Source organism: Coptis chinensis, chromosome 4 (assembly GCF_015680905.1).
Source record: "Coptis chinensis isolate HL-2020 chromosome 4, ASM1568090v1, whole genome shotgun sequence".
NCBI classification, from domain to species: Eukaryota; Viridiplantae; Streptophyta; class Magnoliopsida; order Ranunculales; family Ranunculaceae; genus Coptis; species Coptis chinensis.
In genome coordinates this window covers 63,606,899-63,678,987 of record NC_141459.1, presented here as the reverse complement: position 1 = coordinate 63,678,987, position 72,089 = coordinate 63,606,899, and the positions used below count along the sequence as shown (strand labels likewise).

Sequence of the window (72,089 nt, the reverse complement as noted above, 5' to 3'; positions counted from 1 at the left end):
ATCAAATTCTTAAAAAGTATAACTCCCAAACTTCCAAGTATTTAAACTCCTAATGGAGTAAAATTACAACATGCCAATTAAATAATACATGTGCTTACAACTACAAACTAAGTCTTCTTTCGCAGAAAGAAAGCCCCTCCCACCATTTTAAAGCCAAGTGAGAAAAGTTCATCAACTCTAAATTTCTTGACCTACACAATGAAGAAAATGTATCAAGGACTTGGATAGAAAAAAATGATTGCAAAAGTTCATAAATTAATACTTGTAACACAACATATCCATTAAGCTTGCACATTGTTCTTCCGAATTATATATGACATCTACACAAGTATGTGTAGGAACCATTATTTCATAATGCAAATTTCTACAAACCGCGAGAACCACGCGCAGCGGAATTAATGGGTTCTCACGATTTTGGATTAGAGAACATACCTTTTAGATCCGGTTTTGATAACTCTGAGAATCCAAGCTTTATGAATCCGAATCAACAATTAACCCCTTGATCTTCTGTTGTATTCCTTTAGAATAGATTGGACATTGTGTGGGCAACGATCTACCAATCACCTTCTTTCTCACAAAACTAGATCCAATTTTGGATCTATCTTTCCTTGCCTCTTTTCTGTTTCAGTGAATAGTGAATTTCAGCTAGAGAGAAGAAGGATTCTATTTATAGGCTACAACAGGGACCATGAGGAGAAATTAGGGTTGAGCCTCCTGACGGGCTTGGGCTTCCCATGTTTGCCCAGAACACACGGCCCAAGTCTGTCAACAAATGGCTTATTCCACTAAAGGCCATTGTTGCACTACCGCCCTAATCCCAAATTACATGTCAGCGTTTATGGGCTCCATATTATATGCTCGTTGATATCCCCGTGTTTAAGATATCGAATGTCCATTGATTAAGTCAAGTTACTGACAACTACATTAATTAACTTCTTATGTCCTTAAGTAGTACCACTCAACCTCATTGTCATATCAGAATAAATCCACCTACAGAGTTTACATGACAATCTTTTTGAGCTCCTCAAGGGGACATCATCAACCCGACTTCCTGCGGGTCACGGATTCCTTCTATAATCAATAGCACACCTTACATACAATGTCATTACCCAATCCTACGAGTTTGTTGATTCACACTCAATCAATGAATCTCACTCATTGATGATTTAAAGCAATGTGCAATGTACATAAGTGTCCCTTATTATATCCGGATTAAGAGGACAAGCATCCATAATAACAGAGGAGTTTGTTCTCTTACATAGTCAGTATAAAGAGAAACAACCTCACTTGGTCCTGTTCAATATACACAAAGTGTACTAGTGTAATCCTATAGTCAAGATAGACTAATACCAGATTATACTACAACCATAATAATGGTTTGTCCAAATCCATCTAGGTTGTGAACGATTACTTATACTTTATAAGGTACTGATGATATGATCTTCTATGTGTTCACACCATATCATCTACAACATAAATTTTTAGACACATGCATATAACTAATAACATATATAATATCCATAACATTTGCCCATATGATTCTCATTCAAAATATAAAGAATTAGAGTTAATACAAAAGTAATGCTTTTAGTATATAACCTTATCAGTATGAACATGAACCCTACTTAGCAAAAAGAAAAATGAGGCTGAGTCCACATTAGCACTTCTAGAATACAAATGCATGGCATCAATTTGTGCAAGTGTAAACACTAATCAGCTACATATGCCTACCATATAATGCATCTCCTGTCAGATAATGCAGCATATAGTATTCAACATCCACAAGATATCCTATAACTCACAATCCAACTCCAACTAAGATAAAAATGTGCTCAAAATCAGTGCATCCCTTAAGCAGACTGCGTATAAGTATATATTCTCAAAAATCTACCGAGTCGACAATATTTAAATCATGGCTACAAATAGAATAGACTAACTACTTACCTAGTGTTTGCACTACCAACACATAAGATTTAACTAAGATTTAAAAATCATCTGCAATATAATAATTTAAATTGTAGGCAAGCACAACATAGTAACTTCAGTAAGATTTGAATGAGTTCTGATTTTACCTCCATATCATCAGGACATAGCTTGGATAAGCTACTTGAATTGGTCCAGGACCAAGCAGGAGTTATCTACAATTAAAAAAAGAAAGTTATATCTAACAACTTTATGGATATACACACACAGATAGAGATAAACAACTAAAATCAATAGCGATCCAATTTGTTCTCGATACTAATCCAAGCTAAAAAGAACCAAAAGAAATATGAACCATCAATCCTCATCCAAAACAAGACTAATCCAAATTAAAGCACCACTTGAGGAAAACCAAGGGACAAGACAAAAGAAAAATCAAAATAACACCCATTCAAACATGCAAGCGGTACTCATCAGCCAACTAACACGTAGAAAGTTTCCCAACCACTCCTACGCTAACTTGAATATAAGCAAAAACATAAATGAAAAGTAGAATACCAAAACAATAAAACCTAACAAATTAAATGTTTAAAATCTCAATTTGTTAATCAATAGGAAAAATAAAAATACCTCGTCAAGAAATCAATTGTTGAAGAACATTTCAGATTTGTTGACTTCCAAACTTCTTCCGACAACGAAACCTGCAAACACCTCCACAATCATGCAATAAATATCAAATCTTTATCACCAATAATCCCTATACACACCCAAGGCTGTTCCAACCACAAAATTAAGAAACTAAACCACCCACTCCTTTTATAAATTGAATTTTGAAGACAAAATCAACATTGACAAAAACAATTTCAAAGGTTGTTATTTCTTCAACCCAGACAAACAAAGTTGTTCCTACCACAAATTCTAGATATTCTCCATCCCAACCTTTGTTAAATCAAAATTTAATAAAATAAACTTCAATTCCAACAAAACAACTAAACCATACAAAAAACATAAAATCTTTATAACAAGTTAATTGAAAACCTCACTGGCTCAAGATTGTGCTACTACTGCGGCATTCCACAACTCTTTTATAAATGTGATGTGATTCTTGGCCCTACTGCAACCTTCTTTCATACTTCTGAATCGGTGTTAGTAGTGAAACTTGAGGCTACGTATTGCCATGTTTCTTTGGCTACAACAATAGTCCCACAACAACTGATTAAGTGTCTCTTCTTCCTTCTTGCAACAAACACATTTAGATCCCACTTGCTTTGTTTCTGTCGTCTCTGATCACTTGCTGCACACTTGTGGACAAGCTTCCACACATTAGTAGCAAGGGTTGGATGTGGGCACCTATTCCATCCTATGGCAGCCGTCAGTGTGTGTTTTTAATTTCCAATTTAGTCAAAAGTAGATGCAGTGCCAAACTGCCCCTTCAAGTCTGGAAGCCACTTCCAACTATCCTCCATTCCATTTGGTTTTGCTATGTCTCTTCATTAACCCAGCTGCAGCCATAATTTCATTGAGGACATTCGGCACGTCCCATAGTCCAATATTCCATTTGATAAGATTTGACTGATATTGGCTCAACATCCATGAACAGTTTCTTGACAAATTAAGGCACTTTTGTATTGATCCAGGTCCTATGTAAGTTTTGTCTACACAAATTTGTATGAGTGATTTATTATAAGTTATACTAATCTCGTTTGGAGTGCGATTGCATTGACCATATGCAACAAGGTCTTAAACCACTAGGAATTCCCTAGTGGACAAGCTTTAAGCCTTGTGAGAGTTTTCCAGTGAAGGTACTCACAAACTTCTTCTATCTAGTACAAAGGGTCATGTTTCCTTATTTATTCTCAAAATTCCATACATCTCATTAGCGGGGAATAAAGACAAACTCCTTTGAACTTAGAATAACATATGTACAATAATTTAATCACCTAAAGATAATTATGCAAAACATGAGCAATGAAATGCAAAAGCAGAGTCATTTCCGAGACTTTTGGAGAGCGTCCTTAAGGTGGGTTCTCATAGGGGTGTGTTACAATCACAACTCTCTGATAGATTCACTCAAGTTTCGTTCTCTCAAGTGCAGCGGACACTTATATTCCTCACATACTCAAATGACATCTGATAAGCACCCAAAAGTATAGTTTAAACTCTTTAATAGTATTCTACTTAGGCCAATTATGTTTATAATAAACAAGAGTTAGTACTGTTTATGTGTTTTTGTGTATTTCAGGACTTGAAGTTGATTAGGTGACTAAAGACACCATTTTTGCATGGAAAATGAGTCAAGATGATTGCTGAGGAATTTCTATGTTTAAAGCCCAAGAATCATTAAGAAAAGCCTTTTTCAAACCCAGTCAAAACTGGGAAGTCAAAGTCAAAGTGATTCGATAACTAACTAATAGCCAATCGAATTGCATGGTGGATTAAATCTTTTCTATACCTCTTACAATTCATCAAATCACTATTTTCTATTCATAAATCTACTGTTTTGATATTATTACTCTCTCATAATGAATTAGTTTAGTTAATCTAGACAACCATTTAAGTACGTACAAGTAAGAGTGGATCGAACGCGACTACTCCTCTATATCAATATGATTTAGAGAGTATTTTATCTACTATTTTGACATCTTTATCTACTATTTCTTCATCATCATTCCACTGTCCTCACATTAATATTTATTCTACTCATCAAATGGCGTCGCTGGCCATCTTGTTTGCTTTCGTATCTCATGTTTAGAATTCACATAACTATTCATTGTTTTCAAACCAAAACAATGTTTTCACTGTTCACGATTTTCCAAAAAATTTCTGCTACTCTTTGGGTGCATACGAGTTGAGAAACTAACTCCGTGACTTGAACATAAAAATTTGAACCTACTATTTTTACTTACGAGCGCGCCCCGCACCCTAGATTATCCTTCATACAGCGCGCCTCGTGCCCTATTTGAAGTAGAATAAATCCATTTTTTAATATTAATTGCAATATAACTCAAGAGTACAATACAGTACTCGTATGCCAAAAAATATATATATATAGTAATTAAAATTAATTTTTCATACTATACGGTGTCTAGAAAACTGAAATAATTGGGGTTCTCTAATTAAGGAACGTGCACGCATGGACAACCTCGCTCAATTATTAAGTGGCCTGGCCATTGGTTTGACACAAAAATACAAAAAAAAAATATTAGTTAAATTAGTAAGCCCACCCACTACCAAAGCCCGTTTCACAGGCCTGACATCCAGGCCCAACACAAAGCCCATAGTAAAAAAAACCTTATTCTTAAAACTTTATCACTAATCAGGGTAAACTTTTTATAGGACTTCACTGTCCACCTCGTGTACCTGAACCAGTACTCGTATAATTGTTCAAGTAACATAGACGTGCTTCAAGGCTGTTGAAGGCACTATTTATACGCGTAGCAAGGACGCTCCAGGTAACACCTCTTTACATCCTCGAATCTACTGTCATATGATTTTATTTCTAGTAATAATCCAGCTATTTTTGCATGCTTATTAGGAATTTCCTATTAGACTTAAAACTTGCATGAGAAAAGATATGGTATGCATAAACCTGCCATATTAGTTTCTCGTAGACGCAAAAATAATCGCCTATCTAGAAATTCACATATCACCACACACACAATACCTACACCCACCAACACTACATTTATAGCAATGGGTGAAGAAATAGGAGAGAGACCCCTCTCTGATTTCTATAGGGATTTAAACGATGGACCTGAGTCCTGCATCATTCTTGCAAATGCTACGGGAGATTTTAGAATCCCCCCCCCCAATATATTTAATCTGCTACCTGTTTTCCATGGTTTAAACCATGAGAAACTTTATCATCACTTATGTATGATACAACAAGTTCTTACTATATTTCATCATCCATTTCATCATCCTAACGTAAGACCTGAACAAATAAAGCTCAGGGTGTTTCCTTTCACCCTAGCTAACAAAGCAGTTGCTTGGCTAACAGCACAAAAGCCGAACTTTGTCGACACATAGGAAAAACTAGTTAAATTATTTATGGAACAATTTTACCCACCACAGAAGACTGATGAGATGTTATCACATATTCATTTCTTTTGCCAAAAGCCTCAAGAATCATTTTTTGAGGCTTAGAATCGTTACATTGATCTTCTAGTAGAATGTCCCCATCATAATCTTTGTAAAGACACACTAGTTTGTGCCTTCTTCAAAGGCCTATCCCAACATGATAAAAGATAAAATTGAATAGTCTACCTACGAAATGAACGATGAACTCAAAACGTAAGTAAACTAAAACTTATTTACGAGTCTATTTTTTATCAAAGATTCTACTCTCAATCCAATGAGATATAGTGGAGTAGAGTGATTCGTTCCACTCCTAGTCCTTCCGCATGTTGTGTTTTCAAGTCTAATTACTCTACTCTAAGTCTAATGAGAGATTTACGAAAAGGGCAACTAGACTACGATGCAACTACCCACAAGATGCAACTAGTCGATTATCCGAACAACTATGGGAATGCGTTGATTCGATGATATGGAGTTAGAGGGGATTGATTCCACCGTAACTTCGACTTAATCCTATTAACGATTTTAATCGTCGTAATCCGAATTGAACCGCTTCGGAGAACAATTTGGTTCTTCCTAATCCCTAATTACACATGGCATTCCTACCAATTCATAACTAGCATGTGAACGATCAAACCCATTCTCATGGTGAACTAATCTTTTCTAGAGTGGAAGGGAAATTACGACGACTCTACGATAATCGGAATCAAGCTTTCATCAAAGCTTCTCAACCCCCTCTAATGGAGGGTTAGCCGAGAATCATTATGCAATCATTTCCGATTAAATTAAAACTAAACATGATATAAAGAATTGAAATTTACTAATCTAAATTAAACAATAATTAAAATCGAATTAATAACTAAGAATTGAATACCAAGTAATAAATCAAATCAAATCTAACACAATGTAAATGACAAGAATAGAAATTGACAAAATAACTATTTTATTTATCTAATCAATCAAGAACAATGATTCAAAGACTTAATCTAAAACAAGAATTGAAAATGGAACTAAAACTTAATTAATCTACTGAAAACTAGATCTAGAATTATCTATATTGTTTTAGGTCTAACTAGCTACCATTAACAAAGAGCTAAGCTTTGGTTTTTATACTTTCAGATCCAAAAATCGTGCATGGGCTTGGAGCCATGTTTTGGGCCAGAGAATCAGGCCCAAAACCCAATTCTTTCAGTCCAAAAAGGCCTCTTCAGCTGCAGTTGGCTTCAATAGATTTTTCGTCCACTTCTGCTCCTCTGATTGGGTCATGTCTTAGACCATTGGAAAGCTCTTTCTGAGCCGGTCGTTTTCACATAAGGTAGGCCCCATTCGAGGTCTGAGTCTAAAGATACGGCCGGAGGAAGTTCTACACGACTTGTGTTTTGTTTACGCGTGTGTCGACTTTTCAGTTTTTGACCGGGCTTTAGGAAGGCTTTGTCTTCTTGAATCTTGGCCTTTAATCACGGAACTACTTAGTAACCGACCTTTTCTCCTTTATCTCGCTAAAGTGGCACATTTCTGCACATAATGGACTTTGAAACCTGAAATGCATAAAAACACGTAATCAGTGTTAACTCTTAATTATTACTCACATAATTGGTCTAAAAAAGTATGATTATAGGGTTAAAACTACAGTTTTGGGCTCTTATCAAACCACCCCCAAATAGCATTTTGCTTGTCCTCAAGCAAAGATGAGAAATTAGAATAAGTGACCAAAAATGGAGTTTTATCTACTCTCGTTTCGCTGAGTGCGATTGCATTGACCATATGCAACAAGGCCTTAAACCACTAGGAATTCCCTAGTTGACGAGTTATAGCCTCATGAGAGTTTTCCAGTGAAGGTACTCACAAACTTCATCTATACTACAACGACTAAGAAATAAAACTATTGTTTCCTTATTCATGCTCTAAATTAACTATTCCTCTCACTAGCAATGCATATAGAGTAATCAAGTCGAAACCTAAGTTAATATATGCATAATAATCAATCATCTACAATAAACATATATACAATGAGTAATACTATGAAATGTCTAGCAGGTTCGTTTCTGAAACTCAGAATAACGTCCTTAAGTAGGTTCTCACAATAATAGTCAAGATACAACACTCTGATTTTTCCACTCAAGTTATGCTACTCCAGTGTGCAGTGGGCACACTTTACCTTACAATCTCAATGACGACAAGGAAGCCGAAGTCGATCAAACACATCTGCCACTTACTATCACACTAACCTATTCCTAATTGAGCTAGAGGTCTTTATTAGGTGTTGCGAGGATTAGGAGATGGTTTAAGAAGGAAAGAAATGGATATTCAAAAAGGACAAGTCTGAGATAATAGAGTTTTCATATTATGTAACTTAGAGAAAACCTTGTTATTTTCTTTTGCTTCTATACTTTGTTTCCATCCTTAGCCATATTTTCTTTTTCTTTTCTTTGGCTTTTGACTCCTTTTATTCTATTTTTTTGGAGTTTCTATTTTATTTCTATTTTTATTTTTCTTTTCTTTGGATGGAAACTTCTTTTCTTTATTTTCTGAAGCAATTAACTAACTTTTGTTTACACAGGTTTTTCTCTTCTTCTTTCTTCACTCATTCTATTCTCAGACTTATTCTAGATTGGGTAAGTTGAATTTTTATTTTGTTTTGTTTTGTGTAAGGGGTAAAGGAATTGTGGTTTATGAAAGGCTAAAGAAAGGCTCGAGGGGCTTAATTAGCGGAAAATAATTCATAGGTTTTAATTTCTAGCTATATCGATCCAAAGAGGGCCTAAATTCTCGTTTAGGATATGACATAGTGATCAAGCAAGTGGACGTGTGATTTCTATATCGATTTACTTCTCCCTTGTGTCATTTCTCAAATGTTTCGCTCATATAAGGCTTTTAGGCTATATTCTCCACGAGGATTTGTAGAATAAGTACTCTAGCCTAGATTTTGAGAAACTTCTTTGCTAACAATCATCGATACTCATATAATATATTTATAGATAGATGCAAAGATTATTACCTATATATTAACCTAAGTTTCTAAAAATTATTCTAATGCAAAATCTACGTGAGACTTCTAGATTGTTAAGCGCATAGAGAAAGAAAACAATACCACTATTCCTAAGTGTATAACATAACTTATTTATTTATATTTTTGAATTTTTTTTGAAATTTTAACTAGAAAACAAATGCATATTATACATATCTATATCCTAACAGATGCCTTAATTACACGTGTTTCTATGCCCCCCCCCCCCCCCCAAACAAGAAGCATGCTTTGTCCTCAAAGTATTGTAAATAAAAAGGGTAGGAAAAATACCATTGAAACGTGTGAAATTCCAGGAACATCTGCAAAACAAAGTTAGAACGTACTAATATAGGAAATAAAACTGACGCAACTCTATACGAGTTCTACCCATTATGGGGTTAACAAGAATAAAATTGCTTGGGACATAAGCAGACACTAACTAGAATGAAAACTTACCTTATCTCCCGCATTACTCATCATCTTCCTCATCCTCTTCTTCCAAAAAGAAGTGAGGTTCCTTTGCGTCCTGCCATGCCATGATAATTTGCCAGGCTTCCCGCCATTTATCATCTATTATTGCTAACCTATTAAGAGCCACTTGGTCTGACGGGGTGTAGGGTGCAACCTGATGAGGTTGTATCCTCCACCCTTGCCAAGTCATTGCACGGAAGGATCGAATAATACTATTGGTGGGTCGTACAGTGTCGACCATAATCCAATCCGTGAAACGTGTACAAAAAACAGGAAAGAAACATAGCATAATACAGGAAACTAGAACAGGCATAAGAAGGAACTTATGCCTCATGCTATGGGATCGAGCTAAACTAGACATCAAGGTTCGAGGAGAAGGTCATGACACATAATGCCCCGTGGCTAAAGCAAAGGAAAACCCCGCAAGTGGCATCATTCACGTAAGAAAAATGCCATTCCCCTAAAATGTTTAGCATGATCCAAAACATATAACAGTTCCTATGTTCATGGGCCGGGGCTACCAAAAGCGGCGTTATAGTCCCCTTGGTCCTCGATCACGGAAAATGCCGCCCATACGACTCATGCAAAACTCATAAGTGTAGACATACATATTATCTACCCAATAACACCATGGGTCTTGTATTTCAGCGGGCATAGCAAGTCCAAGAACAAATGCTAGCAAGAACACGGTAATTTCCATTGGTTCATTATCAATGTTGATGGAGAACACTTGTTCTCCATCCGGTCTTTCAAAGAAAAAATGCAGTTATCGTAAAAATAAGATGCTAGTGTTGGAGAATAAAGTGCATCAGGGTCTTACCATAAGCGGCTCCCAACCAACGTGATGTGATCGCTTTATAAAACCAAGCACCATAAGTAGTGCTTTGGAACAAATCTTGAAAAGACTGTTCCGGTATCAATGTTGGAGATGTCATCTCAAAATTACGCCTGGAATAGGTGTGAATGATCGAAACTACCCCAGAAAACTGGAATTTTTCAGGTCCACGGAAGTTAGAGCGAGTGCGCTCAAGAATTGAAATCCAGTGTTTGGCTGGTCGCGCCACCTTAAGCTGAAAAGCGCTCTAACAAAAAAACTGAAAAAAATTGCAAAGCGCGAAGTGCGCTCTGTAGAGGGCTGCGAAGTGCGAGCTTCGGAGTTCTTGAAACTTCGGAAAATGAGGCTAAACGTCGCGATTCGTGGGAGTGAGCGGTGAGTGATGGAGGTTAGGTGTATTGTGAGTTGTGAGTGTAGAATGTATGAAGTTTATATAGGTTTTAAGTTGCTAAAATGGATCGGGAAGTTACCAAAAGGTTTTTACGGCAGTTTCCGGAAATACCAAAATTTCCAAACCCGAAAACGGAAACAACTCATTTTCTTGATTCTAAAACAAACTTAGTATCTTTTAGGTTGAATTTATGATAGAATCTACCTATTTAATCGATATTTTATCCTACCATGATACTTATTCATAGATATGCCTACAAAATTCAAATTACGGAAATAAAACTTACATGAAAATAAATGACAATAATGAAACTACAAATAAAAATAGAACATCAAACGATACTATCCCTAACCACTCCTGTACTGGTAGCGGAGGGCACACAGTCCGGAGATGGCTCCTGAGCTCCCGATGGGCCAGCACCATCCGTAATCCTTCGGCGACGACGCTCATGCCTCGATGGTGTGTCCTCAGAAGGAGAATCCCCGTGAGGTGGGAATCGTGCAAGCATGTCGGTCCAGAACTAGCGCTGAGCGTCTAGCTCGGCCCTCATCTATTCCCACCTCTCATCCTCTCTCTAGGTACGGATCTCGAAGTTATGATGGATAGTTGCCTGTCGAGTCTGGAGGTCTTCGCAGATAGTGTTGAGCTTAACGCATGCCACGATGAATCACAGCCATGCGTTCTGCGTCTGACCAACACCTCTCCAAGGCATCCGCATCAAAACAAGTCAAATCCTCCTCATCCTCTAAGGCATTCTCGTTTCCCCCATCCTCCTCGGCATTCTCATCTCCACCATCCCCCTCGTCTTCTTCTCTATCCTCAGGCAGCCTCCAAACCCGTTGGACACACTCCTTATAGATGCGAGGGTTTCGGTGTAGGGTGATGTAAGACCTATTAGACGCCTGAGCTGCTCTCAACTTTAGCATGATCTTGGTTATCAACACAGGGAGAGGTGCAACAGACTTCCCTACTCCCCTAATCATGCTAAGTAAAAACTCCAAGATACCAAGAACTGGTACTTCGCTCCTGGAGTATCCATAAGATGTGGAGGCGATTCGGGCCGATGTCGCCGACCTTCTCCTCCCCAGGGGCGTTCCGACCAATCCATCGAGCTGCAGCCATACCGGGTTGGTCCTTTGGGATGCTGGCGAAACACAATGCGATCTCGCATTGTAGTTCCCTTCTGAATTATCCACGTTCATTAATGGCTCTACCCCATTATATTGGGACTCCTCGCAACGCGTGACATCGGATGGATTCTAGGCGGAATGCCTAGAATCTCAGCCAACAACCCAATAGTCACTTCCTTCCTCCTCTTCACCACCACAACAAAATCCTAGTCCCTTCCAACTCCCTCATTATTGTAGAACCGTCGACTAAGTCTTCGTGGTAATAGGCTTCAGTCGAAAGTACCACAAGCTATTCGATCTCATCGATCATTTCATCACCGTAAAAACGGGCGAAGTGGTCGCCAAGTAAAAGCTTGCTCTGGTAAAATTCGGCGTTGTTGAGCCATTGGAAGTTTGAATACCGGTTTGAGGTTTGTAGAAGGTAAGGGGAAGCAATGAGGGACACCTCACTAAAAGGAACGATGGTGGTGGTGGTGTGGTAGCGCGGCAGCACCAAAATTTTTTATTTTATTTTGATTTCCGGTGGTTTTTGTTGATGTAAATTAGTGGAGGTTGTGGGGCGGTGCGGTTGGAGTCGATTTGGGTTGGGTCTTGATTGTGGGCGTGGGTTAATTAGGTTTTCTTTTTATTTATTTATTTATTTTTTAGGTTTTGTTTAAAGCTTTGTTAATGGCGGTTTGTAAAACAAATGATGTACTGATGGTGAAGGTAAAGTAAGGCAGTGGTGCTGTCGATGATGGCTGGTTGGGCCCAAGCCCAAATCGAAATTTGTGAATTTTTCGATTTTTTTGCGAAACTTCAAATCAAAATTGCCGCTTCGTTACCGGTCCGATTTTTGCGAATGTGATATGGAAATGATCAGGAGAGAATTTCCAATCCAATGATCCATAAAACACTCTATTCCGACCGTGGATGACATATAAGATAGTGGAAAATGCCTCGAAGTGCGTGCATGACGTACGTTATGCGAACGACTGAACTCTAAATTCATAGATTATGTCAACCCGAATCGGACTACAATTAAACGGCCTAAGCAATTCTAATGGGACATAAAACATTTTAGGACGGAAACACGAACACCCCATCCCCAAACAAATTTTTTACAACAAAGTTTCGAAAATTTGTTTTTTAACAGTGGGTCTTTTAAAGTCAAATTCCCGAGACTTCCTAGATTACTATGTTTATTCTTTAATATATATATATATATATATATATATATATATATATATATATATATATATATATATATATATATTTATACTTTTAAAAAAGAAAAACAATAAACAAGAAAGAAATAATTCACCCCATAGAGAAACATGACTCAAAAATCCGAGAAAAACATGCAAGAGTGGAAAACGTGAATTATGTTAAACGTGGATTTAGGATCCGGTACTTACAACCACACACTCCATAGGGAGGGCCCGGTTACCTTAATGGTGCACTCACCAATATATGGAAATGAAAGGAAATGCACCAAACACAAAAGTTGAGTCGTTTATAGTCAAATACTCGAGACTTTATCTAAACATATGTATGAACATGCAGTTTATCATATATCAACAACCGAAATAGTTGTGGATCATTCCATAAATAAATATCACAGAAAACATATCCAAACACAATCAAGCACCAAGATTTCCTATGACGCAACCTAGTGAAATGAAAGCGAAGTCGGATCACCCTATTACGTAACCTAGCATGCACCTTCTTTTTCATTTTTGAACGAGTGGGTGTTCTAGTAAATAAGTGTGGAAAAGTGAATGATTGTGGAAAATATGGTGGATATGGATAAGTTGTAGAAGGATAGCATGTAAAAAATGAGGATGTGGGTTTAGCACAAAACTCATTTATGGTGTGTGTAGGGACTGTCTCAAGTCTGAAAATGAAGGTGTCAAACGCTTTTTTGTCTTCGAAGTATTTGTTTACTAGGTGGATTTAAAAACTTATGAAGCACAAAAGAAACAAAAGGATCGAGTGCAAACTCGAGATTCCTTTGAAAGGGTGGAAGGAGGGAAGTCGAGGTGGATGTTGTGCAAAGTAGTTCTTGATAGGGTGAATCATCACCTGCTCTAAGAAACTCATCGAATTGCTCATCTAGATTGGTCATATCCTCGTTACTATGATAGTCCTCTACATCTTTGAGAAAGTCATCTATCTCATCCTCATCCGTAATATGTGTATCGACTAGAGTAGGGATGGAAATGTTGGAGTCTGAACTTCCAAAGGAAAGAAATTTGGGCATATGATTATCAGGGAACGTGTTGTTAAAATAATCTCGAGCAAAGCTTTCGATCATGCTAACCTCTCCATCCATAGACGAATTGGGTAACTGTGTCTTTGTTTTAAAAACATTGACTTCAACAGCAAGATGGCCAAAAGACATGGACATTGAACCATCGTGGCAATTAATGAGCACATTGGCAGTTGCCAGGAAAGGATGCCCTAAGATGATCGGGACAGAGTCGTTAACGACTTCTGTATCGAGGATGACAAAATCAGCCGGATAGTAAAAATCCTGAACTTTTACCAGAACATTTTCGACCACACGCTTAGGATACTTAATAGACCGATCAGCTAATTGCAACGTCATTTTAGTGGGTTGCATCTCGTCTAGACCTATTTGTCTATACAAAAAAAACGGAGTAAGTTAACATTAGCCCCCAAGTCTAATAACGCGGTCGTCGTATAAGAATCTCCTAAGGTGCATTATACAGTAGGACGACCAGGGTCCTTGTACTTAACAATTCCATTATGTTCAGATAGAGTTGGGAATTATTCTGTTAAAAAGGCGTCTTTTGGTATATTGGTCTTACGCCTAGTAGTACACAATTCCTTAAGAAACTTAGCATGGTGTGGTAGCTTTTTAATAGCTTCGAGGAAGGGAAGGTTTATAGTTAGATTCTTGAAAACATCCCTAATCTCCTCATAATTTGTATCCCTAGTTAACACGGCTAATTTTTGTGGAAACGGTGGTTTACGTCTATATTTAGCAATGGTATCACCGGATGTTTAACCGTGACTTTCTGTTTCTTAGGTTGTGTTGTGGCGGTACCTCTACAATGGTAGGCTCTTGGTTTCTATTTGATTATCTAGTAAAATAGCAGGTGTAGGGGCTACTGGTGGGGTAACTATAGGCATAGTTACTTTGTTATCAACCACTCTGCCAGAACGGAGAGTGGTGATATACTAGTATAAACCTCTAACAGGAGATGCGAGGTGTGGAAGAAAGGAATACCTGATTGCGTCCTTGCTTCGCTTATGAATAGCGTATTGTTTACGCGTGTTCAGTGTATATAACAAGTTAGAACACTGAAAAACTTGAAAAATCAAAGTTCGAGTCAAAACTGTTGAATTCCGGAAAAATTAGCAAAGGCGGCGGATGGTGCTCTCATAGAAGCGTGATCGTCGCTCGTGTAATTTTCAAATTACAGTGTTTTTAGGGCGGGTCGCGCTCGTGTTCCAGGCTATAGGGCGCAGGTGCGCTCCTTATAAGCGTGATCGGCTTCGGTGTATTTTTGTAGGAACGTTTCAACTGAATCGAATCGGAAAACCACAGTAGGAATCAAATAAGGGTGGGTGGGTGAAATGGGACTTAAAGAAAAGTACTTACACTATGAAAACAATGCGAAAGTGAAACTAAGATGGCAGCGGCGCCATTTGATAAAAGATAAAATTGAATAGTCTACCTACGAAATGAACGATGAACTCAAAACGTAAGTAAACTAAAACTTATTTACGAGTCTATTTTTTATCAAAGATTCTACTCTCAATCCTATGAGATATATTGGAGTAGAGTGATTCGTTCCACTCCTAGTCCTTCCGCATGTTGTGTTTTCAAGTCTAATTACTCTACTCTAAGTCTAATGAGAGATTTACGAAAAGGGCAACAAGACTACGATGCAACTACCTAACAAGATGCAACTAGTCGATTATCAGAACAACAATGGGAATGCTACATTGATTCGATGATAAGGAGTTAGAGGGGGATTGATTCCACCGTAACTCGACTTAATCCTATTAACGACGAATCGTTGTAATCCGAATTGAAACGCGCCCTAACAAACAATTGGTTCTTCCTAATCCCTAATTACACATGACATTCCTACCAATTCATAACTAGCATGTGAACGATCAAACCCATTCTCATGGTGAACTAATCGTTTCTAGAGTGGAAGGGAAATTACGACGACTCTACGATAATCGAAATCAAGCTTTCATCAAGGCTTCTCAACCCCCTCTAATGGAGGGTTAGCCGAGAATCATTACGCAATCATTTCCGATTAAATTAAAACTAAACATGATATAAAGAATTGAAATTTACTAATCTAGATTAAACAATAATTAAAATCGAATTAATAACTAAGAATTGAATACCAAGTAATAAATCAAATCAAATCTAACACAATGTAAATGACAAGAATAGAAATTGACAAAATAACTATTTTATTTATCTAATCAATCAAGAACAATGATTCAAAGACATAATCTAAAACAAGAATTGAAAATGGAACGAAAACTTAATTAATCTACTGAAAACTAGATCTAGAATTATCTATATTGTTTTAGGTCTAACTAGCTACCATTAACAAAGAGCTAAGCTTTGGTTTTAATACTTTCAGATCCAAAAATCGTGCATGGGCTTGGAGCCATGTTTTGGGCCAGAGAATCAGGCCCAAAACCCAATTCTTTCAGTCCAAAAAGGCCTCTTCAGCTACAGTTGGCTTCAACAGACTTTTCGTCCACTTTTCCTCCTCTGATTAGGTCAAGGTTTAGACCATTGGAAAGCTTTTTCCGAGCCGGTCGTTTTGACATAAGGTAGGCCCCATTTCAAGGTCTGAGTCCAAAGATACAGCCTTCGGAAGTTCTGCTGACTTGTGTGCTGTTTCTGCCCGTGTCGACTTTTCGGCTTTTGACCGGGCTTTAGGAAGGCTTGGTCTTCTTGAATCTTGGCCTTTAATCACGGAACTACTTAGTAACTGACCTTTGCTCCTTTATCTCACTAAAGTGGCACATTTCTGCACATAATGGACTTTGAAACCTGAAATTCATAAAAACACGTAATCAGTGTTAACTCTTAATTATTACTCACATAATTAGTCTAAAAGTATGACTGTTACAGGGTTAAAACTACAGTTTTGGGCTCTTATCACAACACCATAAAGAAACTTTAGATATCATGAATGGAGGAAATTTCCTAGGTATTGGAGCCACAGATGCTTATAACTTTCTAGATAATCAATCCAAGAAAAGTAACAACTGGGGAGGTAACGATTACTCCCGCTCCATTCATTCTTCTTCTACAACTAAGGCAGCCAGTATGATTGAGGTTAAACTAGATCTTGGACTTAGAACTTTAATTGAATCCCTCACTCGTAGATGCCCTTTCTGTAAATGAACAAGAAGCGAAACCCACTCCTGTCATGAATATAAACTCTCCTCATTGTAATTTCTATTTTAGTCTTGAGCATTCCAATCATTATTGTCCTCTTGCCTATGAACAACCACCACCACAGCTAGAAGATGTCTGCGCTTTTAATATACCCACTACTACAGAATGACACTTATACCACTGTTTTTAAGTGTGGTATAAATATATTTACCACTGTTATACAACCGTGACAATAGGTGGTGTGGTATATAATAATAGTAAAACTGTGGTATATATGTTTAACGGATACCACGGTTTTTCAAAGAACCGTGGTTTGTATGCCCATTATATACCATGGTTGTCAACAGAACCGTGGCATATAAGCTATTGAAACTGTGGTTTATATTAGTGTATGTGTTATAATACCATGGTATATAGTTATACTAAACACTACGGTTTATGCCAAACTGTGGTGTATATATATATATTAATAATAATGCTAGTAACAGTCTTCCACTTAAAAACCGAACCTGCATAACAAAATTTACACAGCCTGCCTACATACAACATTTCCATCTTCCCAACAAATTCCAAAATGTACAATAAACTATCAAACATTGCAAAAAAAAGATGATAATAATAAAAAAAAAAACTTTCATTAATTTTTTGAGTGCACTAAGAAAACAAACTTCAAATTCCTTTTCATAAATTAAAAAGGTAAGACTCATAAATTAAATTTGGAGGGGTCGAACATAGCTAAAACTCATCCTCATTAAACCCATTTGAAACACCCCATTTTCCTGGATGAACTGAATAATATCGAGTCGAACACCGTCAAGTTCATCTTGCGTGTATGTCTCCTTCAGTTCTAGTTAAGTTACATGGCTGACATATCCCTTATCTTGAATCACCTGCAAGAGAGAAACCGATAAGAACTTCCACATTCTTGACTGATGAATTTCAACTACCAACCTTAATAGAACATAAAATAAAGAACATGTACTCGCACAACATAGACCAAAAAGCTAGTTTAGGAATATAAGTGATTGAATGCCGCCTTCTTTTAAAATCTTCAGTAGATTACCAACAACATTTAAGATTATTGGCTTGAGACCTAATGTGATGTATACATGTTTAAAGATAACACATGTCAAATGGTAGTGTAAAGTGCTACAAGCTTACAATGAGGTAGAGCAATCGAACTTGAGTAATTCTCAATGAATGACAGCAAAACTTAACTACAACTACACCACCTATTGGAAAAAATTAAAAAATAAATAAAAAATAACTACACCAGCCATGAGTCAATACTTGACGAAGTGAAAGAAAAAAAATATGAAAACACTTACTTTGGCCATGACTAAATTCCGAAATTCAGCAAACCTACAATACTATTGGCCGGTTTCATTCAAATAGATCCCTTACCACCACAAAGATATTAGGAGCATGCATGCATGCACCGTTTAGGTAGGAGGAAAACTCCTATATATAACGAGTCCAATTAGTGGATCACTTTTATGGTAATCTTAAAGGCTATGTAACCATCCCATCAAATAATAATTTCTATATTTCTGATTTTCTGTGATCATCGTAATTTAACCAAACTTATTTTAGCTTTGACCAAATATACCAAGGTGGGAACAGTTGAATTCTATGACCTTAATCCCTTCCAATTTCTAACATGTGCAAACTGGCTACTAAAAGTGGAATATATGTTCAAAAGTATAACTGGGGCCTTCTTTGTTTTAATCAAATGACTAGAAGTAATGTTTTCAGTATATATAGATTACAACATTTAAGTGTCAAGCAGCTAACATAAACCCTACAAGGTAAGTACCAACTCTACCCACTTCGCAGTCATTGAAAGCATTGAATTCACACGGGTAAAAAATGAATATACCTTGACTGCATGCGTTCGAGCAGAGATTTTCTGGAAGCCGGTCTCAACTTTATGAAACCTCACATCCCTTATGTCCTCGATCAGAGATCTTACCTTTAAGAAAATCGAACATTAAAGAGAACAGTCGGAAAAATCCAAATGCATAAAGAAACTGGGCATAAACAGTCATGTGACTCACCATATATATATACATCTGGGATGTCATCAAAAGCATTGTTGTCCAAAAAGAAAAGAAGGATAAATGCATCAGAGAAGCAATACTGCAAACATATGAGGTTCAGCTTGAACTACATACTGATCAAATAGAAGCTTTCATATTTGAATGTAATAAAATGGTAGTGGCTGAAATTCTCTAGGGGAGTCACGTTCAGCTTCCAAGACTCGTGTCAACTTTTCTGAATATAGAAATGGAAGTGTATATTCAATTTGAGATATACTATATATACATATGGTCAGTATATTTATCTGGTATAGAACTCTTATGCATTATCTAGAACCATCCAGCTTGTAAGTGATAGGAGTGGAGCTTGTTTATACTATATACCGACATCAACAAGAATGATGTGTAAACACGCATGTGTTACTTTCTATGAAAACTACACTATTTTTAATCAACAAATCATGATCATCGCATGCATCAACAGCCCCCTAGCAGTGTGATGAACACAATCAAATCACATATTTTTTGTCACTTAAAAAAAACCCCCACGAACTCCAATGCAACCATATGTTAATCAGACCAAAGATCTGATCTTTGGCACATTCGGGAATTCCCAAGTCTTGAAAATGCCGACCTATGTAATTAGTGACCACTAAGAAAATAACAGTTGCTTTTAAACTTTCATTACCAAACAAATTTGAGCACCTCCAAATAACTATAGTCGATTTGTATAAACCTTAACATTTTAACGAATTAAGAATTGGAAAACAATAGGTAATGAACCTTAAAAAGACACTTAGACACCTAAATCAGAACCCAAATAGGCAAAGAACCACCAACTGAATGAAACTCAACATTAACCCCAAATTAAAAAGAGATAAAAAAAAAAGTATAATCCTAAAAGGATGGAGGACAATGAAGCACTGTATTTGAAGTCGATCTTCGGCCAAGTGAACAAAGTTCTACTTTTAGCGGCTTAAGCTCCTCCAATGAACCACTTTGGAACATGTTTTGTTTGATTAAGAGATGAAAATGAGATCCAACAGAAAATTTAAAGCTTTCCAAGAACTTGCAAATCAACCAAAAAATCAGCAACAACATAAAACCCAAACGCAAAAACCAATAGCGAGAACCATGGACCCTTATGGCCTATTGATGACTTAAGTAAATCTATGTCTTGCTGAGCACTAGAACATAAAACTTTCCTCCCAAACTGCGTGATAATAATTAAGAACAGGATTGGCAAAAATAGGCAGAGTAAACTAGCTACTCAGTTTTGCAGATGAGCTAGAGTTGGTTAAATTAATACCATGTATCCAAAAATTGATAGAGATCATACGACTTATGCAAATGCCTAAGCAAATTAGAACTTAGTGTAGCTAACAAACAAGAACAATCAAATCTAATTTTCTAGATTAATGAGGAACCATATCAAAATAAAATCAAGGAATATGAGTGCACTTAACTCTAGGCCTAATTTCAAAAAGTGTTAATGTCTCTTGTCTTGTCTACCGACCATTCCCTCCACATTCCAATACAACCTCTTCCATTTCCAACGTACATAGTGAAGCTACATCAAGTATGGGTAACCATGCTCACAGTATTGCTATAATGGGCACAAGTGAGTGCATAGAAAAAATAAAACAGTAATAAGTCAGGGGCCAACGGAATTAATAGATCAATGTAACATGCTTTCATTATTTAAGGTAATCTACTTTAGAACAAAACTAAGTGAAAACAATTCATACCCATTAAATTCAGTCCAAGGAAAAATAAAAAATAGGAAAATGAAAGAGGAAAACAGTGGATACCCCTTTATTTTTATTATCTTCTTATCCTCCCCCGGTAGTCTTCGTGAGAGGTAATAAAAGAATTTATGATGGTACTTCGTCACTTGGAGTAGACCAGCTATTGCTTGGTTCAAGATGCTCACACACACAGTAGTTGACCAGTTATATTGAATGTCATTAAAGTGAAGCAACCTGTTAAGGATTTGTTAAGCACATAGTGGCTCCGAGCAACTTTCAAGATGTGAGAATTGTACTCAAAGGACACTACTACGATTAACTACAACCACCAATATAATGCTAATTGCAAAATCAGAAGAATACCAACATCAAACAAAGGGAGGGAAATACTATTGATAATGTTAACCATCATGCTAAAATTGATCACTGCCAGTATACACACAGCTTTGAAATAAACAAAAGCATTGGGAGTGCAACATAGACACAGGCATACCGCAGACACATCATTACGCCGTTAACCCATTGGGAGTGCAGCACCAGTACCCCAAAAAATAAAGAAAAACCGATAAAAAAAAAAAAAAAAAAAATCAAACCCTTCAACAAAGTTCAGGAACTTGTGAAACATAGAATTCCCAATGGATTTCACAGAAATATACCATTTTAGCAAATATAATAAAAGAGGCGAAAAGTCGAGTATCCAAAAGCATCAAAACCAATCAAAGGCAAAATGGGTAAAAAGAATTACCTGCAAACCAAGCTCGTTCAGAAATCCCCAAAAAATTTTAGTGAGTGATTGAGTAAAAGAGAAGCATCAGTAACTTCCAAAGCTAGAAGCTTGAAGCCTAAGGCTTTGGCTAGGATTCTACACAATCTATAAAATCACAGGTCTGAGCTTTCAAACTACCATAAATCACAAGCCATGCTTCGAATTTGAAGAAGATAAAGATAAGAATAACTGACCTGGTTCAATTGGTTGATGTGAAGGCAATCGACTAGATAGTTCTTACCCTTTTCTCATCCTCCAGCTTTCTCTTTGTAACCGAGATCTGAAAACCGTTTGCAATCCTCTTTCTTCCCCGTTTGCAATCCAATAAGAAATGAAAAAGACTGAAAAAAGGAAAGAACTTTACCTCAATTTGGAGAAGGAACTTTGATTTGATCCAAGATTCAGATACCCATTTCAGTTTAGTGAACAATACATCAATTTAACAAACAAAAATACACAAACTTGAAGCTTTAATATCATTAACTAATTAAATTTTATGTTTTGAAGAGAGAGAGAGAGCGCTAACAATTTCACTGAAGCTCACTAGCTCTTGCTTTGTGCTCCTTGTGTTCCTTTCAGAAGCTCTGAACTGTTTGTTTGAAGTCACCTTTGTTTTTTTAGTGTTTCTCTCTCACTTTCCACTCGTGTCTCTGGGCTGTGTTAGTGAAAATAATGAGCGCGAGAATGGAAAAAAAAAATGAGCGCAACAGTGAAAAGGCAGTGAGAACGAGAATGAAAAGCTAGCCCACCACCTGAGCGACGAGTTCCAGAACTACCTTTACCGTCATGTATTTACTACACCAAAATCCGTCCCCTATTTTAGGTTATTTTTGGTTAGGTCAATATACGACGAACTTATGCCATATACGACGGTTTTTGCAGTCCTAAATTAAGGACGGTCACGACAGTCCTAAGCTAGTGTCGTTTTTCAGCAATTCTAGTGTAGTGAGAAGAAAAATTGAAGAAGAAGAAGGAAAGTAAGAACTAACAAAAGAAGAAAGAAAAAAACTTACCTTCGTTTTAGATGAAGAATTACTGGTTTGAGCCAACCACTTCCCTCCTTTGAAAGTGAGAGAGAGGAGTGCGGGATTGGTTTTATACTGTTTCTTATTTTTCAGTTTTTTTTCTTTTTTATTTTATTTTATCCATGTGTTAGTCAACCATGACAAATTAATTCCGATAATTATCTAAAATTTAAGTAACATATAAAGTACATGCTAACGCTTTATAAACGTCAATAATTGTGTCACGGTTAAAAAAACGTTACAGTTGAAAAATGAGAGCGTTACAAAATTACCCTTTTGGTGTAGTGGGGAATCCAATTTGAATGAGTTTCGTATTGTGTATTTTTTTTCACGTATTTGACTATTTGGCATAAAGTCATAAACCACGGTAGAAAGTGGAAAATTTATATACCACTGTTTATGTTTAAGGTAGTGGGGATGTGAAGTACTCTCAGTTGAAAAAAAAACTAACCATGGTATATGGCCTAACTTATCCCACGGTTTTCATGTAACTGTGCCATATACTAGTAAACCAATGACCAAAGAAATTTCCGCCGTGGTATATAAGTATTTCCCACGGTTTTTGGAAGAACCGTGGTATAAACATTCTTATTGACCGTGGTATATGTGTCATTCTGTAGTAGTGCGTACCTAACGCATATTGGAGACAAAATCTTGATTTTAGTTGGAGTAATAATCACCATCAAGCTACTCCTCCAGGTTTTAATAATCAAAATGTTAGGCCTACCAATAAATATAACCAATATCAACCAAGGCAAGGACAAGAGCAAGGTAATTATAATAATAATAGAAGTCCAGTCCCGGTAAATAACAACTATCAAAATCCACCCGTTAATAATCAACGTGAGATAGTTGCTGTTACACAACCCATGGCATCTCAACCTTCCCAATATGATAGATTCAATGCATACATATAAGCTCAACAACATATTTTACTATCCATCCAACAGTTAGCCCAAGAAAAAACCCAACAAAAATGTGTGTTTCCAGGTCAACTCGTACCTAATACAAAATCAACAAACACCGCCTTTGAAGTAACCGGTAATACTAGTAATGAAAATTTAATCCAGGGAGAATTAAAGGCTGTAACTACTCTTCGTTCAGGGAGAGTGGTTGACAACAAAGTAATAATGTCAGAAGATTCCCCACAAATTAATAAAGATAAAGGAACCTTACTAGATACCATAGTTGAAATTTAAGATCCTACAACTGTAGAAGTACTAGTTAAACCTTAACCTAAGGAGAAAATAACAAAAGTTAAAGAAAAGGGCAATACTCCTATTGACCCTTACGCTAAATATAGGGAAAAATCACCATTTCCTCAGAGACTAGCCATGCTAAAGAAGGACGATAATTTTGACGAGATTAGGAAAGTTTTCAAAATTTAACTATAAACCTACCTTTCCTCGATGCCATAAAACGTCTTCCAAAACATTCTAAGTTTCTTAAAGATATGTGCACTACAAAGAGGAAAACAAATATACCTAAGGTAGTCTTTTTAACGGAATAATTTATCTCTTTATCTGAGCACAACGGAATCGTTAACCCTGGTCGTCCTACTGTATAATGCACCTTAGGCGATACTTTCACCACAACTGCTCTTCTAGATCTAGGAACGAGTGTTAACTTACTCCCATTTTACCTTTATAAACAACTAGCTATACATGATCTAAAACCGACTAAAATGACTTTGCAGTTAATCAATCGTTCGATTAAGTATCCTAAAGGCGTAGTTGAAAATATTCTTGTTAAAGTTCAAGACTTCTATTATCCTTGACACAAAAGTTGCTCATGACTATGTTCCTATCATCTTATGGCGGCCTTTCTTGGCAACTACCAATGCCCTCATTAATTGCCATGATGGTTCGATGTCCATTTCCTTTAGAAACCTTGCTGTTGAGGTAAATGTTTTTAAGATAATGCAACAAACACCAAACTCGACTACAGACGAAAAAGATAGCATTATTGAGAGCCTTGCTTAAGATTATTTCAACAAAGCGTTTCTAGAAAACCAGATGCACCAATTTCTTTCCTTTGGCAGTACTGAGGATTCTTACATCCAAATCCAAGAAGTACATGCCCTTTTAGAGTCTACTCCTATCCATGATCTTGCTCCTGAGTTTGAAGAACTCATTCCTGAACAAATCTGCATTTTTTAAGAGGAAGAACCTCCTGAATCCCTCATTCCCACTCCTCCCACCCTTGAGATTAAACCTCTTCGCATTGAGTTAAAGTACATTCATCTTGATCCGGATGGCACTCATCTCAGTTATCTACTACTGAAGAGGCAAATTTGATTAGGGTTATTCGTGAACATCGTTCTGCGATTGGTTGGTCTCTAGACGACATTAAGGGTATTAACCCTAGTGTATGCAAACATCACATACATTTGGAGGATAATGCGGAAACCTCCCGTGAGCCACAACATCGTTTGAACCCTGCCATGAAAGAGGTAGTTATAACAGAAGTTTTGAGATTACTCGACGCTGGCATTATATACCCCATCTCAGATAGTGAATGGGTGAGCCCAGTTCATGTAGTCCCTAAGAAATCAGGTGTTACAGTCATCCGTAATGAAGATGGCGAGTTAATTTCCACCTGAGTTCCTATAACGTGGCGGATTTGTATCGACTATAGGAAGCTAAATGCCATGACACGTAAAGACCATTTTCCTTTACCTTTTATGGACCAAATGCTTGGACGTCTAGCCAGCCATGCTTATTACTATTTTTTAGATGGCTACTCAGGCTATTTTCATATTGTTATTGACCCTGATGACCAAGAGAAGACTACATTCACATATTTATTTGGTACGTATGCATATAAACAAATGCCCTTTGGACTTTGTAATGCACCTAGTACTTTTCAGCGTTGTTTGCTGCATATTTTTAGTGACATGGTGGAGAAATTCATGGAAGTGTTTATAGATGACTTTTCCATTCATGGTCATTCCTTTGAAGATTTTCTTTCAAATCTTTCTAAAGTTTTGAAACGGTGTCAGGAAAAGAACTTAGTCTTAAATTGGGAAAAATATCATTTTATGGTCACAAGAGGCATAGTATTTGGTCATATTGTATCTAAAGATGGAATAGAAGTAGATAAAGCTAAATTAGATAAAATAGCATTTCTTCCTATACCACACACTGTCTGTGACATTAGGGCATTTTTAGGCCATACAGGTTTCTATAGACGTTTTATAAAAGATTTTTCCAAAACAACTAAATCGTTAACAAATTTGCTCCTTAAAGATATTGTTTTTTATTTTAATCTTGACTCTAAACAGGCTTTTGAAACTTTAAAAGCCACTTTAACCTCTACACCTATCATACAACCACCAGACTGGTCTAAACCTTTTGAACTTATGTGTGCTGCTAGTGATTATGTCGTTGGTGCTGTGCTAGGACAGAAGTTAGATAATAAGTCTACCGAAATTTTTTATGTCAATAAAACCTTAAATGATGCTCAACGTAATTACACTACTACTGAAAAGGAATTTCTAGCTATTGTCTACGCCTTAGATAAATTTTGTCCCTACTTAGTTGGTTCCACGACCATCGTCTACACAGACCATGCAGCACTTAGGTACCTTCTCGTGAAGAAGGATGCTAAACAGAGATTGATCCGTTGGATTCTTCTCCTGTAAGAGTTTACCTTAGAAATTAAGGATAAAAAAGGGGCAGAAAATGTAGTTGTACATCATTTATCTAGGTTAAGTAATGAGGACGACAGTGATTCCGAATCGATATCTGACTCTTTTCCAAATGAGCATCTTTATTCTATTTTTTATGCACCATGGTATGCGGACATTGTTAATTTCTTAGTGTACGAGATTATTCCTGATATATGGTCTAAAAATGAACGCAAGAGATTTTTGGCCAAAGTTAAATTTTACTACTGGGATGAACCTTACCTTTTTAAATATTGTGCGGATCAGATAATTCATCATTGCATTCCCCAGTGGGAGCACAATGAAGTCTTATCCTTCTGCCACGAACAATCATGTGGGGGTTATTTTAGTGGAAAGAAAACTGCCGCCAAAGTTCTTCAATGTGGTTTTTATTGGCCTACTCTTTTTAATGATGCCCATGCACATTGCAAAGAGTGTATTAGATGTCAACAACTTGGGAATAGTACTCAACGTAATATGATGCCCCTAAATCTCATTCTCATAGTTGAGATTTTTTATGTCTGGGGTATAGATTTTATGGGCCCGTTTCCCGTCTCGCACGATTTTATTTACATCCTTGTAGTTGTAGACTACGTTTCTAAATGGATTGAAGTCATGGCTCGTTGTAGAAATGACCATAAGAATGTAGTATTTTTTATGAAGGAATATATTTTCTCCAGTTTCGGCTTACCTACGGCCACCATAAGTGATAGGGGAAAACATTTTTGTAATAGAGTTATTGAAGCTTTAGTCAAGAAATATGGAGTTACCCATAAGGTGCCGACTCCGTATCATCCTCAAACTAGAGAAATTAGAAAGATATTAGAAACAACAGTTAATCCTGATAGGAAAGACTGGTCTAGACACCTAACAGATGCTTTATGGGCATATAGAACGACTTTTAAAACACATATTGGTATGTCACCCTACCACTTAGTTTTTGGTAAACCTTGTCGCTTGCTTGTTGAGTTGGAATACCATGCCCTGTAGGCTATTAAAAGTCTTAATTTCAACATTAACATCGCTGGTGTCAAGCGCAAATTGTAATTAAATGAGCTTGAAGAAATCAGTAGCGATTCTTATGATATATTGAAGGATTATAAAGCAAACATGAAACGTATTCATGGTAAACATATTTTGCTTAAAGTGTTTGATCTTGGTCAAAAAGTTTTGTTATATAACTCCCGTTTGCATATTTTTCTTGGGAAATTAAAAACACGTTGGTCTGGCCCTTTTTCTGGTTACTGATGTCACCCCTCAAGGGGTAATCACCTTGGTAAATCCCAAGGACAACAGTACATTTCAAGTAAATGGCCAATGCTTAAAACATTTCCACGAATTATGTTCGCCTACTATAGAAGAAACCCTTCTACAAGACCCTGTTTATGAGGACTGACCCTCTATGCTTGGTGTGCTTCCAATCCATATTCTATATTTTGGAAGTGCTCCATTAAGGTAACTCAAACCCTCCTTTTGGAGTGTGTGGCTGTAGGTGCCAGATCCTTAGTCCACATTCATGTAATTCACGTATTCCTCTCTTACACTTTTTCTCGTTTCTTTTGAGTAGTGTTTCTCTATAGAGTGATTTACATCTTTACATGCTTTATTCTTTGAGTTTCTAAAATCCTTTTCACAAAAACTAGAAAACTTTAAAAACCATAAATATAAAGAGACCTCTTCTTCATGTATCTCTTCTACTTCTTCCACTAACCTACTCACCGAACGCCTTGTTCTGCATTCCTCATTCTTGGATACTGCTTGAGAAGTGCTTCATTCATTAATCATCATAATTTTACTTGTTGTAGCACGCTTAGGAGGCATCTTGACAAGAAGATGAATACTTCACTGATCTCACAGAATTTCCTTGAACACAACCAATTATTCTTTACCACAAATGTCTACAAATAGATTCGATCTTCAAAGAAAAAGAAAAGAAACCACCTTTCTTGTCTTTGAGTCACGGACGGTGCCAATGTAGTGATCTTACTAATGATGTATGGATACTAACTAAGATCACTGAGTTTGTATTGTGGTTTGAATGAAGTTGAATTGAATTGAAGAATCGAGATGAAGTAAACTGAAACTTTTTATTGAATAACAATGGTGGTTTTACAATCACTCTTTTTTCTCTCTTTCTCTCTCCAGTTTGTAACAATTTTTATGGGAATGTCAGAATGAATCTTCTTTCTCCTGATCCCGTCTTTATATTGTGTTTCCAATTAGCTTTGACCCAATCAAATCATGACGCGTGTCCATCTTCTTCTTCCTCCTTTTCTTCCCGCTCAAACCTACAACATCTGAAACTAACAGAGATATCTCGAGTTAGTTATAGTATTACGGGCTAAAATATTGGCCTGACAATATTTGCCCACGTGATCGTGGGTTGGTTCCCAACAGACGGCGCCAATGTAGTGATCTTTCTAGTGATCTATGGATACTAACTATGATCACTTAGATTGGATTGTGGTTTGAATGAAGTTGAATTGAATTGAAGAATCAAGATGAAGTAAACTAAAACTTTTATTGAATAACAATAGTGGTTTTACAATCACTCTATTTTCTCTCTTTCTCTCTCCAGTTTGCAATAATATTTATGGGAATGTCATAATGAATCTTCTTTCTCCTGATCCAGTCTTTATATAGTGTTTCTGATAAACAATAAAAATGATAGTTTACCTACGAAATGAACGATAAAACTCAAAACATAAGTAAACTAAAACTTTTTACGATGCTAGATTGCTTATCAAAGTTTTCTACTCTCAATTCTATCGAAATAGAGTGGAGTAACAAATTCGTTCCACTCCTAGTTCTCTAGCATGGAATGTTTTCTATGTCTAATTAATCTGTCTTAAGTCTAATGAGAGCTTTACGAAGGGTGTTATACTACGATACAATATGAAATTGATTATGTTGAATTTAAACTACGAATGCTATGGAAATATGATTGTTTTTTAATCTAGATAAAGAATTAGAGGGGAATTGATTCCACCTCGAATCCAACTTAATAACCTAGCATAGATTCTTGTATCTCGATTCTTACGTTCTTACGGCAAGAAATTCGAGTTCTAATCCCTAGTGTTCCTGGCATTTCTACCAAATACTAACTAGCATGTGAGGTCGTCCACCCATTCTCATGGCGAATCACGACCTTCTAGAGTGGAATAGATTCTACAACGACTCTACACTATACAACTAAGTTTTCATCAAGGCTTCATCAACCCCTCTAATGGAGGTTTTAGCCTTGAGTCATCAACCCATCATTTCCCATTAAATTATAACTAAACATAATATAAAGAATTGAATTTTACTAATCTAAATTAAACAATAATTAAATTCTAATTAATAACTAAGAATTGAATAACAAGTAATAAATGAAATTAGATCTAACAATTGTAAATGACAAGAATCGAAATTGACAAAATAACTATTTTATTTATCTAATCAATCAAGAACAATGATTCAAAGACTTAATCTAAAACAAGAATTGAAAATGGAACTAAACTTAATTAATCTACTGAAAACTAGATCTAGAATTAATCTCTATTTTTAGGTCTAACTAGCTACCATTAACAAGAGTTAAGCTTTGGTTTTTATACTTTTAGATCCAAAAATCGTGCATGGGCTTGGAGCCATGTTTTGGGCAGAGTCGGGGCCCAAAACCCAATTCTTTCAGTCCAAAAAGGCCTCTTCAGCTGCAGTTGGCTTCAACAGACTTTTCGTCCACTTTTGCTCCTCTGATTGGATCAAGGTGTAGACCATTAGAAACCTCTTTCCGAGCCGGTCGTTTTGACATAAGGTAGGCCCCATTCCGAGGTCTAAGTCCAAAGATACGGCTTTCGGAAGTTCTGCTGACTTGTGTGCTGTTTCTGCCCGCGTCGACTTTTCAGCTTTTGACCGGGCTTTAGAAAGGCTTTGTCTTCTTGAATCTTGACCTTTAATCACAGAACTCCTTAGTAACCGACCTTTGCTCATTTATCTCGCTAAAGTGGCACATTTCTGTACATAATGGACTTTGAAGCCTGAAATGCATAAAAACACGTAATCAGTGTTAACTCTTAATTATTACTCACATAATTGGTCTAATAGTATGACTGTTACAGGGTTAAAACTACAGTTTTGGGCTCTTATCAAACCACCCCCAAACAGCATTTTGCTTATCCTTAAGCAAAGATGAGAAATTAGAATAAGTGACCAAAAATGGAGTTCTAACTACTCTCGTTCCGCTGAGTGCGATTGCATTGACCATATGCAACAAGGCCTTAAACCCACGGGAATTCCCTAGTGGGACGAAGTTATAGCCTCGTGAGAGTTTTCGAGTGAAGGTACTCACAAACTTCATCTATACTACAACGACTAAGAAATAAAACTATTGTTTCCTCATTCATGTCTCAACTATCTATACATCTCACTAGCAATTGAATAAGAATAACCAAGTCAAAACCTAAACTAATATATGCATAATAATCAATCATCTATGATACAAATATATATACTATGAGTAATAATATGAAATGCCTAGCAGGTTAGTTTCTAAAACTTCGAATAGCGTCCTTAAGTAGGTCCTCACATAAATATCAAGACAAAAACAACTCTGATTTTTCCGCTCAAGTTTAAGCTACTCCGATTAATGCAGTGGGCACACTTTACCTTACAATCTCAATGACACACAAGGAAGCGAGTCGATCAAACACATCGCCACTTACTATCACTATCACACTAACCTATTCCTAATTGAGCTAGAGGTCTTTATTAGGTGTTGCGGGGATTAGGAGATGGTTTAAGAAGGAAGGAAATGGATATTCAAAAGGGCAAGTCTGAGATAGTAGAGTCTTCATATTATGTAACTTAGAGAAAACCTTGTTATTTACTTTTGCTTCTACACTTTGTTTCCATCCTTAGCCATATTTTTTTTCTTTTTCTTTGGCTTTTAACTCCTTTTATTCTATTTTTTCGGAGTTTTTATTTTATTTATATTTATATTTTTCTTTTCTTTGGATGGAAACTTCTTTTCTGAAGCAATTAACTAACTTTTGTTTACACCGGTTTTTCTCTTCTTCTTTCTTCCTCATTCTATTCTCGGACTTATTCTAAATTGGGTAGGTTGATTTTTTTATTTTTATTTTTTTTTATTTTGTTTTGTTTTTGTAACAGGGTAAAGGATTTGTGGGTTATGAAAGGCTAAAGAAAGGCTCAGAGGGGCGACTAGCGGAAAATAATTCATAGGTTTCAATTTCTGGCTATATCGATCCAAAGAGGGCCTAAATTCTCACTTAGGATATGGTGTAGTGATCAAGCAAGTGGACGTGTGATTTCTCTATCCGGATTTACTTCTCCCTTGTGTCATTTCTCAAATGTTTCGCTCATATAAGGCTTTAGGCTATATTCTCACAGGATTTGTAAAATAAGTACTCTAGCCTAGATTTCAGAAACTTACTGCTAACAATCATAGATACTCATGTACTATATTTATAGATAGATGCAAAGATTATTACCTACATATTAACCTAAGTTTCTAACAATTATTCTGATTCAAAAGCTACGTGAGACTTCTAGATTGTTAAGAGCATAAACTTAGGTATAATATGCAAAGATGGAAACGCGTGGAATATCTGATAGGTATAATATGCAAAGATGGAAACGCGTGAAATTCTGGAACATCTGCAAAACAAGGTTAGAACATACTAATATAGGAAATAAAAATATTGACGCAACTCTATAAGAGTTCCACCCATTATGGGGTTAACAGAATTAAATTGCTTGGGACATAAGCAGACAATAACAAAACTAAAAACTTACCTTATCTCCCGCTTAAGCATCCTCCTCCTCATCAAAGAGATGAGGTTCCTTCGAGATCCCGCCGGTCCATTATAATTTGCCAAGCTTGCCGCCATTTATCATCTACTAATGCTAACCTGTTAAGTGTTATTATTATGTCGATGGGATGTATGGGCGACCAAATGAGGTCGCACCGCCATCCGGCCAAGTCATTATTCGCGAACGAGCGAACCACCCAATTGGTGGGTCTCATGACTTCAACCCTTTTCCAATCCGTGAATTGTGCACAGAATACAGGTAAACAACTACGCATGAAGTGGCTTACCAAAATAGGCATAAGAATATACTTATGCCTCATGCTTTGGGCTCTCTTAAGACTAGCGACTAAAACTCGGGGGATGTCATATCGGCGACGTCCCTCAACTAAAGCGAGTAAAATGTCACCAGCAGTACTGTTTGCAGAAATGAACTGTCATTCCCCCAAAATATTCATCAGGATGAATAACATGGTGGTGCCTACTTTTAGGGAAAGGCTACCAAGGGCAATGCTATATCGCCCCTGGTCCATTACTCGAAATACCCTCCCCATAATACTCATGGAAATATGTATAATCATAAAGGTATGCATTATCGGTCATATATGCCCATGTGTGAACAGGATCAGGTATTGGTAATCCTGAAACTAAAGCGACCACATTTTTATTGAATTTATGTGTCGTGTCATCGACTACGACGGAGAATTCTTGTTCTCCATCCTGATTACAATAGAATTTAACGTGGTCGTAGAAATAAGCAGTAAGCTGTGGTGAATATGAATCGTCATCACTTACCAGTAGATGACGCCATCCTAACTGCAGGATCCTGTGTCGGAACCAATGTCCATAGGTCTCGGTTCCCAACACGTCTTCGAAAGACTGTTCAGGTATGACTATAGGAGATGTCATCTCAACGACTCTTTGAACAGTTCCAAAAATCCTGGAATGACCCTCAGAAAATTTAAATTTCCGTGTTCACAGATGGCTGGTGCGCTTCGCTTTGAAGCGCTGGTTCGCTCGTGGGTTTTTGGAATTACAGTGTTTGGGCGGAGTCGCGCTCAAGGAGGGAGCGGGTCGCGCTCGTGGGTTTTTGGAATTACAGTGTTTGGGCGCGAGTCGCGCTCAAGGAGGGGCTGGTCAGCTCAAGGAGGAGGCTGGTCGCTCACGAGTAAACTTTCACGAAAGTGTGCATGCAGCGCTCTCATAAATCTTTGAAACGAAGTTTAGAGGAAAAATAAGGAAAAGCTTGGAGTGAAAGGTGCGGGATGATGGTGGGGTGTAGTATGGTTTGTTAGTGTAGAATGAAGGGAGTTTAAATAGGTTCTGAGCTTCCAAAATGAATCGGCAAGTTCCCAAATTGTTTTAAGGCAATTTCCGGAAATAGAAAAATTCCAAACCCGAAAACGGAAACAAATCATCTTCTTGATTTTCTAAAAATCCTGGTATCTTTCATACTGGATTTAGAATAGTAACTTCTAAACTCTCCAAGATTTCATGCTACCACCACACAAATCATAGATATGCCGATATCGGCCAAATTCTCAACCTTTCCTCCAAGACAACTTTACAGCAGATGATCATATAACGAATTATGCTCGGTATAAATATTACCACCCCCAAACAAGTCGGGAAGGTGGGATTAATGATAAAAACAAGCAGAACTCGAAAATAACCAATTATATTAAAACTAAAATTTAAAACCAAACAACATAAAACAAACACCTTAATATTTAAATTTAACAACTGAATTAAAATCCAACTAATAAAACAAAATCATGAAATAACAAATAAACACAACCCGATGGTGAACACCTAGTTATGTGATGAAGATGGACCCCGAGATGGAGATTATTTTTGGGATGGAGAATGGCTTGAACCATCAGTCCGGGCGACGACGCTTATGCCTTTCGGACTTCGGCTAAAACAGAATCCTCCACGGGTGGCATGCGTCGTAGCATCTCTATTCGAACAAAGCGTGGCTTCCATCTCGATCCGAGTAATCGCATCTTGGGCTTGGTGATGCTAGTGGATAGTCTCCAAGTTAGACAAGATATCGTCCTGACCCCTTTCGAGCATTTCAAGTCTCGTCTGAAGGTTCGTTTGCTTATTTCGAACTACAATCTGTCTATCTCGGATATTTTCACAAATACCATAAACGCAATGCAAGGAAGTTTGCAACACTTGCATGTGTTCTAAATTAGAACTACAACTATATAATGCATCGTCATCCAGACATGTCATATCCTCCCTTTCATCCTCCGACTCCACCACCTTTCCTTCAGACAACGGCCAAGTCTCTTGGATGCAATCCGTATAGATACTTGCATTAGAATGCAATTTGATCTTAATAGGAGCAGATTTTGCGACAGCTCTAAAGGAGAGCATGATCTTAGTGATCAATACGGGAAGAGGCGCCAAGCTCTTTCCCACTCCTCTAATCACATTAAACATTAAATCGAGGATGCAGAAATTATACTTATTTGTTTGCAAAATCCAGAGAACGTGCAGACATTGCAGACCGATATCACTGACTTTGTCTTTCCCGAGGACGTTCCTACCAATCCACTGAGCTACAGTTAGTTGATTGGTTATCAGGGTTGACTGGTGGACGCAATGAGATGTCGGATTATATTCACCCTCCACGACAGTATCTTTCATCAAAGCAATAACTCTAGTATACTGGGATTCCTGAATGGTCGTTTCTAGGTTGCTTTCAAGCGTAATTCCCAATTTCACCAACAACTGTGTCGTTACTTCCCTCCTCGTCCTCGCTACCTTAATGAAAATCCTATTCCCCTCAATTCTCGCTTCTTATAAAACTGTTCTACCAAATCATAGTGATAGAATTCCTCTCAGTCGAAAGTACCACAAATCCGTTCAATCCCTCCTCATCATCTCCGCCGTAAAATGGTGCGAAAGTTGTCGGCAAAGAAACGCGTGCTCCGGCAAAATTCTTCGTCGTAGCGCCATTGAAGTTTCTGAGACAACTAATGGTTTGTAGACGGTGCGGGAGGCGAGTTGATGTAAAACAACCACATATACGGTGGTGGCGGTGGTGGGTACTTGAATTGGTGATGCTGTTTTCAGAGTTGTAAAATTTGTTGGGTAGGTGGTGGTAATGGTTTGGAGAAGATTTCAGTTGGGTTGAATTACTTAGCGTGGGTGTAGTTAGGTTTTCTTTTCTCTCTTTTTTTTTTTTTTTTAATTTTGGTGTTTAAGGTTTGTTTTAAACCTTGGTAACTGGCGGGATTGGAAAAGGAAACAACTCTGCGTTTTTGGGAAGGAAGGAGACGCACAAACGTGAGTGCGGTTTGGGCCGAAGCCCAATTTGAATTCCGATTTTTCGCGCAATTTCAAATTCAATTTGCCGCTTCGTTACTGGTCCGATTTTGGCGAATGAGTTATGGAAATGATCAGTAGAGAATTTCCAATTCAATGATCCATAAAACACTCAATTCCAACCATGGGTGACGTATAAGAAAGTGGAAAAACGCCTCGAAGTGCATGTGTGACGTAAGTTATGCGAACGAAGGAAATCTAAGTTTTAGATAACGTCAACCCAATTGAACTACACTACTGGGCCTAAGCAACACAAATGGAAAGTTCGAGCAATCCGGATGGAAAGATCGATTGCCACCCCCAAACAAATTTTTAAACACAAAATTTGTTTTAATGTGGGTCATTTAAAGTCAAATTCCCAAGACTTGTTGGATTGCTATTTCTACGATTTAGAATTTTTTATTTTTTTATTAGTTTATTATAAGAAAAATGAAAAACAACAAATACATAATTCACCCCATAGAGGAACATGACTCAAAAACCGAGAAAACATGCAAAAGTGGAAAACGTGAGTTATGTGAAACGTGGACTTAGGATCCGGTACTTACAGCCACACACTCCATAGGGAGGGCCCGGTTACATGGATGGTGCACTTACCACTATATGGAAGTGGAAGGAAGTACACCAAATGACAAAGGTCAATCCTCATAAGCAGGGTCGTGTAAAAGGACTTCCTCTACATCAGGGGATAGAAGTTCGTGAAAATGTTTTAACCGTTGACCATTAACTTGAAAGGTACTGTTGTCATTGGGATTTACCAAGGTGATTGCCCCGTAAGGGGTGACTTCAGTAACCAGAAAAGGACCAGACCAACGGGTTTTTAGTTTCTCTGGGAAAATATGTAGACGGGAGTTGTAAAGCAAGACATTTTGACCGACTACAAACTCTTTGCGCATGATTTGCTTATCATGAACACGTTTCATGTTAGCTTTATAATCCTTCGCGAGATCGTAAGAATCGCTATGGATTTCTTCAAGCTTATTCAATTACAACTTGCATTTGACACCTGCCTCATCAATATTGAAGTTAAGGCTTTTTATAGCCCACAGAGCATGGTGCTCTAATTCAACGGGCAAATGACATGGTTTCCCAAATACAAGTCTAAAGGGAGACATACCTATAGGAGTTTTGAAAGCAGTTCTATACGCCCATAAGGCATCCGATAGATGCTTTGACCAGTCTTTCCTATCAGGGTTTACAGTTGTTTCTAAAATCTTTTTGATTTCCCTATTAGAAACTTCTACTTGTCCGCTAGTTTGTGAGGAGTTGCTACTTTGTGTGTAACTCCATACTTTTTCACTAGGGATGCAACAACTCTGTTGCAAAAATGTGTTCCACCATCACTAATGATGGCTTTAGGAATGCCAAACCGCCAGAAAATATATTCTTTAATAAAAAATACAACGGTCTTATGTTCACTGCAACGGCAAGCTAGGGCCTCTATCCATTTAGACACATAGTTCACGGCAACTAGAATATAAATGAAACCGTGGGAAACAGGAAAGGGACCCATGAAATCAATACCCCAAACGTCAAAAATTTCTACTATTAAGATTGGATTTAATGGCATCATATTACGCTTCGTGATTCGCCTAAGTTATTGGCAACGAATACACGTCTTGCAATGCACTTGGGCATCCTTAAAAAGGGTAGGCCAATAAAATCCACATTGAAGAACTTTAGCAGCTGTTTTCATCCCACTAAAATGGCCACCACACTCTTTGTCATGGCAGAACGATAGAACTTCATTATATTCCCACTGGGGAATACAACGACGAATAATCTCATCCGCACAATACTTAAAAAGGTAGGGCTCATCCCAGTAGTATAACTTAACTCTGGCCAAGAACTTCTTACGTTCATTTCTTGACCAATTATAAGGCATAACATCAGCCGCTAAATAATTTACAATGTCAGCATACCATGGTGCTGAAAAAATAGCATACAGATGCTCATCAGGAAAAGAGTCCGGTATGGACTCAGAATCACTATTATCGTCGTTTGTAAGTCTAGATAAGTGTTCGGCAACTATGTTTTTGACCCCTCTTTTGTCCTTTATTTCTAATGTGAACTCTTGCAGGAGAAGGATCCATCGGATTAATCTCTGCTTAGCATCCTTCTTTGCAAGAAGGTACTTAAGGGCTGCATGGTCCGTGTAAACTAAAGTTTTAGAACCAACCAAATAAGGACGAAACTTATCTAAAGCATAAATGGCGGCTAAGAATTATTTTTCGGTAGTTGAATAATTTCGTTGAGCATCGTTTAAGGTTTTACTAGCATAATAAATAACAGTGGACTTATTATCTAGTTTTTGTCCCAAGACGCACTAACTGCATAGTCACTAGCATCACACATGAGTTGAAAAGGTTTAGACCAATCGGAGGTCTGTATAATTGGTGCAGAGGTTAGCTGACTTTTAAAGTTTCAAAAGCCTGCTTATAGTTAAAATTAAAATCAAAGATTGCATCTTTCAAAAGCAGATTAGTTAAAGGCCTAGCTATTTTGAAAAGTCTTTAATAAACCGCCTATAAAACGCATGGCCTAGAAAGGCTCTAATATCACCGGACAGTCCGTGGTTTAGGTACAGTCGCTATCTTATCTAGTTTGGCCTTATCTACTTCGATGCTATCACTAGATACAATGTGACCTAGTACTATGCCCTTTTTCACCATGAAATGACACTTTTCCCAATTTAAAATGAGGCTCTTTTCTTCACACCGTGTCATAACCTTAGACAGGTTAGACAAACAGTCTATGAAGGAATCCCCAAAGATAGAAAAATTATCCATTAAAACTTCCATAAAGCGGCTCTACCATGTCACTAAATATATGAAGCATACAACATTTGGAAGGTACCGGAGAGCATTACAAAGGCCAAAAGGCATTCGTTTATAGGCATACGTTCCAAAGGGACATGTGAAGGTAGTCTTTTCTTGGTCATCAATATCAATAATAATCTGAAAATAGCCCGAGTAGCCATCCGGAAAACAATAAAAGCATGACCAGCTAGGCGCTCGAGCATTTGATCTATAAAAGGTAAAGGAAAGTGATCCTTTTCGTGTCATAGCATTTAAACGCGTCAGAATCAATCTGAGATCCTCCATTTCATAGGACCTTGTGTGACAACATAGTCACCCTTTCCATTACGCACCATGGTAACTCCCCGATTTCTTAGGAACTACATGAATGGGGCTTACCCATTCACTATCGAGATTGGGTATATGATACCCGATCGATTAATCGTAAGACTTCTTCCCTAACCACCTCTTTCATGGCAGGGTTCAAGCTTACCTGAGGTTCAGCGAGAAGTCTTCGCGTTATCCTCTAAATGGATACGATGAGTGCAAACATTAGGGTCAATTCCCTTAATGTCGGCTAGGGACCAACCAATCACAGACCGATGTTCCCTAATCACCCGGATTAAATGTGTCTCTTCATCCTTAGATAACAGAGAAGATATAATTACTGGATGACTACCATCCGGATCAAGTTGAATATATTTTAGGTCCGGGGGAAGAGGTTTAAGCACTGGGGTGGGAGGAAAATCAATAGATGTTTCGTCTGGGTCCTCATTTTGCATAATGAATACTTGCTTAGGTAGCAAGTCTTCATACTTAGTATATGGAGCAACCGAAGGGTCTACAATTTGTGTGGACTCAAGGATGGTGTTGACTTCCTCTAAGTAGGAGTCATTTACAAAATCTGAAGTTTCAAAAGAAAGGAATTTGTACATATTGTTTTCGGGAAACGTGTTGTTAAAATAATCTTAAGCTAAGCTCTCGATCATGCTAACCTCCCCATCTATAGACAAATCTGGTAACTATTTCATCATTTTAAAAACATTTATCTCAACAGTAAGATGGCCAAAAGATAAGGACATCTTACCATCGCGGCAATTTATAAGCGCGTTGGTAGTGGCCAAGAAGGGGCGCCCTAAGATGATCGGTACAGAGTCGTTAGCAACTTCTGTATCGAGGATAACAAAATCAGCAAGATAGTAGAAATCCTGAACCTTAACAAGCACGTTTTCCACTACACCCTTAGGATACTTAATTGATTTCGGTCCGCTAATTGCAACGCGTTATTTTTGTAGGTTGCATTTCCTGTAGACCTATTTGTTTATACAAATAATATGGGAGTAATTTAACACTCGCCCCCAGGTCTAATAACGCGGTCGTCGTGTGGGAATCTCCTAAGGTGCATTTTACAGTAGGACGACCAGGGTCCTTGTACTTAACAATTCCATTATTTTCGGATAAAGTTGGGAACCTGTTAAGTTAGAAAGCGCCTTTAGGTATGTTGGTCTTACGCCTAGTAGTGCACAACTCTTTAAGAAACTTAGCGTGGTTAGGTAGCTTTTTAATAGCTTCGAGAAAAGGAAGGTTTATCGTTAGATTCTTGAAAACATTCCTAATCTCCTCAAAGTTTGTATCCCTGGTTAGCATAGCTAATTTTTGAGGGAATGGTGGTTTCGCTCTATATTTCGCGTATGGCTGGACTTGATGTGTAACCTTGGCTTTCGGTTTCCTAGGTTGTGGTTTAACTGGTACCTCTACAGTGGTAGGCTCTTTAGTTTCTATTTCAGTATCTAGTTCGATATCCGGTGTTGGGAGTACTGATGGGGTAACTATAAGCATAGTTACTTTGTTATCAACCACTCTTCCAGAACGGAGAGTGGTGATGGCATTTAGGTCACCTACGATTGTAGTTTCCGTACTAGTATTACCGTTTACCTCAAAGGCTGTGTTTGCCGTTTTAGGGTTTGGTATCGCTTGTCTTGGAAACACGCCTTTTGGTTGGGCTTTCTCTTGGGCTAACTGTTGTATGCCCTGATTTATGGATTGTAAGATCTGTTGGTTTGATTGAGTCATTGATTGGAAAAGTTGTTTGGTAACCTGTATAAAGGCGTCGATACGATCCGGTTGTGTAGGTGTAATAGTCACAGGTGGTGCGACTGGAACTATCTCTCGTTGATTATTTATGGGTGGGTTGTGATAGTTACTATTGTTAACCGGAACGATACCTCTATTGGTATTATAACCATTATAATTACTCTGACCTTGTGCTACACCTTGTCGTGGTTGCGCTTGGTTGTTATAATTATTATAATTTCCCTGACCTTGTCCCTGTCCTTGCCTAGGTGGAGCTTGATTATAGTTGTTTGCTTGCCTAACATTTTGGTTATTAAACCCTAGAGGTGAAACTTGTTGATTGTTTCGCCAACTAAAGTTGGGATGTTGTCTCCATGGGGCATTAGGAATAGGATAGCTATTAATGGAGCAAACATTATCTTGCTCTAATTGTTGTTGTTCATAGGCGAGAAGACAATAGGAGTCAGGGTGCTCAGGACTCAAACAGAAATTACATGGGTTGGAGTTTACATTCATGACGGGGATAGGCTTTTGTTGAACAGAAATAGCCTCAACCTTTTTAGTTAGAGATTCGATTAAATTTTTAAGTTCGGATCGGATTTCATCTCAAACATACCGGTGGCCTTAATCGTTGAAGAAGAACTAGCGAGGCGGGGATATCATCACTACCCCCAATTGTTATTGCGTTTAGTTTGCTCTTCTAAAAATTTGTAAGCCTCTCGAGGCTCCTTTACTTAGGAAACTACCCCCATTCATTATGTCAAGGACTTCTTTATGGTGATGTTGAAGTCCTTTGAAAAAGGCAACTAACTAACGTGTCTTTGCTAGGTTATGGTGTGGACACTCTATAAAGCGGTCGGTGAAACGATTCCAAGCCTCAGAAAATGATTCATGAGGATTCTGTCGGAAAAAATAAATCTTGGAAAACATCTCATCCGTCTTTAGGGGGGGTAAAAATGTTCCATAAACAGCTGAACAAGTTTAGCCCATGAGTCCACAGAGTTTGGCGCTTGGGCAGTTAACCAAGACGCTACCTTATCGGCTAAGGTGAAGGGAAATACCCTCAGTTTAATTTGTTCCGCACCAACCGTAGGATGATGGAATGTTGTAAGGACTTGTTCAATCCTACGCATGTGTTGGTAAGGTTTTTCATGGTCTAAACCATGGAAAACGGGTAACAAATTAAATATGTTTGGGGGAATTCGAAAATCCCCCACTGGGTCCGCTAGAACGATGCAAGATTTAGGGCTATCGCTCAAGGCTTTGTAGAAGTCGGAGAGAGGAGTCTCTCTTTCTTCAGCCATTATGTCAGGTGTGGTTGGTGGGATAGTAGCTAGAGGTGTAGTGATTGGTATACTCAATAGATTTGTATGTTGACGTTGACGGTTAATTACGTTCGGTGTTTTTCTCCGACCAAACCTTAATCTCATGCAAGTCTAAATCTAAACACGACAACACTCCAAACAATCTTGATATTTTAGTATAAACCTCTAACTTGAGATGCGAGGTATGGAAGAAAGGAATACCTGATAGCGTCCTTGCTTCGCGTATGAATAGCGCCTTGTTTACGAGTGTTCAGTGTAAATAACAAGTTAGAACACTGAAAAACTTAAAACTCGAAGTTCGAAACAAACCTGTAGAAATCCGGAAAAATTTAGCTTAGAATGTGGAATCGATCGTTTAGCTAGCCATGATCGTAACTCAGGTGTAAAGTTACAAGTGTTTAAGATGGTCGCGCCAACATGGGGCGGGTCGCGCTCAACATGGGGCCGAACTCACTATTCACCTGGATTAGAAAAAGAGGCAAGGAAAGATAGATCCAAAATTGGATCTAGCTTTGTGAGAAAGAAGGAGATTGGTAGATCGTTGCCCACACAACGTCCAATCTATTCTAAAGGAATACAACAGAAGATCAAGGGGTTGATTGTTGATTCGGATTCATAAAGCTTGGATTCTTAGAGTTATCAAAACCGGATCTAAAATGTATGTTCTCTAATCCAAAATCGTGAGAACCCATTGATTCCGCTGCGCGTGGGTTCTCGCGGTTTGTAGAAATATTCATTCTGAAAATAACGGTTCCTACAAGTTCCTGATCCCACCCATCTCTTCGAATATCTCAACATGTTTGCTGAAGAACTGCTACAACTTCCCCTGGCTTTTCCCCTTCTGGGGTAAATGCTATGAACTCTGGGCGCACAACACTCCCTCCTCCTGTGGATCAGGATGCTAGACTTCTTCCTCCTCCAATTCAGGATGATTCCTCCTTAATTACCAGAAGAAGAGGAAACTGCAATGGCATGTTTCGACAAAAATTTAATTAAACTTAAAATTCAACTAACAACCAAATATTTGAAAACAATTGCATAACCCAAAATTAACTACTTAACTAAACAACTAAAAAAAAATTTCTACTAAAAACAGGGAAACAATTACGAGACGAGGAAGAGATAAGAATAGGAAGTTGATTGATCAAGAATGGAAAGACCAAACACCCCACCCCCAAACAAATTTTTGAAAATAGGTTTTAGAAAATTTGTTTAAAAACGTGGGTCTTTTAAAGTCAAATTCCCGAGACTTGCTAGATTACTATTTATAGGATTTTAATATTTTTTTACTTTTTATGAATAAGGTTTTATATAAAAGAAACAATAAAGCAATAAAGACGAAAATCACTCCATAGAGAAACATGACTCAAAAACCGAGAAAACATGCAAGAGTGGAAAGCATGAATTACGTTACATGTGGACTTAGGATCAAGTACTTACAGCCACACATTCCAAAGGGAGGGCCCTATTACCTTAATGGTGCACTTACCAATATATGGAAATGAGAGGAAGTACACCAAACAAAATGAGTCTTTTATAGTCAGATACTCGAGACTTTATCCAAAACAGTTAATATATATATAAGCAGTTTACCATATATCAACAACCGAAATAGTTGGGGATCTTTCCATAAATCATTGTCACAGAAAACACATTCAAACAAAATCAAGCACCATGATTTCCCATGACGTGGCGTAGCGGAATGAGAGTGAATACTGATGGATCTAGCACCTAACCTGGTATGCAAAGTTTTTTTTTCCTCCAACAAAAGGGTGGCCAAGTGAATGACTGTGAGAAAATTGATGGTAGTAAAAGATATGGTGGATATGAATAAGTTTTAGAAGTAAAGAATGGAAAAAATGAGAATGTGGGTTTATCACAAAACTCATTGGTGGCGTTAGTTGGTATAATCACGCAACTGAAAATGAAAGTATCATACAGCTTTTTAGGTAGTATTTTCTTACTAGGAGAGTTTTGAAAATCATGAAGCACAGGAGAAACAAGAGAGTCAAGTGCAAACTCAAGGTTCCTTTGAAAAGGTGGAGGGTGGGGAACATTGATGGAAGGTGAATGAGTGATAGGATGATGTGAGATGGGTAAATGGTGCTCAGCTAGAGCTCTCAGGTCTAGATCATCAGAAGCTTTTAGATATTCAAGACATTCTTCAATAGGTGGGTTGGAAGAATCACTGGGATAATGGGTGAAAAATTATTCTTCTGGCATGGCGTCAATGGATGAATGGGTATTAATAGGAGGGGACTCGCGAGGTGGCAAAGAAGAGTTGCAAAAGAGTCAAAGAAAATCTTCCTCTACTTCCAAGGAGTTCTCGTCAAAGTCAAAACTTCCAAAAGAAAGGAATTTGTGCATCTGATTATCAGGAAACTTGTTTTTGAAATAATCTTGAGCTAAACTCTCGATCATGCTAACTTCTCCATCGATAGTCGTATCTGGTAACTATTTCATCATTTTGAAAACATTTACCTCAACAGAAAGATGGCCAAAAGACATGGACATCGAACCATCATGGCAGTTTATGAGCGCGTTGGCAGTTGCCAAGAAAGGACGCCCTAAAATGATAGGAACAGAGTCGTTAGCGACTTCTGTGTCGAGGATAATGAAGTCAGCTGGGTAGTAAAAATCTTGAACTTTAACCAGCACGTTTTCAACCACACCCTTAGGATACTTAATAGACGATCAGCTAATTGCAACGTCATCTTAGTTGGTTACATCTCTTGTAGACCTATTTGTTTATATAGATAATAAAGGAGTAAGTTAACACTCGCTCTCAGATCTAATAGAGCAGTTGTCGTGTGAGTATCCCCTAAGGTGCATTGTACAGTAGGACGACCAGGGTCCTTGTACTTAACAATTCCATTGTGTTCAGATAACGTGGGAAACTGTTCAGTTAAAAAGGCGTCTTTTGGAATGTTTGTTTTGCGCCTAGTAGTGCACTAGCTTTCGAACCCGTCCTACAAACGGGTGTCGTTATATTAAATTATTCTAAAAAATATTAGCAACTATTCATAGCTATGAGATATGAAAATTATATTAATCACTTGTTCAAATTTCTTGCACCACTCTCTATAAAAAGAAAGCACCAAACCTTGGTAAAACCCATCGATTTATTTTTGTTGTTATGTTTAATAATAGAAGTTTGATTGAAATTTTGTGAGAATGCCCAATGTGGCGAAGATGATATTAAAGCTACTTAAATAGCAAGGCATTCCCAATCATAATAAAATAATTATAATAAGCACTACTTAAAATGCAAAACTATATTTGTCGAGATATTATATTCTCCCTATATATAATACAACTGTGTTTCGAGGTTAGTTCAATGCATTTGCATCAAGTTTCCGATTTTACGTTAATTATTCTTTAAGGCTAATTCAATGTAGTTGGATCTAGTTTCCGATTTCTCATTAATTATTCTTTGAGGTTAATTTAATGTAGTTGTATCAAGTTTCTGATTTCCCGTTAATTATTCTTTGAGGTTAATTCAGTGCAGTTGCACCAAGTTTACGATTTCCCGTTAGTTATGCATTAAGGTTAATTCAGTGCAGTTCCATCTAGTTTTCAATGTTTCGTTAATTACTCTTTGAGATTAGTTAATTGCATTTGCATCAAGGTTCCAATTTCTCGTTAATTACTCTTTGAGGTTAGTTTAATACGTCTACATCCAGTTTCTGATTTCCTGTTATTATTTTTCGATGTTAGTTCACATCTAGCTTCCAATTTCCGGTTATTTATGCTTTGAGGGTAGTTCGATGTAGTTACATCTGGTTTCTGATTTCCAGTTAACTATTCGTTGAGGTTATTTCAATGCATTTGCATCAATTTTCTGATTTTTCGTTAAATATTTATCAAGGATATTGTATCCAATTTCTGATTTCCCGGCCTGTTAGTTAATCTATGATTTTAGTTTAATGCAGTTGCATCCAGTTTCCGATTTTCCATTAATTATTCTTTGAGGTTAGTTCAATGCAGTTGCATCCAATTTCTGATTTCCGTTAATTATGTTTTTTTAGGTTAGTTTAATGCATTTGTAGCAAGTTTTCGATTTCCCGTTAATTATTTTTTGAGGTTTGTTCAATGCAATTGCATCAAATTTATGATTTTCCATTAATTATTCATTGAGGTTAGTTCAGTGCAGTTGCATCCATTTTTTTTATGTTTCTATATTCGTTAATTAGTCTTCAGATTAGTTTATTACATTTGCATCAAGTTTCCGATTTCTCATTAATAACTCTTTGAGGTTAGTTCAATACATCTGCATCTAGTTTATGATTTTTGATCATTTATGCTTTGAGGTTAGTTCGATGCAATTTCATCCGGTTTCTAATTTCCCATTAACTATTCTTTGAGGTTATTTCAATACATTTGCATCTAGTTTCTTATTTCCCGTCAATTATTCTATGAGATTAGTTAAATGCAGTTGCATTTGATTTTTGATTTCCTGTTAATTATATTTTAATGTTAGTTCAATGCATTTGCATCCAATTTCTGATTCACCGTTAATTATTATTTGAGATTTGTTTGATGCATTTTTGCATACCGTTTCCGATTTCCCGTTAAATATTTTTCAAGGATTTGCATCCAATTTCTAATTTTCCATTAGTTATTCTCTTACGTTAGTTTAATACAGTTGCATCCAGTTTCTGATTTCTAGTTAATTACTTTTTAAGTTTAGTTTATTGTATTTGCATAAAGTTTCCAATTTCTCGTTAATTACTCTTTGAGCTCAGTTCAATGTATTTGAATCCAGTTTTTGATTTTCTTTTAATTATCCAATGTGGTGTGTAATACCAATTTTCTACTTATCCATCTATAGTATCCTTGCAAACATGACATAAAAATAAATTATGCTTGATTTACTATATGGGATCATCAAAGATTATCCAGTTCCCAATTTCCCGTTAATTATTCTTTAAATTATATACCTGACTCATTATGTGGGATCTTCAAAGATTATCTACGAACGGGTCCTGTCATATTAATTATTCTGAAAAATATATGCATAACTATTATATACAAATATTATATTGAACACTCATCCAAATTTCTTATAACATGAAAACCCCACATACTCTCTATTAAAAAAAAATAACTCGCCATTGATAAAACCCTTCAACTTCATTTGTTGTTTAATAATAGAAGTTTGATTGAAATTTTGTAAGATTGTCTAATAAGTCGAAGTTCATATTGAAGCTACTTGAATAGCAAAGTGTTCCCAATTATACGAAAAAAGATAAGATAAACACCGTTTTAAATGCAAAACTATACTTATTGAGACATTCCTACAACATATGACACAACTATATTTTGAGGTTAGTTCAATGCATTTGCATCCAGTTTCTGATTTTATGTTATTTATTTTTTTAGGCTAGTTCAATGAAGTTGCATCCAGTTTTCGATTTCTTGTTAATTATTCTTTGCAGTTAGTTTAATGCATTTGCATCCAATTTCCAATTTCCTGCTAATTGTTCTTCGAGCTCAGTTCAATGCATTTGCATCCAGTTTCCGATTTCCCGTTAATTATTTTTTGAGATTAGTTTAATGTATTTGCATCTAGTTTCCGATTTCTCGTTTATTATTCGATGAGGTTGCATTTGCATCTAGTTTCTGATTTCCCGTTAATTATTATTTGAGGTTAGTTCAATGAATTTGCATCCAGTTTCCGATTTTCCATTAATTATTTCTTGAGATTAGTTCAATGCATTTGCATCCAATTTATTTTTTGAAATTAGTTTAGTGTAGTTGTATCCGATTTCCAATTTTCCGTTAATTATTTTTAAAGATTAGTTTCCGATTTGCATCATGTTTCCAATTTATAGTTATTTTTTTAGGTTAGTTCAATATAGTTGCATCCAGTTTCGATTTCCCGTTAATTTAATCTCTGATGGTTAGTTCAATCCATTTGCATCTAGTTTCCGAGATTTCCCGACAATTATTTTTTGGTGTTAGTTCGGTGTATTTACATCTAAGTTTTGATTTCCCATTAATTATTCTTTGAGGTTAATTTAATGCAGTTATATCAATATTCCGATTGTCCATTAATAAATTTTAAGATTAGTTTAATGCTTGCATGTGCATCCAAATTCTTATTTCCCGTTAAATATTATTTGAGGTTAGTTCGATGCATTTACATCTAGTTTTTTGTTTCTCGTAGTATTATATATTTTTTAAAATATTTGTCATTATTGGTTTTTTTTTTCATTTGCTATTATATATTTTGTGATCTTATTTTTTGTATAATTTAATTTTCCACATGTAATTTGTTTTGGTTTGGTTTGGTATATAATTTATTTAAGCCCAACGTCCACTTTAACTAAATCAATAATTATATAATTTATTTAAGTCAACGTCTGTTTTAACTAAATCTCGTTATTCTGCAAAAATTGGAAATTATAAAATTCAGAAATTTAATTAGAATATGTCGTAATTATTGTGGCCTGTGATTTTTGAAATCCTTAACTATGACTAAATGTCTAAATTCCACAGTGGATGACACCTCAAATTGATCCAACTTTATTTGTTAGGCCCATATATATAGTGCATACAATACAATTTAATTTGTTTTGGGTGTACAGTATTATTTATTTATGATTAGTTTACTTTTTTTTCCAGACACATGTGTGGTTAATAAATGCATAAAGTAAATGTTCAAGAAACTTAATTCATTTTTTCCTTTGTTCTTTCATAGTTTCATGATCATTTTTTAGAAAGAATCTTTGTTATGTTAAACTTCACCTGAGATTAGTGTGGAAACTATTCTTTGTGGCGTAAGGGTTTTAGGAAAATCGTTTTTGGTTGAAAATATTGTTTTTTGCAATTTAGGTTTTTTTTTTTTCCGTAATTAGCTATATTGTTTAAGAAAAGTTAGAGACTCTGTGAAACTCTAGATGGGATTGTTTCTTTATTTATATCCTATTTTTTCTTAATTAGTATTAGAGTTTAGAAAAAACTGAAGTCTCTGAGTGCTCCAAAAAAATAAATTGGTGAGGATATTACTATAATATATATCTAAGGATTTGGAAATTTTTTTTCGTAATTAGTAATTTAGTATTAGAGTTTAGAAAAAGTTGGAGACTCTGTGAAGCCTTGAAAAATAGAGTCAAGAGGGTATAACTATAATATATATCTAAGGACAACTCTTTTAGAAACTTACCATGTTGTGATAATATTTTAATAGCTTCAAGAAAAGGTAGATTTATCGTTAGATTTTTAAAAACTTTCCTAATCTCATCAAAATTTGTATCTTTATTTAACATGGCTAGCCTCTGGGAAAACGGTGGTTTCTCTCTATATTTAGCATATGGATCAATATAATGTTTAACCTTAGCCGTTTTCTTTTTAGGTTGTGGTTTAACTGGTACCTCTACAGGAGTAGGATCTTCAGTTTCTATCTCGGTATCTAGTAAATTTTCATTTTCATTGACCACTGGTGGTGTATCAATGGGCATAGTTATGGCGTTATCAACCACTCTGCCAGAACGAAGAGTGGTGATGGAATTTAACTCACCTACGTTTAAATTTATCAGTTACTTCAAAGGCTGTGTTTGGCGTTTTATGATTAGGTATAGCTTGACTTGGAAACACACATTTTGGTTGGGTTTTCTCTTGGGTTAACTGCTTTATGGATTGATCAATGGATTGTAAAATCTATTGTTGAGCTTGCATGTAGGCATCAAAACGATCCGGTTGTGGATGTGTAGTGGTCACAGGTGGTGTGACAGGAACTATCTCACGTTGATTATTAACAGGTGGGTTGTGATAGTTATTATTAACCGGAACGATATCTCTATTAGCATTATAATTATTATTATTATAATTACCCTGTCCTTGACCTTGTCCTTGTCGTGGTGGAGCTTGGTTGTAATTGTTTGATGGCCTAACATTTTGATTATTATACCCTGGAGGTGTAACTTGTTGATTATTTCTCCAACTGAAGTTAGGATTTTGTCTCCAAGGGGCGTTAGGAATAGGATAGCTATTTATGGAGCAAACATTATTTGGCTGTGATGGTTGTTGTTCATAGGCGAGAAGACAATAAGAGTCGGGATTCTCTGGACTCAAACAGAAATTACATGGAATAGAATTTACATTCATGACAGGGGTAAGCTTTTGTTAAACAGAAATAACTTCTATTTTTTTAGTGAAAGATTCGATTAAAGTTTTAAGCTCAGGATCATATTTAATCTCAAACATATTGGCAGCCTTAACTGTTGAAGAAGAACTAGCGGAGCGGGGGATATCATTACCCGCCCCCCCCCCCCCAGTTATTATTACGCTTAGATTGATCTTCTAAAAACCTATAAGCCTCTGAGGCTCTTTTACTAAGGAAACTATCCTCATTCATTATATCAAGAACCTCCTTATGGTGGTGTAAAAGCCCTTTGAAAAAGGCTCGAACTAGCGTGTCTTTCGCAAGATTATGATATGGACACTCAATGAGAAGATCAGTAAAACGATTCCAGGCCTCTGAAAAGGATTCATGAGGGTTTTGGCGGAAAAAATGAATTTTATATATCATTTCATCTGTCTTCAATGGTGGGTAAAACTGTTCCATAAACAATTGAACAAGTTTGGCCTATGAGTCCACAGAATTAGGCGCTTGGGCAATTAACCAAGACGTCACCTTATCGGCTAGGGTGAAAGGAAACACCATCAGTTTTAATTTGTTCTGCGCCTACAGTAGGATCGTGGAACGTGGTAAGAACTTGTTCTATCCTATGCATATGCTGATAAGGCTTCTCATGGTCTAACCCATGAAAACTGGTAACAAATTAAAAATATTCGGGGGAATTTGAAAAGCCCCACTAGGTTTACAAGAACGATGCATGACTTAGGGATATTGTATCAACCTATTCTATGACCACTGAGGTGGCAGGTCTACTAGCCCAAAGTAAAATAAGAAAGTGGAGGCGCGAAGCACCGGATCAAGACCACAACACCATAGAAGGGACAAGGCCGTACAACGGCAGGTGAGAAAAGAGGTGTCAGAGTCAAACGAAGGGCAAGTTAACATAGAAGGAACGGGGAGTATGAGATAGGGGTCGCGGAACCCTATAACGACAGCTGTAAAGAGGTCGACCAAGGGATAGAAAGGAGATCAAGGGATGGGAATGAAAGAAGGAGGTATAAAAAGGAACAGTAGGTAAGAAAAAAATAGGAGGAAAAAAGAGAGGGAGAGAAGGAAAAAGAAAGGAGTGAGAAAAGGTTAATGAGTGAGATTGCTAGTGAGATTTGTGGTTAACACATTTGGCGCCGTCTGTGGGGAAGAAAGAGATACACGATCTGGGAAGAAAGGGAAGGCGCAGAACATGGCTCCAGCTACGAGAGGAAGAGGTAGAGGAAGACCTAGGAGGGCAGAGGCCATTGAGGATGAAACAGTGAGTGTTGAAAATGTGGAGATGGAGGAAGAGGAGGTTGAGGATACGGTGGCGGAAATGACCACGCTGCTTTAAGAGGAGGTAGGGAGACTTAGGGAGGAGAACGATGAGTTGAGGAGAGAAAGAGAAGCTACCCAAGGGGGAGTGGAAACAGCACCACCTGTTGGTAGTGAAGTGGAAGGACAAAGAGAGGAACGTCCTTGGGAACCCGAGGCGAACAACACAAGAGGCATTACCATGGAAATAGTGCAGGCGATGAATGAGAGAGAGAGAGAGGCCAACCGCGCGGTGGAAAAGGAGAAACAAGGCGCGGCCAAGAAAGTGGTGGACAGCCTAAACTAGAACCCACTTGCTGAGTTTGGAATTCCGAGGTACCTAAGAGGTTCACACAACCACGGTTTGAGAGGTATGATGGGAAAGGAGATCTGGCGGACCATGTGCATCACTTCAGGCAGCAGATGCCACTATGGCAGGAGGCTAAGTATGATGGCCTTCGTTGCATGATGTTCCCGACCAGCCTGAAAGGGGGAGCATCCGACTGGTATTATCGGTTGGCGTCGTGGAGTATACAAAGGTTTGAGGAGCTGGAACAGGCCTTCGTAAATCACTTCATCCACCAGAAGAAGAGGGTAGTAGATGTCATGGATCTCGTTAATGTCAAGCAGAAGTCAGCCGAGACACTTAGAGACTTCTTGTGTAGATTCAAAGAAGAGACGGTAAGGGTGGAAAATCTGGATGAGCGCACCGCGGTCATAGCATTCCAGCATGGATTGAAACAGGGAACTAGAGCGCATGAATCAGTATCCAAGATCGAGGTTACCACATTACATGCCTTGTACCTGAAGGTGGAGAGGTACATCAGATATGAGGATATTTTGCAGAGGAATAGTAAGAAACACAAGAAACCTGACAAGTCAGTGCATGCTGTAGGAGAGGAGGATAGTAGAGATAAGGAAAGGACCGCGGCCAGAGAGCGGGGAACTTACAGAAGGGAGACACAGAAAGCGGAAAAAGATAGGGAACAAGCCCGACGTGAATACAAGGAGAGGAAACCATACCGCAAACTGGATCTAACTCCGCTGAATCGGCCGTTGGAGGAAATCCTACCGCTAATCAAGGGTCAGCCACATTACGAAGAACCACGAAACTCACCCAAGGAGTTAGACGGAAAGCCGTTTTGTGCGTATCATCAGATCAGAAATCATGCTACCAACGAGTGCTTTGCTTTGCAATAGTTAGTAGACAGAATGATTGGGAGAGGGCAGTTGAAGGAGTTTGTCAAGGAGGTGAGGCCAGGTGAAATGGTTCTAGCCGCGGCTAGGATCTTGGGTACGATAAATGTTATTGTTAGTGGAGAAACGCTAGGTAAGAACGCCCACAGAGACAAGGTGAGGAGGACCGCCAACCTACAACAGATAAACGAAGTGGTGGGCAGTCCGCGGCCAGTTCTAGGAGCCAGCAAGGGAAATAATGGGATAGAATTCACCCTGAAAGATCTAGAGTCAGTGATCTCGCCCCATGAAGATGCGCTAGTGATCACTATCGCGATGGAGAATTTACATGGTGAAAAGGGTGCTGATAGACTGCAGAAGTTCAGTGGACCTGCTATTTCAAGGTGCGATGAAAAAGATGGGCATTGAAAAGAAGCAGATGAAGCCCCTTCCGACTAATTTATACAAGTTCCATGGCAGCATGATTGAGCCGCTAGGGGAACTGGTGCTGCCGGTAACAGCAGGGTCGGTCACGATTTTCACCCGCTTCATGGTAGTAGATACCAATTCACAATATAATGCAATCCTGGGGAGAAAATGGATCCATGAGATGAAGGCAATCCCATCCACCTATTACCAAGTGGTTCGCTTCCCGACGACAAATGGAGGAACATATGAGATAAGGAGAGATCAGGTCGCGGCTCAAAACATCCATCAGGTGACAACAAAGGGTTTGGTCTGCGCTCCAGATAAAGAGGCAACGGAAAAAGGGGGACAAGCTGGCATAGCAATTACAGACTGTGGCCTGCGAGAAGGAGCTACTCGTAGGGGCCAAGATGATGGATGAGATTGAGGTCGTAAACATCGGGGTGTCAGAGGAGGAGAAGTTTGTGAATGTGGGAACCAGCCTGATGGAGGCATGAAAAGCAAAGTTGATTGCTTTGTTAACTAAGAACAACGGTGTGTCCGTCCAGTCCAACAGAAGATGAGGGGCATGAAGCCGCAGTATGCACAAGGGATTCAAGAGGAAGTAAAGAGGTTGAAAGATGCTGGCATCATCCGCGAATGTAAGTTCATCGAGTGGCTGTCGAATGTAGTGGCGATACCCAAGAAGAATGGGAAAGTAAGAATGTGTGTTGATTTTACGGACGTCAACAAGGATTGTTATCCTATGCTGTGGATAGATGAGTTAGTGGATCGAACTGCGGAATTTAAGATTTTTTCATTCACAGACGCGTAAATGGGCTATAACCAGGTGGTGATGTACGGCCCTGACCAGGAGAAGACCGCATTCATAGTTAAGGGGGGAACATATTGCTACACCAGAATGACGTTTGGGCTAAAGAATGTCGAGGCGACATTTCAAAGATTATGGGAGAAAATGTTAGAGAGCAAAATCAGAAAGGGAATGGAGATCTATATAGATGACATGGTGGAGAAGAGTATGACCGAGGAGGAGCATTTGGCGAGGCTAAGTGAAACGTTCTCTATACTGCAAAGACATAAGCTGATGTTGAACCCAGAGAAATGTACATTTGGGGTGACTTCGGGGAAGTTTCTGGAGTACATTGTCACCTACCGCGGAAAAGAGGGTAACCCTACACAAATAAGGGCACTGTTGGAGATGTCGTCGCCACAGAATGTGAAGGAGGTGCAGAGGTTGGCGGGGAGGGTCGCAGCTCTCAATAGATTCATATCGAAGTCTTTGGATAAGTGTTGTCCTCTATACCTACTCTTGAGGAGAACGACCGACTTTCAGTGGACTGCAGCATGTGAAAGGGCTTTTCAGGAATTAAAAGAATATTTAGGGAAGGCCCCAATCCTGTCGCACCCAGGGCAGGGGGAGAAGCTGTATTTATATCTGGGGGTGTCTGAGTATGCAATCAGTTCAGTATTGATAAGGATAGTGGACAAGGCAAATAGGCCGGTGTACTTCCAGAGCAAGACAATGTTAGACATCGAGACGAGGTACAGTAGGATTGAAAATTTTGCCCTGCCATTGGTCTTTTCTGTGCTAAAGTTGAAACCTTATTTTGATGCTCATTCGGTGGTAGTGGTGACCAACTTGCCGCTCAAGCAGGCATTGAAGGCAGAGAAATCAGGGAGGATGTTGAAATGGGTCGTGCTGCTTAGTTCTTATGACATTGAATACCAAACCAGGACCGCGGAGAAGGCCCAAGCTATGGCAGAATTCCTGGCCGAGTTTCCGGCCAAGGACCCCACCTGGGGGGAGGAGATGGTCATGGAACAGGAAATGGACCAACACCGCTACCCTCTGGACCCTTGGGATATGCGGAATGGATGGAGAGTCTTCGCAGACGGATCCGCCACAAATACAGGAAATGGAATTGGGGTGGTGCTGGTCACTCTTGAGAACAGTCGCCTAGAGCTATCCATGAAGTTGGATTTTGCTGCGTCAAACAACGAGTCTGAGTATGAGGCAGTGATAGTGGGTTTTGATTTGGCCAGGGATCTGGGGGTGCGAGAGCTGACAGTGTATTCTGATTCCAACTTGGTAATATGCCAGGTTAATGGAGGGTTTGCGGCCTGATGCCCTAAGATGGCAAAGTATTTGGAGGTATTAAGGCAAAAGACAGGCGAGTTCGAGAAAATCAGTTTTTCTCATCTGGGACAGGGGGAGAATAGGCACGCCGATGCCCTGGCGTATGTGGCTGCAGTAATCCCTGGGACTGAGGGCAAATCTATTGAGGTCAGGGTGCTGAGCAAACCAAGTACCGCAGAGGATGAGGGAGTGTGGCTAACTACTGAGCAAGGGCCCGGATAGATGAAACCCATCAAGAGTTACCTGTCGGGGATAGAGGTAGAGGACAAGCAAGAAAGGATGAGGATGGAACAGATATCCCATAGATACACTTTGTTGGATGGGGAGTTGTACCGGCAAAGTGTCAGCGGACCGCTTCTGAAGTGCCTGGGGCCGCTGAAGGTGCAAGAAGTATTAGGTGAAGTTCACGAAGGGGATTGTGGAAGCCACTCAGCTAGGAGGACAACGGCACATTGGCTGCTACCGCAGGGGTACTTTTGGCCCCACATGAAGAGAGATGCGACTGAGTACGCCAAGAAATGTGTAAAATGCTAGAGTTTCGCATCGTTGATTCATGCACCTGCGGAACCGCTACACAAGGTCTATAGCCCATGGCGTTTGCTATGTGGGCGTTGGATGTCGTCGGGCCCCTTCCAATGGCCAGTGGCAAAAGGAGATTTATGCTGGCCGCGACAGATTATTTCACGAAATGGGTGGAGGGCGTGGCCTTGCAGCAGGTGAAGGAGGAACAGGTGAGGAAGTTCCTGTGGGAGAATATCATATGCAAGTTTGGGCTACCACACACGGATAACGGTACCCATTTTACAGGAGGAAAGGTAAAAGCTTTCCTCCAAGCCTTCGGGGTGAAGCAAGGTTTTTCAACCCCGTACAATCCATAAGGGAATGGGCAGGCATAGTTCTTGAACAAAATTATCATGGATAATCTGAAGAAGAAATTGGAGGAACGCAAGGGATGTTGGGTAGATGAATTGAACCATGTACTGTGGGCATACCGCACGACACCGCGAACATCCACTGGAGAATCTCCATTCGCGATGTCCTTTGGTGTGGAGGCGGTGATCCTGGTGGAAATGATGGTGTCAACAACTAGAACCAAAGCTGTGGAAGCAGGGGTTAATGAGAAAGTATTGGTCGGGGAACTGAATCTTACTCAGGAAAAGAGAGACACTGCATGCATCAGACTGGAGGAGTACCACAGAAATTTACAGAGACAGTATAACAAGCGCGTGAAGCCGCGGAAATTCAAGGTGGGCGATCACGTGCTGCAGAGGGTGACCCCAGCCACCAGGGAGGAGACAGATGGGAAGTTGGGTCCCAATTGGGAGGGGCCCTATACCATGGTGGAGGCTGGGGCATCGGGGTCCTACAGGTTACAGACTCTTCAGGGGGAAAACATCAAGCGGCCGTGGAATATCAGGATGTTAAAGGAATTCCATGAATGACTCTGTCCATTGTTTCTTTTCAATTAAAGGAAAGTTAAATTGCTTCCTTAGATAGGACCAGCTAGCTTTGTAATGATATTTTGTGTTATCTAATATGCCAATGAAAGAGATAGCAAACTTCCTCCATCTGATGTGTGTGTATTCATGTGTATGTAGATTAGGCCAAGGACAGTGGACGGCGGAGTCCGAATTCAACTTTGGGCAAACTGAGTGCCCCCCTAATATCTCCATAGTGAACTTGGGGGCAAGCTGAGTGGCCCGGGTAAACTCAGTGGCCCCTAACATCTCCATAGGCAACTTGGGTGCAAGCTGAGTGGCCCGGGCAAACTTAGCAGCCCCAACATCTCCATCGTCTACTTGGGGGCAAGCTGAGTGGCCTGGGCAAACTCAGCGGCCCCCTACCATCTCCAAAGGCAAAGTGGGTGCAAGCTGAATGGCACGGGCAAACTCAGCGGCCCCAATCTCCATAGTCAACTTGGGGGCAAGTTGAGTGGCCCGAGCATACTCGGCGGCCCTCAACATCTCCATAGGCAACTTGGGTGCAAGCTGAGTGGCCCAGGCAAACTCAGCGGCCCCAACATCTCCATCGTCAACTTGGGGGCAAACTGAGTGGCCCGGGCAAACTCAGCGGCCCCCAACATCTCCATAGGCAACTTGGGGGCACGCTGAGTGGCCGGGCAAACTCAGCGGCCCCCAACATCTCCATAGCCAACTTGGGTGCAAGCTGAGTGGCCCGGGCAAACTCAACGGCCCCCAACATCTCCATAGCCAACTTGGGTACAAGCTGAGTGGCCTGGGCAAACTCAGCGGCCCCAACATCTCCATAGCCAACTTGGGTGCAAGCTGAGTGGCCCGGGCAAACTCAATGGCCCCAACATCTCCACAGGCAACTTGGGGGCAAGCTGAGTGACCCGGGCTAACTCAATGGCCCCCAACATCTCCATAGTCAACTTGGGTGCAAGCTGAGTGGCCCCTACGCTGCGGGGGTAGCATTGGATGAATGTGTATGTAAGGCTAATGCCGGTGTGGTGCAAAGAAATCGGCAAGTGTGGATAGAGCGGCACACGCTATGCAAGAAGAGATACATTTATCACCAAGTTTGACCATGGACAAAGTGGTTGACAAGAAATAAGTTCCACCACGGCCTGCTGGGCACTATACCAAAATAGGATATCCTTAACGGTTTCTAGCCGTTACTAAAAATATTTGTAACGGTTTTTATGCGTAACTGTTTGGGCGTTATTAATGTGTTAATTTAATTAGTTACGGTTTTTAACCGTTACACATTATTTATAGTAACGGTTATTTAGCGTAACTAAAATTAATTACTAACGGTTTTTTGCCAACACGTGTGTTACTTATTTCCAACAATACTAACGGTTTCCTTTAAATTCTAACGGTTATAAAATGTAAGTTCCTTTAGCTATTAGTAACGGTTTGTATAAGTTGGTAACATTTGTTAAGAGTAGAATATGTGTTACTGATTGAAGCATTTACTAACGGTTTTTGCACCCATTGCTAACGCTTTTACTTCCACGTAAGTGTTACTTAATGAAGAGATTAGTAACGGTTTTCTGCCATTACTAAACAATTTTGTATTTAAAAAAAATTATTTTGGCCCTGCCACCCATTTACCACATTTACCTGCATAACATGTCTCCCTTTTATTTTTAATGAATTCCACAAAAGTTATCAATAAATATAAAACCTCACAAGTACATCTGATCAAATACTAATTTTCATTACTACAAATCACAACCAAAAAGCCATACATAATGAATGAGTATGCGGATTTTGAAATTTACAACTTATCCGTAGACTTATCCAAAAATTTATTGATTGACCTACCTTCAGTACTTCATTATGGTCACAGTTAACAAAACCTCGTGACAGAATTTTTCGCAAAAGAATGCGGTAACACCTAGTAACCACGGTAACAATAAGGAATCAACTCCCAAGTACAGAAGACCAAAATGATAAGAGAATATAAGTTCTAAATCATACATTCACACCAAAATGATATTATATTGATATCATATGCAAAAAAACACAAGTGCAAACTCACCTTTAACACACCCATGACATTAGCTAAGGAAGACTTCATCTCATTCATTTCCTCCTTCAACTCATGTGTAGTATGTGGAGATCTTTAAGTGCACAAGATACTTACGAACATAGCGGAAAAAAATAAAAAAGTAGTGAAGAAGAATTACTTAAAAGATGAATTTGACGACATATATGTACAGTATACTACTAAAAATGACTTTTGCCCAGTTGGCAAAGTACGAGTACCACATGCCAGGATTCAACACCTAACAACATCATCAAACAAGTTATCTAGCAATGTAACGAAAGAAATAGCTTGATGGAAGGCAAGGAAAAAAAAAGGATTTTGCACTTGAACTCATCTTGCCTAACTAGGGATTTACTAACTACTCACCTTTTCTAAGGTATTAGAGGCAACATTGAGTAGAAGTGCTGAAGTAATTTACAATAATAAGTTTACACTGATTTGGAAAATGAAACACCAAATAGAAAGGATTGGTGCGAGAAGAGGAGTAAAATCTATATGTCAATGTTTCACATATTTTGCTTGAGTGAGACGTTTAGATACCAAAAAAAAACAAGTAGAGTTATAATACATCACACCAGTTCATTACTACTAATACAGGCATTCCCTCTAAACTCCCTAGTTTCTACACATATTTCCGGGCTGCTAAACCCAGCATCACCCTGTTAACCATTTGTTATTGTTCATATCCGCCACTGCACCATGCTATTGTCCTATCTCCAACTCAAATTCAACATTCTAAAATCTAAAGTACTGATACTTGTTCAATTCCATAAAATTAAGAAAACACTTTGATCAAATAAGCATTGCTCACCTGGATTTTCAGAGTGCATCAGATTCAGCAGAAGCTTCTTTCTTATAACTTACACAACCAACACACACCACACCACCAACACCACACCTACACCACCAGCACACACCTCGTATTGTTCAATTCCATAATATGATTGAACTGTTTCTCAGATAAGAATGGTTCACCTAATTGTAAGTTGCATGTGAAGTTAATTACTACGGTGATCAAGCTACAAAATTACAAAATTGAAGTGCAAATTTCAATTCATAAAAAGAAATCATTTATACACAAATATCTACCTTTATCAAGAAAAGCACCACAAACTACTGAAGCATTCCACAATAACCAAAACCGCCAATCAATAAAAGGAACTAGTGTTCATAACCCGCAAAGATTACAAAACAACCTCATTAAAAGCAGGATAATAACCAAAGATTAAAAGGACGGCCATCAATAGCTTGTCGTTGGTACATATAAAATAATCAAAATGAAGAGATTGTGAGTAAAACGTTTTGATTGATGCTTGGATAGTGGATAACCAAAAGCATGTACTCGAATCACGGCAACTAAGCATATGCTGACTTTACTAGTGAGAAAATACAAAGATAATAGATAAAAGACCCTAGCTACAACAAATCAGACATGTTACTGGTCTCTCATCCAATCCACAGCTTGCTGATTTTTTTTTAGTAAAATTTCTCCCTTATAATGAAAGCTATTGGTGCATGTAAGTAGCCTGAAGACAATTTCTCTCCAAGAGCTTCAACAAGGCAACTCTGTAATCCTCATTTTTCTATTCAAACTGAGAAGAGTTTTCATTATATTTTAATATTTTGGATTACAGGTTAAGTAGCTTGTTAGGTTAACTGTTAGAGTCAACATATTGAGTGGATTGGGCAGGTGTCTCATCTCAAATCAACCATGACACCTACTATCTCAAGGGAGGATTAAGAACGGTTTTGGAAGTGAAGCAACACATTACACCATTTTAAGGACGTCATCTAAGCATATCTAGTAAATTTATTCACAATCATTCAAGCTAAGTTGTCAGGGGAGAGGGGAGGTGCAAGGCGTTAGGTTTCTTGACTAACGCTTTAATACCTTTTTTAGAAGCCTCGACAACATAGCATTCAAGGTGAATAACTTATATCTGTTAATAGTGCAACCACAATTCAATCAATGAGAAGAATATGAAAAACATGTGAGTAGAGAATAAACTCCATAATAACTATTAATGAGCCACTACCATAAAGTACTCACAATTTCGAGAGTAACTTGGATCATAAAGATCCTCATCATGTGCTTGATCCTCCAAGCTAAGCTCACGGACATGAGCGAAAGTACCATTAGAAAAAAGCCATTGACCTTTCTCAACTTTTTTGCAATTAGGGCATTGCCTCACTCCTTTTACATTGAAGGCTGAACCGATGCAATCTGTAAAAAACAGTATAAAAATACAGATAATGTTAATACAGGAGAGCACAATCATCACATGCAGAGATATTAATCTTTTTTATAAGTTGACACGTGATAACCTTGAGATGAAACATTAGAATTTACAAACACCGGAGAGTATATATAAAGTAAAGCCTTTTGATATCGGTACAGAAGATTTAATTTTGTTACCTGGCCCCGGCCCCGGAGTCGTGCTTCTAGTTTGATACCAGGAAGATTTTGATACAGGAAGACCGGAAGACCGGGGTCGTGCTTCTAGTTTCCATTCCCATCATCATATTGATGATAAATCTCCTCGTGCTCTGCCATAAGAACTTGGAGTCCTTATCATGGTGAAGGCAGGTTTGTTGATAGTGAGTTACTGAAGGTGTGCCTGTCAAACGGAACTCATAGCTGCTTTCAAGGCATCACCGAGCCCTTTTCGATCGGTGAAGGAAAGCTCCAACCAAAGGGTCTAGCGTGTACATAACTCCTTGTTGAAAAACAAAAAGGAGGTAGTTTTGAAGCTCTTCACATTGTGAAACTGGAATCCTTGAATGATGACATAATCTTTTCGTTCCGCCGTGGATCCTCGTTATCATGTCTCGTTGTGTTTACGTTCCTCTAGCTAGGCTAGAGCATTTTCGATTGCTAATTTCATAAATAGAGTGTAATCGGTATTAGGTAGTATCGCTTTGTCTTTATCTATGTATAGTAATCGACTTTTTCTTGGGTGGCTGATTGATCAGAACACACGAGCCACAAAATCTCCTAAGTGAAAAACAGAGACCAACAATGGTTCTATAACTAACACTAGTTTATGCGGTACCTAAATTTATTGAAAATACTGAGACAAGAAAGAAGTACGAGAAACATCTATAGTAGTAAAGAGACGATAAAAATCACAATAACATCTGTTTTCTACTTCATATTTCTACAAACTACAAAGATAAAAACATTTATAGATTTCCCATCCATGATGATCGGCTAAAAACAATTGGAAAATTTGGTGAAAAAAAAAGTCGAGTGGATGGTTTACATATCTGGGACCAATTCATCCCTATGGCACAATGAGAAAGCCAATAGGGGGGACGTCGAATCAAATCCCAACAAATAATACTTAAAACTTTTCCGATCAAACTAGGTCCGGGTTCAATGTTATTAGTAAAGCCGCCAATACATTGACATGCATATATCCATTATCCCTTCTCAACTCTAAGCCACAAGATTGTAACTTCTAGGCTAGGTTAACGGAAGGTATAAACGTACTAAAATTTTTCACTTACGAAATTAGGGCACTATTCAGAATTTTAAGTTTCCTCACATTATAAATACACACTAACACACACATTGGAGACCAGGAGAAATGGGTATTTGAAGCTTCGAGAGCACTTAAAGCAATTGTGACAAGATGTAATCATGCTGATGTTTACCACAAAAGTTTCAAGGCAAGTGGAGAGCAAATCGAGTGCATCGAAGTTGGCTGCAACCTGAACATACTAGAATAGAGTAGAGCGACAACAGCGGGATGTACTAAAGTTTGTTTCCATATGGAATTTGGAAACAAAGATGCACTAAATTTTTGTTTAAATAATCAACCATGACACCGAAATTCAGCACACAAACACACCCAAGATGATGAACAAGGCAAAGCACAAGACAGGCAACAAAATTTCCAGGAGCTCTCTAAATCAAAGATAGTATAGACATTCACACTAGAATTTCAGAGTAATCAGACAAACAAACAATCTATCAATCTACCTTCAGAGAGAGAAAGGTTTAAGGGGAGCTGAAATTGGAACAAGGGAGAAAGAAGACAGACGGGTACAAACAGAGGGACACATAAGTTATAACCCCCTCCCCCCACGCCAATGTATCGTCAATGGATGAAGGTAAAAAAATACAGATGGAGGGACAAAGAAAAAAGTCTCTTCGTCACCCTGATAAAAGAAACGGTAAAGTTGTGCATGCAAATATATTAGACAAGTGAATACCTGTGGGTCAACTATCCAACCATGATATAACGGAATGTCAAGAAGATCAAATATAGCACATTCAAAGCGTAAACTCAAAATCATCCATCCTGCAAATAAAACCGAAATCCTCATTTCAATCCAAAAACCAATAATCACACCCAAACAAAACTTATCAAAACCTATAATAAACATAAACACCTACTTTCTAAACTGAACATTCACATCAATCGATTCATGAAGCCCGATCAAGTAGATTCAAAGCATCTGATATATTTTGCCTCTGATTCTCAACATGTGTACAATCAGGCATGGAATATAGCAACAAAATCAAGTAATGCTAACGCAATCTATATACCAGTGAAACAAGAAGAGTGTAAGTGACAACCGTCTTAACTAAGCTAGGCACAGGCATCTTTTACATTATTCGACAAGCTACAGAAACACCAACAAGAGAAATTAAACTAAGTTACAACATGTTAAGCAAAGACTAGTACACACCTTTAGTTCGAGAATCCCAACGTTCAATTGGAAAACAGTCCAAGGCTCCACCATCCTCCCTCCTCCTTTTTATCCGGGCTTGGGACCGCAATGCAAACCAATTATATTAATTTGCATGTGGGGAGTTAAAATGGGTTAGGACTTCCTTCAACCTGCTAAGCAAACAAGCATACATACACTGCAATCAAATTTAATAAATAGATATAGTACGAACATATTAAAGTAAATACTCATCCATACCAAAAAAAGACCATAAGTTTGTCAAGTCACTATGACATCCATATTAAACAAAAAACAAACGGCATTCAAAACATAAAGAAACCAAACCATACTAAAAAATCCCAAGTTCAGAAAGTTTGCATATCCCAAACAACTTATTAAAAAAAGCTGCATCCTTGACTCGAGCCAAATTAAAGGACCTCCAAAGACTAAAGCCATCCAAAATCTAACTCCATCTTGGGGCCCATCGTAAACAAGAGCATCACCAACCAAGACTTCCTCTATGTAGACCTTTTTTTCACTCGAGAACTTTTCTCGCCATTGCAATCTCCAATTTGTCTGTCATGACATACCCCTTAGCAACCACTACACCATCCCTATCTAATAAGGATGCATTTGGTGAAGAACCAAGCGTCCCAGAAGGAGGATTCAAATTTGCAAACATATTCATCAAGTTTTGTTGAGTCGAGTGACGAACAGAATTGGAACCGACTTCAGTTTCTGGTGTTAGGCCGCACGGTTGTTGAGTAGTTGATGTTCCATTGTTTTTAACAGCCTTAAGTACATCCTGACACAATTTATAGTAACAATTAGTCATACATAATGAAATTGTATGCAAGAAAGCACAAGTGCAAACTGCAAACTCACCTTTAACACGCCCATGACATTAGATAAGGAAGACTTCATCTCATTCATTTCCCCCTTCAACTTAGAATTGGATGAAGAGCTTGCTTGGTGCAATAATGCCTTGGCAATACCTGTACGTTGCAATTGCTTCTTAGACTTGTTGGAGCTAATTCCATGAGTTCTACTCCTTTTTGGGGCCCAAAGACTTGGACAACTCATCATTATCAAAGTCTACTTCCATTACACTACCCTCACTACCCGCACTTGCTTCTTTTCTTCTTTTATTAGAAGCATCCACTTGTTCCTATATGAGTAATACATGCATAAATTATGAGAATGGTATGCAAGTATGCAACATAGTTTATATACAATACCAACACACAAGTAAGTTCAAGCTTCAATGTTATTAGAACTTACATAATGGGTTTGAATTTCGCTAATATAGTTCCATCCACGACGCTCATGTCCTTTTTTCCAACTATCTACCCGTCCATGTTTTCTACTAGGATCTTCTTTATCCTACAAAAAAAATCCTTAATAGTTGTTAGCATAAGGTGATAAGAAAACGTTAGTACAAGAATAGACACCTACCATTTTATCCAATTTATGGGCATATGTGCCCCGCCTATTAGTATGTCGATATATATTCCTTTTGGCATTCTCAGCATTCTTTGCGTTTCTAGCTCTCACTTCAGCGGTACTTTCATTTCTGACAAACGCAGCCCAATGATTTGGATCCTTGCCATCTGGGCATGCTTTGCAATAGCTTCTTCCACGCCCCCTGACTTACATGAAAATCTCTTTCCTAAAGGCATACTTTGATGATCTGAACTTTTGGGAAAAGTCCTTTTCAACTTCTCGGCGTGCCGTTGCTTGGGGAACATTAGGCTCAAATTCTTCCTACATAAACAAAGTGATGTTTGTTCATTTCATATTAAGTAAACTTCCACACATAGAATTTTGGACAACATGTAGATATAGGATTGGAAAAACATACTAATTATCAAGAATAATGGATGCTATAATTGAAATTAAAGTACATGTAAACCATACCATTAATTTGTTCCGGACATTATCCTTGAAGCTTCCATCTACTTTTTCTCCAATCTTTGTAATGAATTGGAATCGAGCTCGAACATAAACTCCAACCTGGGTATTCCATTTGGCATGGTTAGGACCCATAGCGGCGCCATCCCCATTGAACTCTATAGGTAACTTGGTAATCGTTGGTGAGGCTTCGGAAGAAATTTGAGATGTATGTGAATCGGAAGTTAAATTATGAGATGGAAGTGGGGATTTGAACTTCGAAGGTGGGAAGCAAGTATGTTGTGATTGACACGATGACATTATTAAATAGCTTAATATGACAAAAAATTGTTAGAAGAGAGGTAAAACTAGGATACCAAAAAAAAAATGACAAAGTTCAAAAGTATACATTTATAAAGACCACTCTTGATAATAAAAAAAACATAACTCTCACCTAATTGCACAAACAAACTTCAAAATAGAAAAAGTAGAAAATGAGAAGTTCGTGATGCAACTAAGAATCTTAAAAATATCTAAGAATCTTAAAAATATGATAATACAACTATTACAATCGGGTTAGACTTTGCATCAAAGGTGCAAATTAGGTTGGTCCTCAAGAATAGATTGGAAGTCGGTTGGTGCATCTAGTTCATCAACTTTCGACTTGTCAATCGCCTAGGTGAATTTATCACTACCCACCATTAGGATTTCTCAAATCCTTTGAGTAAAATACTTGACTAGCCTCGGAAGCAAGAATCGCCATCAATATATCTTGATCAACACTCTTTAGCCTATTGAGATTAACCATCACCAAATTAGAATCACGGACAAAGTTTACAACCATTGGTCTTGTCCTCCACCTTCACCCAATTGCGATGAAAAGACAACATGCTGGAAGGTCGATAGTCCGGCTCTATTATCCGTTCGATAACCCCATACCACTTAGTCGATGCATCAATGGGATTTTTGTCCTTCCTACTTGACGTAAATGTAGTGATTGCATTCATGCAAACACCACTATCTTGTGTGGCAACTGTTTCATCATGCGACCTAGTAGAGAACACAAAACCATTAACACGATACTTTTTATACGTTTTAGCTTTGAACAATGGTCCTTGGACAAATCGCCATAAGTCACAATTTGTGTCTTTTTCAGCCAACAACTGTGAAGTGAAAAAAAAAAATGACAATTAGAAAGTTAAAAGTACAAATTGTAATATCCTAGTACATTAAATACATGAATATAAGAAAACAATACCTTGTCATATAACCACACAATGAACTTCACCAGATCTCCACTTCGTCTTTGCTATCCCTTTTCTTCTACCCGTGCACTTGCTTGCAAGGGCACGATACTCAATTACAATTTGTTTATGCGGTTTGACATGACTATTTATTAGGACTTTCTAGACTAGTAATTTCAAGTCAAATGTGTCAAAAAGAAATCAAACCTATAATGTTCATCAAGCTTTTCGACGCCTAGTCGAAAAGAACCCATCTACGGATTTGTATCCATTGTTCCTTGCCTAGGGTCCGCAGTTTTACCCTCAAGTATAGGCCCTCATCACAATACTCTCCATCTTCATCTAGAAACACCTCACGAGTAGCTTTGTGATTTCCATCCCGTGAATTTGGCATGTACTCCATAGCATACCTAATGATTCGTAAACAATATAGGACTCAAGAATGGAGCCTTCAACATAGCGCGTTTATTGCTTTCGGAATATTTTTACACTCCTTCATTGCCCTATTAAAATAAACAAATCCAAAATTGTACTTAGTAGTTTTGATGATAATTGCCGTTAAATATGAAATAAAGGTAAAATTGTACATACCGTTCAAATGGATACATCCATCTAGGATACACGGGTCCACAAATCAGCCCTTCATCAGCCAAATGCACCAAGAGGTGGATGCTGATATCAAAAAAAGCGGTTGGAAAATACTTTTCCAGCACACACAATGCCTCTGCTACCATGTATTTGGCAACTTGGATTTCCTTTCGGATTAAGACTTTCGAACATAGGAGATTAAAGAATAAGCTAATCTGGTGAATAGCTCTACGCAAATCACGGTGTTTTGGAAAAGCGTGTTGAAGCAAAACTGGAAGCAAGTAACACATAATTACGTGATAGTCGTGGTGATTTCATTGTAAAGCAAACCCGGGGGGAGGACTCAGAGTGACAACATTTTTTTAAATTCGACGAAAAACGAAGGAAGCTTCAAGTTCTTCAAAATTGTGCAAAAGTCAAGTTTCTCATCTTTATTCAAGACAAATGGAGCCTTTGGTTTAACAGATCTCCCTGTGATTGGGTCTGTTTGCATCCACTGACCACTATGAATCCCCATTTTCTTCAAATCCTCTCGGCACCAGATCTTTGTATCTTTTGTTTTCTCTTTCTTGTCAAGAATCGCATTTATTATGTGTTCTGCCACATTCTTCTCATCGTGCATCACATCAATAACATGTCGAATCTTATGTTTCGGCCAATATTCCAGTTCAAAGAGAATAGACCTCTTATACCATGCTTCAGTAACTTCATAATCTTCATCATCTTCATCATCCCCAATAGCAACCACATCCACATCATCTACACTCCGTTTGACACCTTTTAATACTTTACCAGGTACATAATGGACACGACTTAGCATTTTCTCAATTACTTCTCCCTTTAACCTTGGTGGAGGGGGGTTTAACTCTTTTGTCTTAAGTCCTAAGTACTTGCCCTGCCTAAATGGGTGATCAGATTTAAGAAACATCCGGTAATTTGTATAAACGATCTTCCTTGCATTCCCAAGATGTATAGACGGAGTTTCATCACCACAAATAGGACAAGCTTTGTAACCATGTGTTACACAGCCTGATAAGTTACCATACGCAGGTAAATCATGAATCCCCCACATCAACATAGCCCTCAAAGTAAAGTGCTCTCTTTTGTACATGTCATAAGCTGCCACCCCTTCTTTCCATTAACTGTTGTAACTCATCAACTAGTGGTTGAAGAAATACATCAATGTTTTGACTCGGTGCCTTCGCCCGGTATTAATAATGACATCATATGGAACTCAGATTTCATGCACAAAGACGGAGGGAGATTATAAGGAACTATGTAAATAGGCCAACAACTGTAACCAGTGGATTGAACTCCACGTGGATTGAATCCATCAGTTGCAATCCTAAGCCAAACATTACGCCCTTCCTTAGCAAAGTCCGCCGGATCATCTTTACATGTCTTCCACTGAAGTGAATCGATTGGGTGTCGCATATAATTCCAAGAAGGTGTCGCTCTATCGTGCCATGTCATTTCACGCGCTATCCATGGTATTGTGTACAACCTCTTTAGTCTTGGAATCAAAGGAAAATGTCTCAATACTTTTCTCGCCTCTTTTGTTTCTTTCTTCCCCGTTTTTCCCTCCTTCACTTTGTATCTAGGTGTTTCACATTGAGGACATACCGTTAAGTCAACTTCGATCTTCCAATATAACATACTGAGTTGTTTTCGTGATGCATCTATACACTTGGCTTTCATTCCCAAAAATTTTAACATTGCCTTCATCACAGGATACTTTAAAGGCAACGTGTTTCCTTCCGGCAACCATTTTCTTAACATGGACAAGAGCGCGGTCACACTGTATCCTGACCAATTATATTGCTTCTTCAAGTTTTGTAGGTCCACCACTGCGGAGAGAGTTGTTATAGGAGCCTCGCATGAAGGGTATAATTTTTCTTCTGCTTTTTGTTTATATTCATTATACCTCTTACCCAAATCTGGTTCAAGAACATATGGTGGTTCCAAATCTCCACCCTCACTTTCATCGCCTCCATTCAAATCACCTACTAGCCCTTCATGCATGCCATAAGCAACGTCAACAAGATTCCCCATTCTGAGTCCTTCAGCCTCATCGTTTTCTTCTACTTCTTGGTCTACCATTCGATCCTTATATGGGTTCTCACCATGTAAAACCCATACACGGTATGTTGATTCTATACCATGCAAAATCAAATGTTTTCTCACTATATCAAACGGAAACCTTTTCCTATTTCGGCACTTATTACAAGGGCAAGGACACGTGGTCGATGTAGGATCCTTGTCACTAGCAAATTGAATAAAATCAGACACCCCTTGCTTGTATACAATCCCAAATCTGTCAATTTCATTCATCCAATCCTTTGGAATTGGTTGAGACATACTGCAAAATAACTCCTTACACTACACCGTTTAGAATAAAATAAAATCCACATTAAAAAATAGTTTAGAGGCAAAAGGATGGAAGTGACTTCGAGCTTGCAATATGACAAATATGACATATACAGACACAACTATTTACTTAACTTCATTATACCAAATCAGGGAGTTCCTTCAATATGCAAGTCTAGTATAGGTAATAGCAGAGTATCATTTTTTTTCGGTAGAAATATCGGCAAAGTATCAAATCACTAAGGTAAGTATACTCAATATTTCAATCCAATCACCATAACAAATTTGACAAGGAAACACTAAAGAAAAATACAAACACTCGAGTTCACTGGTGACAATGACGACAAGATATTTGTCCAAATAATGACATGTAAGAAAAGATCTCTCAAAGTCAGTTTTAACACCATCAATTAGTTTACTTACCACAATCATTTTACTTGAAAAAAAACCATAGAGATAAAACAACGATAATAACATGTAAACAGATAATAACCACAAAGATGCATTTCCACAAACAATCCAGAGACTCGAAAGAAGAGTTCAAATAGCATAGTATTCATATATTGAATAGTACTAATAGAGCATACCCATTACATGCCTGATTAAACCAACAAACTGAAACAGGGAACTAACAACACCCAAAAACAATTATTTTTTATGCCTGATTGTTATGTAATTTGCGTTTTTCTTGGTTACAAAATTATTTGCGTGAGTTTCTAATGGGCTTTGAATTTTATATTGTATATTTCCAATCGTTTTTGGATGTGTTTTAAGGGGTTGCATTTTTGTGGCAAGTATGATGTGGGCTTTGGGCTCATGGCATGTTAGGGATTTCTTATGTTTTAATGTGATAGTTCTATTTTTTTTATACGTAAACAAGTTTGAACAATCTTATACAGTTAAAACAGATAAGTGTCCTTTTCATTGCACATCATGATATGGTTCCAATTTCAAAAGAGAGATCAATATTCCTTTGTATAATTGTATCTAATCATTCTTTCATGGGTTAATTAGACTAAACCCCCCATTTTATATACATGTTTAGACTAAACCCTCCATTTTATGATTCCTTAGACATAAACCCCTATTCTGTTTTCTCCCCATCACACCAACGTCAATATTTTACTTAATACCCTAACTACCCTTCCCCAACTTGAAATAAATCTAGCAACATTCGTTCTGTTTCACACTCCCCTTTCTTTATAAATCTATCAATACATACCAACCAAACGCAAGTCCTTAATGCATAGCAACATAAAACCATCTACCACACCAGAAACAAGAACCAAAGCAGATACATCATTCTAGATGGTGAGAAAATACAGATTCATTCCAAAATATGGTGCTATTTCACTGTGTAGTTGGCAAAAGAAAAGGATCAAATGCCTCCATAATCATTTCGCCTTTCAACTAAGATACATTAGTTTGCTAATTAATAGATTTTAAAAGTTTAGATTAATAACCAGATGCATAAGGATTTTGGTCCTTAAACTACACATGCACTTTACTTTTCAACCGAAAACAACTATCTAAACACCTAAATGACAGTTATACTGTCCAAAAAGCAAGGCTAGCTGCTTAATTATCAATCTAAGCAACTAGAAACAACCCACAAATTAGGAGTTCACACTAAGTTCAAAAGATAGTGGGTAATGCCAAGTTCGCAGAAAATAAACTAGGATAGAGTTCAAATTCATGCATGGGAGAAGCACCCTTAGGATCAGGAGATATATATCCCGAGCAGCCAATAGCCTTTAAAGAGACCAGTGCGCCTGACGAGTGGAAGACCCATAGCCCCTGGAGTTTCTAAGTTCCACATACTGCCTATCACCCTGCTGAGCTATCTCGAGCTCACCAGAAAAATGATTGTTCATGGATTATGAAACCTGACCCAGACCAAAGTCACGTGGCATTTCCTGGGATCTGCCACCAACTTCATTACCCTTAAAGCTCCACGAGTTGCTCGTGAAATTGGTCACTGCAGCACTGTGAATTGCTGTAGATTGAGCCGTGGATGTCCCTTCACCATTCACCAAATTATTGACAACAAGATTGGATGTGTGGCTTCGGGGTCCCCATGGGAAAAAAACATTTTCCCAGAATTAGGAGTTCAAAGTAAATCCAGTTGAACTTCACATTCTAGAATAAGCTAACTGTATAAAAAAAAAATTGCTTTTCTTTTGCAAAATCAGTTGCCAAGCGTGAGTGTTTGCTAACTAAAAAACAATTTTGATATTCTTCTAAACCAAATGTGTCTATTCTCGTAACCAATTTCGGTTGTCGAAGATGAACTAATTCATGACCATCGAAGGAACATGACGTCTACAATAACCGACTCGGGCGGTAATAATAATGCTCACTAGGATTGTTAGGTGTTTAACTAGTGACTCTACTAACATATTACAAAAATCAGCCAAGAGAATGCATGAATAATGTTAGACAAATCCCGAGTACAATCCACAATTAAATTGCCCAAGAGAATGCATGAATTGAAAACCAAGTAACAAACATCAAACAATATTGAATGTCAAGTATCTATCACCATTATAAAGAATCTCCGAAGATTGCTTTAAAGTACTTTTGACCTGGAATTGAAGGTGGTGATGATCTTGGCAGTTGATAAGAACAAAAATATGCAGATTCTTCCTTGAGTTCTTGAAGCTCTTTAACCTATGCACTTTCTAAATGGTAAAAGACAATTTTATTTTCCAATCTCATGAACAAACTTGAGGATCAGCCACAATGAGGTAAGGAGGACTTGAAGAAGGCTCGAATGCGAAGCCTTGAACAATAAAATAGTGAGGTGGTCGAGCATCTACTACGGG

General features: G+C 38.1%; 4 protein-coding genes, 2 long non-coding RNA genes and 1 other non-coding gene across 10 annotated transcripts in view; 4 read left to right on the top strand and 3 right to left on the bottom strand.

Moving 5' to 3' along the window:
* The window catches only part of LOC147504351 (uncharacterized), a 2,299-nt gene extending 159 nt beyond the window's left edge, over positions 1 to 2,140 (bottom strand). The window contains exons 1-2 of the long non-coding RNA XR_015220390.1: positions 2,073 to 2,140; positions 1 to 320 (exon numbers count right to left, since the gene is read on the bottom strand). The exon at positions 1 to 320 is cut by the window's left edge and continues 159 nt beyond it. This is a non-coding gene — a long non-coding RNA (uncharacterized LOC147504351). The remainder of the gene's footprint in view (positions 321 to 2,072) is intronic.
* Positions 2,141 to 20,185: 18,045 nt separating this feature from the next.
* LOC147504350 (uncharacterized) lies at positions 20,186 to 22,668 on the bottom strand. Of its 4 annotated transcripts, XR_015220389.1 has the most exons (5): positions 22,303 to 22,668; positions 21,971 to 22,158; positions 21,756 to 21,881; positions 21,074 to 21,244; positions 20,506 to 20,868 (listed from the first exon to the last, which is right to left on the bottom strand). It is a non-coding gene; the product is annotated as an uncharacterized LOC147504350 (long non-coding RNA). The 4 variants fall into 4 exon arrangements; XR_015220387.1 differs by lacking the exons at positions 20,506 to 20,868; positions 21,074 to 21,244 and adding an exon at positions 20,186 to 20,259 and having other exon boundaries at positions 22,303 to 22,657; XR_015220388.1 differs by lacking the exon at positions 21,074 to 21,244 and having other exon boundaries at positions 22,303 to 22,656.
* An 18,646-nt stretch (positions 22,669 to 41,314) lies between these two features.
* On the top strand, positions 41,315 to 41,418 carry LOC147504349 (small nucleolar RNA R71). The gene has a single exon (XR_015194052.1). It is a non-coding gene; the product is annotated as a small nucleolar RNA R71 (small nucleolar RNA).
* Positions 41,419 to 51,663: 10,245 nt separating this feature from the next.
* On the top strand, positions 51,664 to 52,440 carry LOC147504348 (uncharacterized). The gene has a single exon (XM_086605163.1). It carries the CDS (start codon positions 51,664 to 51,666, stop codon positions 52,438 to 52,440), a length of 777 nt encoding a protein of 258 aa, XP_086461289.1.
* Positions 52,441 to 55,201: 2,761 nt separating this feature from the next.
* Positions 55,202 to 55,513, top strand: LOC147504347 (uncharacterized). Its single transcript, XM_086605162.1, has one exon. The coding sequence runs from the start codon at positions 55,202 to 55,204 to the stop codon at positions 55,511 to 55,513; it is 312 nt and encodes a 103-aa protein (XP_086461288.1).
* A 380-nt stretch (positions 55,514 to 55,893) lies between these two features.
* On the top strand, positions 55,894 to 56,421 carry LOC147504346 (uncharacterized). The gene has a single exon (XM_086605161.1). It carries the CDS (start codon positions 55,894 to 55,896, stop codon positions 56,419 to 56,421), a length of 528 nt encoding a protein of 175 aa, XP_086461287.1.
* Positions 56,422 to 67,240: 10,819 nt separating this feature from the next.
* Positions 67,241 to 71,541, bottom strand: LOC147504345 (uncharacterized). Its single transcript, XM_086605160.1, is given in 3 exon segments — positions 67,241 to 68,035; positions 68,037 to 68,100; positions 68,102 to 71,541. Coding segments are annotated over 3 exon segments (2,013 nt in total). The 5' UTR covers positions 69,256 to 71,541.
* Positions 71,542 to 72,089: the final 548 nt, after the last annotated feature.

Bases quoted from the DNA above. Each gene is read 5' to 3' on its own strand.
- LOC147504346 (XM_086605161.1), top strand. From the start codon at position 55,894: ATGGATAATCTGAAGAAGAAATTGGAGGAACGCAAGGGATGTTGGGTA.
- LOC147504348 (XM_086605163.1), top strand. From the start codon at position 51,664: ATGCCACTATGGCAGGAGGCTAAGTATGATGGCCTTCGTTGCATGATG.
- LOC147504347 (XM_086605162.1), top strand. From the start codon at position 55,202: ATGAAACCCATCAAGAGTTACCTGTCGGGGATAGAGGTAGAGGACAAG.